This window comes from Maniola hyperantus, chromosome 18 (genome assembly GCF_902806685.2).
Source record: "Maniola hyperantus chromosome 18, iAphHyp1.2, whole genome shotgun sequence".
Taxonomy (NCBI): Eukaryota; Metazoa; Arthropoda; class Insecta; order Lepidoptera; family Nymphalidae; genus Maniola; species Maniola hyperantus.
In genome coordinates this window covers 10,692,948-10,765,036 of record NC_048553.1, presented here as the reverse complement: position 1 = coordinate 10,765,036, position 72,089 = coordinate 10,692,948, and the positions used below count along the sequence as shown (strand labels likewise).

The following is a 72,089-nucleotide window of genomic DNA, read 5'->3' as shown; positions in this document are numbered from 1 at the left end:
CTTCATAGAGTTGGTGACATTGAGCCAAATATTTATAAAACTAGTAAAAAAATGTCACCAACACTGAGTAAAACTCTGTAAGAATTTGGGTCTGGTAGATAGGTTATATATACATACATACGTATCTAAATCCATAATTCTTCCTTTTAGCTATGCCGAAGTCGAACAAAAAGAATGTCGACTACGACCAAAATCTTTTAACAAATGGCCACCTCAAGTAAGTTAGTGCGTTCATATGCAAATAGCACACCATTTCTTCGTAAGCGGGCACATTATCTCGCGAATAATGCTCGCTTATCTGGTCGCCTGTGCCCGTATGCCCTAGCTGTACACTGTAGGCAGCTGCGTGCAGCAGTGATATGGGCAGGTGTGGACTGTGTTCACGGTATGGGTGCACGGGGCATGGGGTTCGGTGGATAAATGTTTGAGGGAAAAAAGCAGTTTGATCCGGTTTTTTTATACGACTCCCCAAAAAAGGAGTGTAATGTTTTTAGTTTTTAGGGTTCGTGTATGTATGTGAGTTTATTTATCCCACCATAATTTCTAAATGCCTAAACAGATTGGGATGTAGGGGGGTATCGTTAGAATCCTTACGTATCTAACTCATAGCTAGTAAATAAAATCAAAAACAATGTTAGTACCTACTCTAGGCCGCGAAAGGTCGAGATGGCAATCGGGGTATGAGGCTGGGGGACGCCCCGCACACCCGCACGTCACCCGCGCTATCCCGCAACGGGTTAGAGCAACGGCTGTGCGGGTATGCGGGGCCTCCCCACCCTGATTGCTATCTCGACCTGTCGGGAACTATACCTACATGGTATCTACTAGGTATAATGGCTGTCACTGCAATTCAATATTAAGAGTACCACAGTATAGGTAAAACCCAAAACCGTATCTAATAGTGCAAAGGGGATGCTTGCAGCACGGTGCACCACAGCAGTATTGGGTTACCGCAACGGGTATAAGCTTTGACAACTTCAAAGCTTGTACATGACGGCCCATTGACGGCATGATTCATAGGAACGATTATAGAGTTTATTTTTAGACAATAATATAAAATAGTATATAAAACCTAATTAAACGTGTATGATAAAATTGATAAAATATAATATTGATGTCATCACGCCCATTGCTAACTCCGATCTATCTCCTATAGACTAGATAAGTAACTGTTTATCATGAAACTAGCTGATCCCCGCGACTTCGTCCGCGTGATCGCATCGCATCGCAACGCAACGTATCACAACGCATCGCATCGCAACGCAACGCATTGCAATGCATCGCATCGCGCCGAGCGATGCGAAAAAATAAATTTGAATCAAAATGTAGAGACTTCTCGTCTCTGTTATAGCACTATTTTCAAACACTAAGTGCCACCTACAAAAATAATATTGTGAAGGTGATACGAATATCAATAACTGTAGTAAAAAGCACATTCGAATAAAGGCTAACCGACTATAGTTGCATAAAATCCAGTCCCTAGTTTACGTACTGAGGTACTGTAACTATTCCCCTAGCAATTTTTTTTCAAAATAGCATCAAAATGAGTTTCATTACCGATCACAAGTACTCTTATAACTCTATCGCGACTCGGCAATCACGTCTGAATAATAAAGCACAATGCAAAGTACCCGTATACCACTCGTTTATAAAGCACATACTTATCGAATACCTATAGTGGTTGCTCAGTGTTTTGTTTCCTCATTACAATACCTATACAGGTCGGTCAGACTCAGAAGGGCGAAAAAAATCTATTTTAAATCTTAAACTGAGTTAAATAGGGTTCAATTTAATGAATTAAGAATCCTATTATCATTAGTCTAAGTGCTAATGTGGTGCTAATAGTTTTCATACAAGTAGCTTAAAGATCTTTGAGAAACTAAATAGGTACGTTGCATAATAACAATAACACAAAGAAAAAGGATTCCTCTACAAAAATTTTCAAGTGCTAAATAAAAATAGTATAGGTGTTTGGCTAATAAATCGTCTACTTTCAGAATTTCCAAACCCCTATTGGCTTGGAAATTGTGTGGTCCAAGCAGACGAAGTCGCGAACATAAGCCTGTTTATAAATTAATAATAGATGAAGCAATAAAAAGATGTCAAATATTTGCATTTAAATGACGCCTAATCGCTAGAATAAAATCACACTTCCCCTAATAATGTCTTACACTCCGGGTTCAGGGAACTTAAGGAGGGTTGGACAGGTGGCGTCTTAACCTAGCTGTTTCTTATTGATAAGAATTGATAACAGAACAAGTGTATTTGCCATTAGGGTTTTATTGAGAATAGATTAATCTTGGTCAAAAAGTTACAATTTCACTGATCGTTAAAATGAATGATTTGATCTAGGTAACTATCACCACGTATTTAAAACTCGTGTGGATTTAGGTTTTTAAAAATACTGTAAGAACTCTTTGATTTGTCGGGATAAAAAGTAGCCTATGTTACTCTCCAGGTCACTAACTATACCCATGCAAAACATCACGTCGATCCATTGCTCCGTTGAGACGTGATCGAAGGACAAACCAACAAACTAATAAACCAACAAACAAACACACTTTCGTATTTTATAATACTTAGTGATTAAATTCGAAAAATATGATTAGAAGGACTGATTATAATTTCATAATACAGCTACCAACAATTCTAACTGCAAATCTCTATGAAAAATCTTAAATTTTCAGTTTTATTTGCACCGAGTAGAAATTTTACTTGACTGATTGAGTATTAAAATTACCTATCTATACTCCAGGGCACCTCGATAACTTACTTTTAGGAATACGAGGCCAACTTATAAAGAAACGTGTTTTCTTTATTTCTTTATTACTTACTAGCTGATACCTGCGACTTTGTCCGCGTGGATTTTAGTTTTTCAACCCGTGGAAACTCTTTGATTTTCCGGGAAAAAAAGTAGCCTTTAAGTTAACCCAGGGTATAATTGAATTACATAAGATTACTTGATAAGAAAGTAATAATGAAGTTCTGCAAAGGAAAACAGGCGAAGTGATACAGATATAAATAACCGCGCTCCCCTAATTTCTTACCCCACGTAAACTTAAGGAGGGAGCAACAGGTTGGGCCTTGACCTGTTTCTTCACATGTGTACACTTGTAGTGCTGGGTGAATGAATGAAACGATGTCGAATGAAAATAATGATTAATGGCGAATGAATGAAACGTCGAAATAAAATAATGATTAATGGTGAATGACTAGCTGATTTTGTATCCGCTCGTGGCCAGCGTGGTAGACTATAACCAAAGCCCTTCTCAGTCTGAGAGGAGACCCGTGCTCTGTAGTGAGCCGGCGATGACGGTTGATCATGATGATGATGATACCTAACTTTATTTTCAGGACGCGTCTGCCGAATAGTTGCGTATTATATAAGAAGTATTTGCTTTGTAAGAAAGCCGTCTTATACCCGCCTTCCACTGCGAAAGGGTAATGAGCGGGTAATGGCTCAGCGGAGCGGAGCCCCGAGCGGAACGGAGCCTTTGCCTTCCACTAAGAAATAGTTTCACCCAAAACTGATTTTTGCCTTCCAAATCTTCTAAAGATTAGGCTAGATAGATATAGATACCAAGCTGCCACTGCCAGTGCGTCGTCGTCAGGACTCCAAGGACCACACGTTGACGGATGCCCATTTTATGGGACTAAGTTTCTCTATAGATAAAAAAAAACGCAAATCGGTTCAGAAATTTCGGATATTTCGGACTATATAGGTAGAAAAACATAACTCCTCTTCTTTTGAAAGAAAGTCCGTTAAAAAGTAGCCTATGTTACTCCTTGGTTAATCTTATACTTATCTGTGAAAGTCCCGTCAAAATGTGTTCAGCCGTTCCGAAGATTAGTACCTACGTTCAAACAGAAAGACAAATTTTTTAAAAAAGTGTGATTCAGTTATGGTACCTACAGTTCAATTAACAATATGAGCTTGATATGAGGTAGTTATTTCGAAATTACAGACAGACACTTCAATTTTATTTATTAGCATGGATAAATAATAAATAATAATAGTGTTATAAATTTGAAAAAAAATATTGTGAATTTATTTAATGTAACAAGAACTTACGACCACATGTTAAGCGAGTCTCTAATTAAATTGTAACATTGTAAGTAAAACTATTTGAGTCATCATTAGATGTTATCAGATCACTAACTGTCACTAACATACTGTTATCCATGTTAACTCACTGAAGTTATAATGATGTTAATTAATTCATCATAATTTTTTGGGGTGTAAAATAGGGCCACTTTACCTAAAGAGGACCTTTTTTCGTCAGACACACAATAATTAGATATAGGTAATATAACCATTTTATTTATATGAAAAAATCATTATTAAAATCGAATGTCCTTATTCGGAAATAATGAAATAAGTACCTAATCTTCACTTATCATCTTATTTAAAATACCTTTGTAAATTATAAATCTCCAAATATTAATAAAATCTAAATCTAATACCTAATGTAGTGTTACATTTAATTTTGATTTAATTAGATTGTTTTTGCCAGTTAAAAGAGTCACTTGATATTTAAGAAGCTTTATACTACAAGACGTTTTCAATAAGTATTATATAGTAGGCTAATTAAGTTAACCTTATTCTAAGACGAGAAAATTGAAGCTGTTATAAAATTGTACCTAAGTAGGTACAAGATTTTTAATAAATTGCTAATAAAGCGTTCAAGTTAAGGACCAGCTGCATATCAGACGGTTAAAGTTACATTACCGTTACTGTTAAACTTTGAAACCTAATAAAAGCAAATAGGTTCCACAAGTCAGGGCTAACTTTGGACAGTAAAAGCACAGTTTGAAATTATTTTTAACGGGAAATAATTTATATTAATTCTTTATTGCTCACACTTAAATAGAGATAAATAGACTATACAAAATAGTGGAAAGGTTATTACTATAGCAATGTCTTACAGAAAGTCCTTTATCATAGAAGGATATATTCTACGATATCGATACTGACTTGTGCAATCCACATTGTTTTTTTACTCATGGTTAAAGTTTAACTTTATCAGCATCATCATCAACAGCCCATTTCCGGTTCACTACTGAGCACGTGTCTCTTCTCATGATGAGAAGAGTTTGGCCATAATCTATCACACGCAAATTGGCAGGCTTCGCGCACCTTTGAGAACATTATGGAGAACTCTCTAAAGTCAGTTAATTGCTTAATTGCTTAAAACGCTGGACCTCCCGACTAGAAGACCACCACCTTAACCACTAGGCTATCAACGTTAACCGTTACCTAACTTTAAGCGTCTGATATGCAACTGGCCCTACAAGTGTAATAGATCAGAAAGTTTGAAGGACTTCCCAGAAATCGCCCTCCATTATGGGGAACTTTGAGCGGTAATTATAATTAAAACCTTCACGAAGACGAGTTAATGAACTCAGGATTGTTTTAATTTATTATACCCGTTATAATAAACTGTAAGACAAGAATTCTCTGGGAAGATTTTCTTGAAAAGTCTACTTCAAACAAGTTTTTTGTACAATAAAAAATATTCACATTATTAAAGGATACTTATTATAACTTATATTTCTGAAAAATTTAAGTTATAATAAGTTTTTCTTAGATGTTTACTTTTTTATTTTCTCTAAAAAAGGAAATTTAATGTCACGTAAATAGCATAAGTAAATAATAGTAAATGCATTTTAAAAGTAAATTTATATTTTATTTGAAATTTTATCGCCCATAAAATTTTCAAATTTCTTGATTTATGAGGATGTTTATTTGACGATATAAATTCAAAATTAAGATAAAAATATGTCTTAAATACAATGCATTATATTTTTTAATATAAAGGGACTGTACACAAAACTGCGATGCGTCGCAATGCCAATTCGCAACGCAGAAAGTTGCGACACGAATTGCTGCGATGCGATTTCGTGCGGCAAGACGTCTCCCTTCCACGATAAGGAGATCACAGGAATGCGAGATGCGAATCAATTCGCAATTTCTTGCAACGCGACGTGCAAGCTCGCAGGTTTTTGCGATGCGACGTCGCATCGCAATTTTGTATATAAACCCCTACCTACCTAATGTGTGTTTCGTCTAACATAAATCACGCCACTTCTTCAGCAAGCCACAATCTTGCATCGCCTAAATCCAGCAGCTCCTTGCGATTCGTTTCCACCTAGTCCAGACTAGTCTATCAACGCTGCACTTTCCGGTGAGAGGTCGCTATTCTAGCAGCTTGGGGCAACGGCTGCTAACTGTTCTTTGAACCATAGTTCGAACTTAACTCAATAACAATCATCTCATAGTTTGATTTTAGAGTTATTGATAGAAAACTGTGCAGTGCTCAGATAAGTCGGCTCAAAGGCTTATTTATATTGTGCTGTAACTTCTGTAAATAAACAAAATGTAATAACAAAAGAAATATAAAAAGATAAAAACGTAATACAACAAATGTAGGACCATTTGTTACGCCGCTGTTCCGTTATTAAATAAATCAAATTTTGAAAAAAATACACTTTCTCTGCAAAAAACCTTTACCTACTTCCGACCCCAAAAACTCGGCCCATTGAACATCTGACGAGGTGAATGAATCCTAACGTTAGGGTGCGTACCGACTGATATAAAATGTAAAGTTACGAGCAAACAATTACATTCCGGCACACATCTGTCAGGGCTTAGACAATCACGATACGTCACGCGATTTAGTGTACGAGGAACAGAATAGTTTTGATATTTGCGAGTTTGTTTGAAGTAACGCATTAGTAAAAATATTATAATCTAAATATACTTAGTGAATACACAGTAAGGAAAAAGTAACTGACTGATCTGATCAGCGCACAGGTCAAACATTTAAGTTTTTTTTTATTCTTATCGTATTCTTCCCGTTGTACCTATCGTTTTTGTTGTTGTAGTACCGTCATTTTTTATTCGTACCGTACTTAAATGCTATTTTTTTAATCTACATAGCAAGCTATTGTTCCTTATTTTACATTTGTTAAAAATACTTAGTCAAAAGTCAATTGTTAAACTTTAACTAACAACAGAATAACACGTAAGTAATATGATGATTAAATACATATTAGGCCTTAGGTGCTTAACATAAAATTATTAGCCAATAAATATTAAAAATATTAGTAGCCCTTTACCTTCCAACTAAGCGTAAAGCTTGTGCTTAAAGTTGGTACGATAATAGTGTAAACGGATAGGGTTTGAACCGGTAATCTTTCGGATTTCAGTCCGCTCCTTTAACCATTGAGCTATCGAGGCTTATTAGTAGACGAAAGTTAAGAAATCACATGAACAGTATACTTTTTAATCTAAATATATAAAAGGAAAAGCTGACTGACAGATCTATCAACGCACAGCTCAAACTACTGGCCGCATCGGGCTTATACAGATAGCTATTTATGACGTAGATATCCGCTAAGAAAGGATTTTAAAAAATTCAACCCATAAAATGGTGAAATCGGGGTTTGAAATTTGTGTAGTCTACGCGGACAAAGTCGCGAGCATAAGCTAGTTATCAGTATAAAGGTTCAAGCATCTTCGCCCGCAGTACACGCGAGGCGACAGCTGCGCGGCCGCACGCACCCGCCGCACTAATGTGCCGCCTTTTAATTACACGCCAATGTTGCGCGCTGATAAATCTGCGCGCGTGCCACTCGCGTGGACATGGCCTTATCACAGGCCTTCATGTTCTGACTAGCTTATGCTCGCGACATCGTCCGCGTCCACATTAATTTCAAACCATCATTTGACCCACTTACATATAGAATCCCGAATAATCCTTTCTTACTGGATACCTACTCTATACAAAGAAAGCACCCTCCTTTATGTCTCTAGGACCAGCAGTTTAGGCTGTGCGTTGATATATAAGTCAGTCAGTCACTCAGGACTTTGAATTTTATACATACAAATAATTTAAGGTGCAGTTTCGTTCCCTCTCGAGTCTCGTACATTCTAACATTTTCAATGATTGTGAAAGTATCAGTACAGTTATAACAATAGTGTGGCTCGGCCATAATTACGTTCATTAACAGACTTCAAAAAAGGAGGAGGTTCTCAATTTGTCGGAATCTTTTATGATTTAGACATTTTTATCGTTATATCCATAGATAAAAGAAAATATCTGTGGTTATATCAGTAGTATTTCATAGAGAAAATCGCGGAAAACATTCAGTTCTGTATCACCATCCCCATCAGAAACATCCCCAGTTTTCTGTATCAAAACTAGGTAGAACTTTATAGGACTTGGCCGAGCCTGTGTACTGTGTGTGTAGTTAATTTTTTCACAATCATTGAAAATGTTAGAATGTGCAAGAAGGAAGGAAACTTAGCTATCCACAGCGCCTTAAGTAGAATAAATCATAGAAGTAAGGTTATTTTCCTGACACTTAAATTACAATTGAATCATTTTTGCGCAACGGATCAGCCTGGTTGTCCAGCGCGGAAATGCAATGACTTATATGTATTCTACATATAAGTCATTGCGGAAATGCAGAATTCTTGGCACCATTCCACGTGGGCATGATTTGTATAGTAATTAGATAAGACTAGCTTTATTTTTTTTTTGTAATTGAATCAATAGGTACTTGTTATCTTTTGATTTTCTAAAGTTTAATTCCAAGTGGAAATAAGTTGATTTAATCAAATCAGTGATATATTGTGTACCTATATGAATATGTGTATATTATGATCAAAATCAGTTCTTTATGTAGGGGGTTAAAAATATTTTTAGGTACCTCAGTTCCTAATTACACAGTAGGGGTGAAAATAATTGCACGTAATAAGTGAAAGCATATGAAACCCGACGATTGGGGAGTCGGGGACCCAGCTTTGTGCTAGGGATGGTATATAGATCTAGGTAGGTACGTGCGTAAATAAATAGTAAAAAAAATTGTTTCATGCTTTTGAACGACAGAAAACTTATAGTGGACCTAGACTTACGATCATAATGTACTTATTAGATGGCGCGGGCGTTTATAATTCGTGTTCGGGTAATGACTAATGAGTAGGTAAGACAGAAGATAAAAACATTAATTTATTCTGTGATAAAAACGCAGGAATCATGATAGTAGACATCTACAAACGTGAACCACGTGTCCTTGTTTTAAGTCTTCCCTCGTATGTTCTAGGTATATTATATCTAGGTACTTACTTCTTTTTAGGATACCGTACGTCAAAAAGGAGGCTTGGAATCTCTCTACGTGATCAAATCAGAAATGAGGAGATGCGCGGGAGATAGCGGATTTGTAGAGCATTGTCTCTGTTTTTGAGAGCGACAAAACGTCATATACTTAGGTATGAGTGACAGAGACAATGTGTCATTCTAAACGCTATTTCACCACAACCCTGTACTGGATGTGGTCCTAACTCCTAATCATAGAGTAAAGTAATACACTGGAAATAACACGTGTGTAATAGCAGTGACATACCGCACTCATTACGCTGCAGGTGCATTATTAATTAGGGTGGGTACATTAACTAGGTACAGTTCTGATAAATAAAATACCTGCCTAATATTAGCTAGCACACAATAAACTAGCCCAATAGAAATATTCGTACCTACCTATCTATTTACTTTGTCATAAAGTTTTTAGTAAAACAAATATCTCTCAAAGTTTCAAAGATAAAAGAAAATGTCAAGAGCATGAAATGGATTTAGAGCTTCTTAAATCATGGATGTACAGATTTTATTACTTTGCAATAAAGTTCACATCGAGAGAATGTCCCAAGTATTTGCGAGGTGGACCGCCGACCGGAGAAACTATTAGCCGGAAGACCCCTGGGTCTTGTCACTAGGGTCCACATACTTTTGCTTTTTAGAGGATAGTCCAGTGACATTATATCATAGACATATTACGCTCATAATATGATTGTGTTTTTTACCTATTATGTATATTAAGTCTAAAATACTTTTTAATGTATAGTAAGTTTAAAATAACCCACATTTAGCTTAATGTTGTTAGTTTATATTAAGTAATTGTTAGTTAGCTGTTAAGTATTGAGTATAACAATAAATTAATGTTACGTGTAGGTACCTATCGACTGTCGACGGCACTGGTGTACGGAAAAACTTATTTAAAGTTTATGAATGCACCAAACTTGTTGTAACCTGCAAATATTCTTCTTTAATAAATAAATAAATACAAAATACAATACAATATTATTACACTAGCAGATGCCCGCGACTTCTTTCGCGTGGATTTAGGTTTTAAAAATCCCTTTCATTTTCCGGGATAGAAAGTAGCCTATGTCACTCTCCAGGTCTTTCACTATACCCATGCCAAAAAACCACGTTAATCCGTTGCTCCGTTGCGACGTGATTGAAGTACAAACCAATAAACCAACAAACAAACACACTTTCGCATTTATAATAAGGGTACTGATGGCACATAAAATTCGTGCTCGGTGATGAGTAAGACAGAAGATACAAAACGCGAATAACAGAGATAGCGATTTACAAAATAAATGTGACCCAAATAGTTTTAGCGTGATGCAAGAAAAACTAAATAAAAAATTTAAGCCATAGCAGACATACAGTAATAATCTTCATAGACAATCGCTTACATGCAACACTTACTAGTACGTAGGTAAATTTATTTCAATGCATAATAATGCATGCAAAATGGTCGAAACTTCTCATTTTTTTTCAATAATATTTGAGAAATTCGAGTTTTAAAATCAAAACAAGTTCATATTTCTCTACATTGTGTCTGAAGATTTACAAAGGTATGCGTAGTAAGTATTAGTCCGTGGTAAGTATACTTTAGTTGTGAATTGCTTTCGTTCAGGTGGAATTTCTAAAAACCCTGTCTTACGGCGATTACTATCGGCGAGTTCTATCCGTCATCCGTGAGAATACCAGCGATTATCTACGACATATGTCATAAGCTCCCAAACAAAACAAAAAGGAAAGTATTGCAAAAGCTACTTGCAAAAAAGACTCAGACTCAGAATTTTTTGAATTTTACGTTCAAGTGTCAGTCAGTCTGTTTCTCTTTTTATAAATATAGATTGTCACCCTACAGTCCATCAAGAAAATAAAGTTGAGGACGCGCCCACTACTCGGGCCACTTCCATCAGACCGGACATGTGCAGAGCCTTCGCTTTGTGATACTACGAGGGTTAATATTAGTATTGGGAAGATGTAGACCGGATTTAGGTACAGGAAATATTGAATGCTAATATTCAAATATCAAAGGCAAGTTGCAAAGCAAAATACTATAACCGAGCATCTATTTCCAGTTACATTGTTTATTGTTAATGGTGAGCTTGAAGAGCCGGCTTATACCGTTGCACGAGCGCAATGTCTGGGTATTTTTGAAAAGTCTGCAATCCTGATACTTCACAGTTACCAGCGTTAACTGTAAATTATTAACTATAACTTTGGGAAGGCACTGGCCCCTAAGACACGGGATTTCCTAGTTAAGGGGTCAGGATTCCAGAGAAATGAACTGTACTGAGTTATTAAATAAACAAATTATTATTATTAATGCGAATCAGGTACCCACGACACAGGACTACCTAATGTTGGTACCATTAGAAAAAGTTTAAATTTGACAAAACTGTTTTGTTAAATAAATATTTTTTCATTTTTTTTCACTTAGGTTTGTTAGGTTAGGTAGGTTAAGAATTTATTTATTATTTATTTATTTATTATTTATGCTACGTCAAGTACATGCCACGAAAAAGAAAAGAAATTGCTTTGTAAGGTAGGAGTTATAAAATTCGTGTTCATAAAACTCTCGGATAAGATGCAGAGGACTGGTCTTGGAGGCCTATTTTCATCCTATAACAACCGTCTTTTACATCAAAATTAATTTCGTAGCTTCGTAGCATCTTCGTAGAGACAGCCCATTGTGACGTTTACTTAAATAAGTTTGGAAGGGACCATACCATAGCCCACTCTTGAAAATATATCTTTCTTAACGCCCTTTACTAAATTTAAATCAAAATATATAAAATATTGGGATCGACACAGTTCAAAAAACAGAAGTAAGTATAATATATACAAAAGAAACAAAAGATATTAATTATGGTCAAATCAAAGATACCATTGCACTAACATACTCGTATAGGTATAAGGCGTATAGCGTACTTTTTCACAAATATCATTGGCTTTTAGCCGTTAAAATATAACACTACACTCAACACCATTGATGTTGGAAGCCCCCTTTACAGACCGTTGATATCCATGGAAACAAACAGACAGGCAAGGTGACATAGTTCACATCTACCGGATGCAAAGCTGCAAAGTGCCCTACGCGGTACACCCCAAACAAACCATAATGCAAAGAGTTACACGGAAGCTTTAATACAACTTTATAAGCACTACTATAGACCAAAACAGTCACATTTAACACCTTATTGTGGAAGCTTTAAGCGCGGTATTTATTTTTGGAAGTGAAAATCAATGTGTGTTGTTCAGGCCATCAATATGACGTAGCACTTTGTATTTTCCGTTAACATTTGCTTACAATGAATATTTTATAGGTAAGACAAAAGCATGTAGGACAGAAATTTGTGTGGCGAACGATCAAATCGAAGGCTTCGTAACGTAAGCTCTATGGTTAAAGGAGTGAACTGAAATAGACTAACTATTAATTACTACATAGTACAAGTTTTACGCATAGTTGGAGAGGAAACGGGACTATTAGATTAAATCTTCTTTTAAAAAAGGACATACTTACAAACAAAAGTGCGGTTTCACTGGAGGATCAAAAATGTGAATAACATTCAAGGGACGAACCAACAAATTCCTCAAAGGCCGGCAACGCATCGGCGGTTCCTCTGGTGCGCCAATGTTCATGGGCGGCGGTAATCACTTAACATCAGGTGACCCGCCTGCTCGTATGCTCGCTATCTTATTTAAAAAATCTAATTCTAGCTATATATATCGAGTAAGGCTGATAGTGATATTTGAAACATACTTATCTCTTTCTAGGTATAAATCAGTATTGCGTACAAAGAAAGAAAGAAAGAAAGAAAAGACGTTGTAACCGCTTGCGCTTTATTCGGTTCTTCAGATTTCTTTGGTATGAATTTGTTAAATTTAGAAACTTGTATATAGACTTAAATTCGTTTATTTCGATTTATTTCCAGAACAATAAGTAAAAAATTATGCTAATTTAATGAGTCACGATTTTCAATTGACACTTGATAGTTGACTTTGACATCGGCGAAGGTGACGTCTGGTGTTGCCACTTCAACCTTTTACATGCCCCCGGCCTTGGAATTGCCAGGTTCCAAGGTAGTCTTCTTTATCTCTTCTTCGCAAAACAATGGACATATCTTCGCAAATGAGCGTCTCACCACGCCCGATGACGTGCGAATGTCTGCTACACGTGAAATGCCATCCTTGCCTGGGATAGCGTTGATGATGCGTCCAAGAAGCCATTTTAGTGGAGGAAGATTGTCGTCTTTGATCACGACCATCATGCCTGGTTGCAGTGTGTCGACGCCGCTCATCCATTTACATCTCGTCTGCAGTTCGGAGATGTATTCCTTAGACCACCTCTCCCAGAAATGGTGTCGCATCTGCTCCACCCGTTGATAGCGACTGAGGTAGGAGCCGTTTTGGTTTCGCATGTCTTCGTATACTGGCGCAGTCAGAGATCGACCAACCAAGAAGTGGGCAGGACTAAGGGGTAGGAAATCTTGAGGGTCGGACGACATAGGTGATAGAGGACGGGAATTGAGAATTGATTCAACTTGCGTGAGAACTGTAGTAAGTTCTTCGAATGTTAGGTGTGCGTTGCCTATGACGCGAGTTAAGTGATATTTGGAAGATTTCACTCCAGCCTCCCACAGGCCACCGAAATGAGGACTGTACGCCGGGATAAATTTGAATGTAATGCTTTGACTTACCGCGTATTCGGAGATGTCATCGGAACATCTCGTTAAAAACCTTCCAAATTCGTTCATCGTGCCAACGAAATTTTTCCCATTATCAGAAGTAATTTCTAACGGCTTTGCGCGCCTTGAAATGAAACGCTTAAGCGCCAGAATGTATGATTCAGAAGTCAGGTCACTGACAAGCTCCAAGTGAACTGCGCGAGTCGTGAAGCACACAAATAAACAAATGTATGATTTTACAGTTTTAGCACCTCTACCCTTTCGGTTCAACGTGAGCACTGGCCCTGCATAGTCTACTCCACAATAAAGAAAAGGGTAAGTTGGAGTCACCCGCTCTTTTGGCAGGTTACCCATAAGAGGGTGTAAAGTGTTACCTTTCAATCGCTTACATAAAATACATTCATGAACGACCTGACGTGCAAGATTTCTCCCACCTACAGGCCACCACTGTTGTCGCACCTCATATAATAGCGCTTGAGGGGCTGCGTGGAGCAAACGCTTGTGTTCATGACGTAACAACAAAATTGTAAATCGATGTTTTGAGTTAAGCAGTATAGGATGAATTTTATTGTAATCGAATTCATTTGAATTCATAATGCGACCGCCTACACGTATTAGATCTAAATCTTTATCAACAAATAAATTCAGTTTTAATAGCGACGGTTTTAAATTTCGCTTATTCGTTTTAGTTATTAATTCATATTCCTCGCTGTATGATTCCGATTGCGATAACTTTGCCAAGCCCAGCTCAGCTCTTCTCAATTCATCCGAACTAAGAGCACCAGTCCGCCGATTGATTTTATAGTTGTGCGTGTTGTGAAGAAAGCGAAGCACGTACGCAAAGGCGCGTCTCATTCGATTGAACTGAGAAAACCGAGAAAAGGGAAATAACTCACGTTCTTCAGTGCAAACTAATACTGAAGTAGATTTTACTTCAGGCAGCTCTTCGTGTTTAGTAGCTTGATCTTGGTCTAGTACAATGTCAGAGCTGTCGAAAGTAAGATCGCGTAGGAAAGACGGTCCCTCCCACCACAGTGTGGAAGTGGCAAGATCGTTTAGCAGAACTCCGCGTGATGCCATGTCGGCTGGATTTTCCTTACCACTCACATGCCGCCATGGAAGTTCGCCAGTTAGTTCGTGAATTTCGACAACCCTGTTTTGAACGAAAGTTTTCAATAAATTAGGGGCCATTCGTAACCATCCCAATACTATAGTTGAATCTGTCCAAAATGTTACTTTGTTGAATTGGCAGTGAAGAGCTTCAATAATTTTCTTATATCTATCTTCCGCGCACCTAGAACCGCTCCACTCAACTCTAGCCTGGGTATCGTAAGAGGCTTCACGGGCGCGACCTTTGCTTTTGCGCATAGCAATCTATTGCAAATTGTGTTATTTTCCGTAGTAGTGCGAATGTATGCGCACGCACCATAGGCTACCTGCGATGCATCCGTAAAGATGTGCAACTCGATAGACGCAGGGTCCAGCCCAATAGCATGTCTCGGAACGACAATATCGTTAAGCGCCGATAAACTATTCGCAAACCGGTTCCACGCCTCGATGACGTCATTCGGTAGCGCGTCGTCCCAATCAGTTTTCGTTAACCACAACTTTTGCAATAGAATTTTTGCTGTTATGATTGCAGGGCTTAATAAACCCAGCGGATCGAATATTTGCGAAACATGTGACAATATTGTACGCTTAGATATCTGCGTATCATGTTTAAATGTTGTGTTATAATTAAATTCATCGGTAGAATTATTCCACCCTATCCCCAATGTTTTGCACTCGCCTTTTCCATCTAAATTCAATTGCTTTATGCCGTTGAAAACAGACTGATCGCATTCATAATTAAATATCCATTTCCGTAGAGGAAAGCATCCCGATTGCAAAGTTTCATATACCCTTCTGCATAATTCCGTTAGTTCATCTTTGTCGTCTAGGCCTGTAATCATATCGTCGACAAAGAAGTCTTCTGTGATAACTCTTTTGACGTCAGGATCTGAACTGGTAAACCCTAATTCCTTCAGGCATCTTACGGCGAGAAAGGGTGCGGAAGCGGTTCCGTATACGACAGTGTTGAGTCTGTAAATGCCTAAAGATTCCTTTGGATCATCACGCCATACGATCAGTTGCAGGTCTCGCTGATCTTCAGATACTAGTATTTGACGATACATTTTTTCTACGTCTGCACAGGCTACATACCTGTGCTGCCGCAAACGCAGTAAGATGGCTAATAAGTCGCCTTGTATGGGAGGGCCTACACGTTGGAGACTGTTAAAAGAAACTGACGTGGAAGAAGGAAAACTCGCGTCAAAAACAACACGTAGTTTCGTTGTGGTACTATGCTCTCGGAATACCCCATGGTGCGGCATGAAACAGTGTGGCGTTCCATGACTGTTAATTCGAGTCATGTGTCCTAAATTTTCGTATTCGTGTATGAAATCACTGTACATTTTTTTGTACTCTGGTACGCGTTGTAGCCGCTTTTCTAACGACATAAATCTGTTAACGGCTTGAGGATGCGTCTCACCTAATTCATGTGGTGATAATTTGAGGGGAATGCTTACGCAAAACCTTCCGTCATTATTGCGCGTAGTAGTTTTGACGAAATGATCTTCGCACGCCTTTTCCTCCTCTGTGCGCGTGTCACATGGCTTAAGTAGTTCCTCAGTCTCCCAGAACAGACGTAGTTGATCGTTAACCGCTTGAGAGAAATTGCACTGGATGTGGCCCTTATTGTGCGTATTAATATGTAAGGGACCTGAAATAATCCAGCCTAGTCGCGTATTTTGCAAGAATGGACCAGCAGGTAAACGCATTTTACCCTGGCTCAGTAAGTCCCAGAACTTGTCCGCACCTATAAGTAAGTCTATGCTCTGACCTTCATAGAAGTCGGGATCTGCTAACTGTAAGTTACTGGGAATTTTAAATTGCGCATCTTGTTTAGGTATAGCAGAAAAGGTAGATGTAATGTTCGGTAGCACTATACATTGTAAGCGTGTAGTATAGGAGCTGGTGCGTGATTTGATTTCAATATCGCAGATTAGCGTAGCCTGTGTAACTGAATTTCCAACACCACGTATTTCTTGAGCGGACTGTATCACTGGTATGTTTAGAATATCGCATAAAGATTTTTTTATAAGGCAACGTTCACTACCAGAATCTAAAAGAGTGCGGGCTAAATGATAATTATTAAATTTATCACGTACTTCAACTAATGCAGTCGATAACAGGACTCGTTGCACGCAGGGATATTGGGCACATAATGTCTCTGTGTGCATGCTTGTTTGACTCTCAAATGGTTGAGATGCAGCAACGGTGTTGAGGGACGCTAAAGTGACTATAGATGGTCTTTTTTCATCGCTTCGCATCGCTTGAGATGGTACTTGGCCTTTAGGGTCAGTACTTTTATCACAAATTAAAGAATTATGCTTAATATTCTCACACTTTCTGCACGGTCCAAATCTACAGTCAGCTGCTGTATGCCCTCCGGGCCGCAAACAATTTTCACATAATTTATGGTCCCGTACAAATTTTAATCTTGAGTTTAAATCTAAACCTAGGAATTGACTGCAGGCGTATAGTGCATGATTAGATTTACAAAGTAAACATGAACGCTGTGTAACATGTGGTTTGCTCTTAGCGCTAGAAACATTGCAGTGTACCTTAGAATTTGTGTTTGCATGGTGTTTCTTACTATCATTTGGTTTGGTACTATTTGCCTGCAAAGTGTCTAGCATGTCTGCCCTATCCTTTAGAAATGTTAATAATACTTCAACTTTCAAGCGGGACTTGGAATCCTCAGATTTATTTGAAATTGTATTTCTGTGTTGTTCCCATGCTCGCTCTGTTGTTTTATCAAGTTTGGAAACAATAATATATATTAAAATTGAATCCCAGCTTTCAACGGGTTCGCCTAATATTTTTAATGCACGTAGATTTTTTAAATAACTGTCTATTAAATTTCTTAATAAATCTGGTGACTCCCTTGTCATGGCCTGAAGTGTAAACAATGCCTTAATATGACTATGAATTAGTAACCTATTGTTATTAAATCTATTTAAGAGTAACTCCCACGCTACCGAGTAATTATCAGCTGAGAACTCCACTGAATCTATAACTAGTGCTGCGCTGCCCTTTAGGGATGATTTCAGGTAATGAAACTTTTGAATACTACTTATCTGAGTGGATTCATGAACCAACGATTGAAAGGTGTCTCTAAACTCTAACCAGCGGTCACATGAACCATCAAAGGTAGGTACTGAGATAGTAGGTAACTTTACTGTGTCATTGTGACTATGACAGCTCCTAGAGCATGCACTTGTGACCTCCTTCTTTATCATACCTTCAGCACGAGCCAATGTACTGTAATAACTATTTTCAAACGCATCACGTTGATTTAATTGTTCTTCTAAGTCTAAGTCTAAAACTGACTCTTCTATTTTAGTCTGAAGCTCGTTGAACTCAGCATAAAGGCTCGATGCTCCTTGCAAACGCAACTTTAGATCAACTTGAGTTTCAATGGGCAAAATTTCGTCAGACAACCCATTGACATATGATGAAAATCTAGTTAATCTACTTTTAACTATAGCGCGTTTTTTAATTAAATCACGTATTAACTGATTAGTGCCCTCGTCATCAGTTAATGTTATTTTATACGGCGATCTAGACCTAGGTTTTGTCTCATTTGTAAGACTCATTTCGATAGCCTAAAAAGGTTAGAGTGAAAGACGAAATTCTATGCGTTTTGACGGGGAAAGGCTATGAAACAATAAACAAATAAGAAAGTGGAGTTGTACTCACGTTTAACGCGTAGAAATACCTTAGGAAAAGGGGTAAGTAGATGGGAGTGGTTGGTGATCCACGCTGGCCATCCGGTTCGAATAGGAACAGCTATGTAATCGCTTGCGCTTTATTCGGTTCTTCAGATTTCTTTGGTATGAATTTGTTAAATTTAGAAACTTGTATATAGACTTAAATTCGTTTATTTCGATTTATTTCCAGAACAATAAGTAAAAAATTATGCTAATTTAATGAGTCACGATTTTCAATTGACACTTGATAGTTGACTTTGACATCGGCGAAGGTGACGTCTGGTGTTGCCACTTCAACCTTTTACAGACGTTTATTTATGCAATTGTGCCACACATTACATCTTAAAGCTAAGAGCTGGTTATTCCGGCGCTTCTTCCACCTGAGATCAAGCAAACGTAAGAAAACGTAGCGCTGTTTTGTCTCCCTACTATGTGGTACCAATTTACGTTGAACATGGAAAAAGCTGAGATCGTCCTCAAGCTTTAAAATCATACCATAAAATTATACTATAATAATTTATTACGATTACATTAACTGCATCCAGTATCCGAATACGCAAGCCGCAGGCATATTCGTTAAAACAGTAACACAACACTATAATGCACGCCCCGAGCATCTCTACTCTATATCCCCATAATGCATAAGGTAGACTGTTCCTAGCATGTAAATTAATTTAAGATCTACAATATGTAACAGTTAAACGATTTAAATAAATGAATGAATGAATGAATGCTATAATGCCTGTAAATAGAAACAAATTGTTAAGTAAGTATTTTACGTAAGTAAGAATATTTTTAAACTCATTTTATTTTTTTGCATAACGGAAAAAAATGTTAGGTGGCAAAAATATCTAAAAACTTGAGATTTTGGATTTTACTTTTAGTCTAAATACATAAATGGAAAAAGTGACTGACTAATAGACTGACTGACTGACTGATCTATCAACTCACAGCTCAAACTACTGGATGGATCGTGCTGAAATTTGGCATACCGATACAGCTATTATGACGTAGACATCTGCTAAGAAAGAATTTTTGAAAATTCAACCCTTAAGAAGGTAAAATAGAGGTTTGTTTGTGTAGTCCACGTGGATGAAGTTGGGGATATAAGCTAGTTTGTTATATTATTATTGTGTAAATCATAATGAATACTAAGCGAAACATTTCATAAATTATTGAAAATGTAATAAAAACAAAAAGCAATTTATTAAATTAAAATCGCAGGTACATAATTGATGATTTCGACGCTTCGAGGGTTTATTATTAAGAATCGAGCTTAATTTAATTAATTATACGCGTTACTTTGACGCCTCCTTGAGTAATGTTTTTCAATAAAGAAGAAAGACTTTTCCATTTAGAGAAAGCTCAACGGCTAGAACATAGAAGGCGGGTAGAAATCTGAAAAGTCGTATGTTTAAATCCGGGATATACTAAGTATATGGTTTTATAATAGTGTCGTAGAGCTGGGCCGGGGGGTCACGGGTTCGATCACGGGCACGCACCTCTAACTTTTCGGAGTTGTGCGTTTTAAGCAGCGATATGAGTAGGTACGAGTATCTACAGGATTTGTAATACCTAAGTACTTCAAAAGCGTCCCAAAAATAAAAGCAAAAATAATAGTTTGTACTTATTTCAAACTAGCTGATGCCCGCGACTTCGCCCGCGTGGATTTAGGTTTTTAAAAATCCCGTAAGAACTTTTTGATTTTCCGGGATAAAAAGTAGCCTATGTCACTTTCCGGTTCTTTATCTATACCCATGCAAAAATCACGTCAATCCGTTGCACCGTTGCGACGTGATTGAAGGACAAACCAACAAACCAATAAACCAACAAACCAACAAACAAACACACTTTCACATCAATACTTATAATAAAACTGTAACAGGTCAAATTCTGTACATTGAAGATATTTTGAAAATTTTTTTTCGAGGGCACTCTATAATCGATACTGAACCCAAAACTGTAATTTTTTTCATTTTTGTCAGTCTGTCTGTCTGTCTGTCTGTCTGTCTGTCTGTCTGTCTGTCTGTCTGTCTGTCTGTCTGTCTGTCTGTCTGTCTGTATCACGGCCGCGCATCACGCTGAAACTACTGAATGGATTCCAATGAAACTTGGTACGATTTGAGGTCATACTATGAGGAAGAATATAGGATACTTTTTATCCCGAAATTCAGCATGGTTCCCGTAGGAGAGGGGACGAAAGTTAAAATGTATACTGAGTTGTAATTCATTAACGCGTAGTCCGATTTCATTCATTCTTTTTTTGTTAGAAAGGGGATATTTTAAAGATTGTTCCGTAAATATTTCAAGGTCATCGGTTTTTAACCGACTGTCAAAAAGGAGGTGGTTCTTTTTTCTACATCGATTTTTTCGAGGTTTCTGGACCGATTTGCAAAATTTTTTTTTAAATCAACAAAAAAAGTTTACGTCGTGGTCACATAAAAAATTCTGGATTCAACTCCTTAATCCTGATGCTGCAGGGTTACTGCCCGCCTGGGTTATCAAGATTCAGGAAGTGTTCATAGTGAATTCATATTGGAGGTACCAAGCAACGACAACAATCCCGAAAAATCAAAGAGTTCCTGCGGGATTTAAAAAAACGTAAATCCACGCGGACGAAGTCGCAGGAATCAGCTAGTTTATTATAAGGGTACTGGTAAGTTTTATTTTTTTGTTATCATTAAAAAAACCTGGCCACTTGAGCGATGCCATTTTGTTCATGATCTGTTACCTTTACCTACATTAATTAAATATCACTTGTTTTAACAGTGAAGGAAAACATCGTGAAGAAACCTCCATGTTGTGTTACCTTTGTACTGAAATTTTAAATATCCGAGCACAGTTAATTACATCTTCGTCCCTTGCACAAAATACCGGAGTCAGAGCAAGTTAATTGTGCCTTGTATATTGGTTCCGCATAATTGGCTCGGCAGCGACGCCGGCCGCGCCGCGCGCTTTTGTAATTATTACATTTTAAACTTACAAATCACCTTGCTTGTGAAAAAAATTACACCAAATTTTTACGACCTACTACACACACACACCTTTGAGAACATTATGGAGAAATCTCGGTCATGCAGGTTTCCTCACAATGTTTTCCTTTATCGTAAAAGCAAGTGCTATTTAATTGCTCAAAAACGCACATAACTCGAAAAGTTACATGTGCGTGCCCGGGATCGAACCCCCGACTTCCCGAATAGGAGACGGACGTTTTAACCACTAGGCTATCATAGCTCGAAGAAGCTTATTACTCCACAAATTCACATTTTATAGAACTGCGAAACTGGGTAGAATCAACTTTTAAAATAATGATTTTTCAAACAATATAAGGAGGTAGTATTACAATATAGTTTACATAAAAATTTCCATGTGACGGCACTCACGCCAACTGACGCAAATTGCCGTGAAAATTGCACTCTTGACTTGCGATACAAATATTAAATGAAACAAGCAACCATCCCTTTGTTCTAGTAAACTTCCTTAGAACATGCACGACATTCAAATTCAACCAAGGTAGTTCACTCTGACCAAGGCCTTTTTGATTCGCCAATTTAAAAAACATATTATGACAATGTGGCTAATTCCATTGTACACAATCTCTAACCATGCTCTAACCTAAACTAAAATGACACGCCTAAATCTATTGCTATCCCTTTCATAATGCTGCTCGCGGAAAAGGATGAAAAGGATTTAGATATTTAGATTTAGATTTTGTACATTATTACAGAATGATGCACTTCCATTTTTATTTACCAAATTTCTCTAGCCTTATTTAATTGTAACCCCTAGGTCTAGGCCCTACTAAACAAAAGTTTCGTTGGCACTTAATAAAAAAATCGCACCTCTATATGGTTCTTTTTTCACCGTTATGTAAAAACCGAAATTTATTTTAAACTCCAAAAGCTTTTGTTTATGCTCCTCTTGAAAAACAATCAGATTTGCACCCTCGACTAGCACAAAGATCACGCCTTCAAAATTGGAAGCTAAATGGTGAATAAAGTTATTTGCCATGAATGCCTCCGGGCACAAATTTCAATTATTGTCACATCCGAATACTAACGTGGGGTTAGACGTACAATCATCGACAGAAATTTTTTTCCAGACAAAATTCTGAGTAGGCTGCAACTTAAAGCTGCAAACTTAAGAAAAAAAACTTGTAAGTACTGCAGATGTTTTTTTTTCACACATTAAAAAAAACTAAGTGAACTTCGGGAGCTCAAGGCCGCAGTGCTGGATGTAGTATACAGACCATCGTGCGCGCATCAAGCGTGAGAGACAGAGAGAGAGACTGACGAGCACTCACGTTACGAAACAACCTCTAAACAACCACTAAATGTTAAATATGCTGTACAGCAAGTCTATTCACGATCAAGCATGCACGACGCAGGACGACTCTGGATGCAAAATTCATCGTGCACATCCAGCAAACAATTAATAATTATTAACAATTAATTATCGCTGTACATCAAGCCTATTCACGGTCTTTTTGCATCGAGCATCGTGCATGGCCTTGGCGGGACGTACAGCAAGATGGATGGTGAATACAGCGCTTAAAGCTGGCGCGGCTAACCTGCTGGCAGAGTGTCAGCCATTTTTTTTGTTGCAATTTTTTAGGTTAAATATTTTTAAGAAAATTGTGCACGGTTGTACAGGATAGTAGGCGTAGTCGTCTAGTAAAAGGGTCAAAGTATTTTATTAGCCTTGCGATTTTAACCGAGTAGCGGGGGTGGCAACTAGATTACGACAGGCCCAGAACATGCAATTGCAAATCGAGTCATCCTCATCATCGTGTGCCCTCTTTGATGTGGATTTTGACAGTCATAATAAAGGTAGGTAAAACGCGTAAAATTTAACTCCTCAAGCGCCATTTTATGCATTCACATTTTTGCATCAAATTGCATGTCAAAAGTACGATTTTAGTCGTTATTTTAAAGCTGAACCCACGGTGAACCGTACTTTTTACATGACAGTTGACCGGTTGACCCATAGAAGAGGACCCATTTTGTACAGACTATATTTGTTTACTATACTGTTTGCACCTACAGCTCGATTAACATGATTCCTTTTTGGTAATACTTTGGAAAACCTAATCGCGTAGACTCGTAGATAACTGCTACGCAAAATTTAAGCTCTACGTGGAAGAAGTTGTAGCCTGTAGGTTAAAAATAAGTGATTTTCTTTTAAAAATTCTTTACGCCCGCTTTGTGAGTTACGTTGATTATTATTTAGTACTAGCTGACCCGGCGAACTTCGTACAGTCGATTCTTTAATTTTTTGTTTTTTACAATTTAAAAAAAAATTCTCTTCGTAAGAACCATCCTCGTACCTACTTCAAGGAATATTACAAAAAAAGAATTAGCGAAATCGATTCAGCTGTTCTTGAGATTTGCGATCAGCAACACATTTAGCGATTCATTTTTATATATAGAGAAGATTATTATGAATCGCACGGAACGTCAGGCACAGCGCAATAATTAGAGGGCTTGAGAATGAGACGTCGACAATGAGTGCAGCGTCAAACGCACGCTCGACTAAATAATGATCTCCGTCTATTCTTTAAGCATTTTCGCACCAAATCGCTGTACAACATTTTAATGAGATCGGGTGTCAAACAGCATGCCTGTTTTGTAATAAATATCCATTTTCCCTGGATCTCGAGCTCGTTTACCTATTTTAATGGAACTTTGACCGCAGTTTATTACCAGCGTCAAAGCTTTACCAAGGGAATTAGCACTCCAAGGCCTAGAAGTAACACTTCATGTTGGCGTTTACTTTTCGTAAATCTATCATTTAGTATGGACGGATAAGAAACGACAAAACGTCGTTTTTGATATATTTACATATTTAGTATTTACGCACAGTTAACGTTAACTTTAAAAGTTACCTAGTAATGTAGCCTAGTTAAGATGTGTTAACTGTTAATTCAGCATAATATTATAAGCTATCTCCGTTCCAAATTTCAAACATACCGGTTCAGGTATTCTGGCGTGGAGGAGTAGTCCACCAAAACCAAACTAAAAAGTTCAAATATCCATCCATACTTTAAATTTAATAAAATGTAGAGCATAATATTTGTATTTTTACGCATTTTCGCAATCTTTAGTCAATCAAAGTTACGTAGGAGCTTAAATCTTCGTAAGAGTTCGCCCCGACATCCTCGGGGAATCCTTTCCTTTCAATTTTCCGTGAAAAATTCAATGTATCCGGAAATGTAGAGATGACGAGATCTGATGGAAAGCCTTGGAAATGTGGAACTCGGCTCCTTTCAGTGAGTGGATTGTGTTGATGGATGCCTATAGGCCTCACCTGTCACAAACAATAAAGTTTTTGTTACTTAAAACAGATTTACAAATAACTTACTGACTGACACACCAACGCTCAATCGGCGATTGTCGAACGGAATGGATTAGAAACTTGTGATTTTTCATGTAGATTATCTCTATAAGCACAGAGTATAGTCCACGCCAATTAAATAGTCGTTCTTGAAGTTAACTGCAAGATGCGTCGCAATAGAATTTTTTAGGCGTCACTGCGGCGCGCGACGTGAAGTTCTTATCAACAAAAAACTTTGTGAGTAGCTATGGTAGTACTAAAAGCTCCATAATTCAATTCTTCAGACCCCATTAAAAAACTATCGATATCAACTCATCTCAGCAAAACAAATAGGCCGTTCAAAAAACGAAACGGCAAAGTGAAAAAACACCGCCCCGACGCTCCCTTGATAGTTATTTGATATGATTTATTCATACGAGCTCACGTCAGATGGAAGTTTATTTAATAGAAAATACTTACCCGAACGTATTTATAAAGCCATTAAGTTTATTGTAAGGCTGCTCCTGACGCCGCGTGTTATGGTAATGAGGCGGGGGTTACGAGATGTTTACTCGACTAACTATAATGTTTGCTCATGCTTTTTTGCATTACTTTGTTTTTTTTTTGTGAAGAAAGTAGGAAATTGTTTATGCGGACTATGTAAAATTAACTATTAGGTAATATTACATTACTGTCCAGGCCGTAAATATTGGGAGGAAGAGGCGAAGCCGAGTATCTACCTGCTTCCGAAGTGATTTTAAAACTTTTAAACTCAACGTTTAAAACGATTTGTTTTTTTTACATAATGAATCATTTTCCAAGTGGCAGAAAAACCCTATAATATTCATATAAAAGTATCTATCTTTTATCTTGTGATGGCTATCTTTTACCGTTTGTAGAGAGATAGCTTGCATTCCAGAGACGGACATAGGTTACTTTTTAATGAGTTACCATGGGAATTTTTAAAACCTTAATACTCGTAGACAAGGTCACGGGCATTCTCTAGTATTATGCAAAAGGAGGAACTGACTGACATAATACTAAAGCATAAAATCTCAAACCGCCGCGTCTCTCTATAACACTGACGGATTTTCAAAAATTCAAGCTGTGATCTGATAGATACGTAGTAATTTTTACCCACCCACTCCACGGACCCGTGTGGTAGTGTAAAGTGTTTAGTACGGAGCCTAAGTACCTACTCTACGGATCTTTCGAAAAAACGTCGTTAATTTTTTTTCTAAATGTGTGTTTCTGAAACCTACTTATACTCAAATTTCATGTTGCATAGAGGCATAAAACCCAGATAATATGGAGAAAAATCATTTGAAAAACATTATTTATGGGTGATTTAAAAAGTTGAAAAAACCGATTTATCTACTGCCCTCGCAACTAGGCACAGCAGTACCTACGTAGGTACACACTACGTCTTTGCATGCCCTATCTCACGTATAGTCGCCGCTTCATTGTGCTTTCAAGCTTACAGCTTATATTCTGTACATTGAAAGCAGCAGTATAAAGTATTCAGTTTTCAGTCCGCCCACACCACCCACGACTGGAGGACCGCGCCCCGCCCATTCCAAGCCGCTTATGTAAGTACCTACTCATAAGTTTACAATTCAACATTTTCTTATACTATCTACTCAGTAATTCTCTCAGTATATTCTAGGGTCTGCTTTTGCTTCCGTTATCATCGATCATTCACATTCGCCGTCACATGCCGCTGAATTCAGGCGGCACAAGACCGTAGCGTGTGGAAGTCCATACAAGAGACCTATGAGACAGTAATATAAAAGGTTAAATCCGTAGACGGAGTAAAAAATCTATTATAGACAAAGGAACGTTTGTTTTCTCATTCACACTAAAAAGAGAGCACAGGTAAAGTTACTAATGTGATAAACAGAGACGCAGCTAACCTATTTTTTGTCCCTTATCGTGTAACCGATTTTTTTCAAGGAATACAACTTTAGTTGCAAAACAAACTTTGAGAATTCGTGGCATCATTGTATTTCTTATTAGTTATTTACTTGTTTTCACATAAAAAACGTTTAATACAAATGTTGTTGATCGGTTAATACAAATATTGACTACTAAATAATGGTGATTGTCGTGTTATTCATCGTTACGTCGGGCTATCGCTATCTCAGTCGCGGTTACACAGTACTTTAGTCTAGCTTTGTTTATTCAGTCTACGGTTAAAACCAGGAATAGAACTTTGAAGGTAGTACTAAGCGGGCTTTGTACCGAAAATACGCAAAGTAAACTGAGAGGAGGGATCGGTCCGACATGCGGAGTGGCACATGCATATTTGATGGCTATTAGGTACGAGGTAATGTAGTAAGCTCCTAAGCCGATTGTGGATTGTGGGACCGCTAAATGCTGTCATTGCCATTATGCTGTTAATGTATGCAGTACCTATGTACATAAATGTAGGTATTAGAGAGGTATAATCCATAATAATTATCCTTACTAATATTATTACCCACTAGCTGATGCCCGCGGCTTCGTATACGCGTGGATCTAGATTATTTAAAATCCCATGGGAAATCTTTGATTTTTCAGAATAAAAAGTAGCCTATGTCACTCTCCAGGTCTTCAACTATATCCATGCAAAAAATCAGGTCGATCCGTTGCTCCGTTGCGGCGTGATTGAAGGAAAAACCAACAAACCAATTAACGAACCAACAAACAAAGACACTTCCGCATTTATAATATTATGTGTAGTGATTATTAATACGAAAGTGTATCTGTCCTATAGATCTCAGCCTTAAAGTGGGGCGCCACCTGCCTGTTGCGGTAAGTAAGTCAATTACAAAATTACTTTGGAGTTTTACTATTGCACACTTTCATGTCTATAATTAAGATATAACATAGCTACTGAGATTCGAAATAGGCTAAGTACCTAGCTGTACAAAATCTAAAAATAAAAAAAGATAAATATTCAGAGTTCAAACACGATCGGAAGAGCAAAGCAAAATTAGCCGAGACGCCGCCCGCGCCGCCGCGAGCTACAAAGTAGCAAAGCAAAGTATACAATATGCTTTCTTGAGAAGATTGCAAGGCTAAAATTGACTGTGTTTACCTAGTATAGGAAAGGCATTCCGAACCAGTGGTAGATGCATCCGACTATTCGTAAGTACTTGAAAAAGTTTATTCGAGTAAAAAGGATTTTTATTTTTTCATTATAAAAAATACACTCATTCCGACAAACGATTTTTCGACTTTTGTAAGCCAGAGTCGCGAGCTTATTGCGATTTCTAGTTTGCCTATCGTGTAAATCACTGATATGATATGTACCTAATTATATAAAAATAGACTATATTACATCAATGAAAATAGACTTGCTCTAAAACTCTAAAGATAGGAAATAAATAATTATTCAGAGTTCAAACACGATTGGAAGAGCAAAGTAAAATTAGCCGAGACGCCGCGAGCTGCAAAGAATGCTCCACTTTATTAGATTCCATAAGCCCTATTCATCGTTTTTCCGCCCCACGGAGGGCACCTTTGAAGGCATCAGCTCGTATTAGTGAATAATGCGATCGAACATTCGATTTCGCGTATTAGACGCGGTCGGAGTCTATGACATAATGTGCGCAATGATAATAGGCTATGGGTATTAGCGATTATAGACATCCCGTTGTGCCCAAAGTTATCGTAGATAAATATTAATATTTTATTGTACTTAGTACATCGTAAACTACACAAATTTCAAACCCCTGTTTTACCTACCCTTTTAAGGATTGAATTTTCAAAAATCCTTTCTTAACCGATATCTATACGTCAGCCAGCTTTCTGCATGCCAAATTTCAGCCTGATTTCTGTTGCTCGATTGCAGTAGAATGACAGCTAAAATTTCACGATCGCAATCACCTCTGATTGGTTAACGCTCGCTCACTATTGGCTACAAATTACAATGCATTCTTGCAACAAGAATCGCACAAATTCAGCCAATTACAACAGTTGAGATTGTAATAATGATTGATGCAGATTTTACGAAATCGACCAACAGTAGTTTGAGCTGTGCGTTGATAGATTAGTCAGTCACCTTTTTCCTTTTATATCTGTCTGTTTGTCTATCTAACCGTTAGCTCTGCAATTAAATTATTAAGTTTAGACCTGACATACTAGAAAATATTAATAGGTATATATTGTGAGAAAAACTTTGAGAATATCTAGTAGGTACTCGCAAAAATGTTAAGGCGATCACCTGTTTGATTCCATTACGAATTACTGGGGATTACAGATGTTTTGTGTTGCGAATAAAGAACCACGCGGCATGAAGGGAAAACTGAAAACTGTACGTAGACAGTACACGCAGAACTACGGACTATACATCCATATTATCTATACCACAGTCCATGCTATTAAAAATGCTGAATTGTGTCTGATCTGACACTTTTTCATGGCCTATCAGTTTAACTGATTTCGACGAAATCTGGTAAAGAGTATTTATTCCCTTGCAATCATGTGTCTCAAAAACGGAGATGGCTACTTTTTATCCCGAAAAATCAAAGAGTTCCTATTATATTAAAAAACAAAAGTTAGTAGTAGTACCTAAGTTATAGAAAAATACTAAGCGGTAGCCCTCTCGTTCGTCATCATCTACATCATCAAAAAATACATAGGCGTTAACTTAAGAACCTCTTCCTTTATTCTTACATACAGACATAATTATAAGAAGTCAAACCTCAATATAGTGTCCGTGCCTTTGTGCAGTAATCCCGATGTCCGAGACTCATTCTGTCCGAGGATTGTGGGCTCTGGCCGGCTTTGTAAGGGCATGTCTAATGCCCGCATTGTCGTGGCTCGAGACACCTTTGTCCGACATGTCTAAGAATTCCTTTCGCTTTGTTATTTCGCTAAAGGAGAAAAGTAATCTTGTTAACACGTGCCAGGTTGAGTTGACATCGGAAAATCAAGTGAAAAGCTGTTTAATACTAAGTAGGTTATGGGTACGTGCTACGTGCGTTAGTACAAGACGTGCTTTACTTTTTGTCCCATAAAATCAAAGTGTTCTCCCGAGTTATGTAGAAACAAATCAACGTGGACGAAGTCACGAGCACAATCTACCTAACAATTACATACACTACTTTAACTAAACTTTTAAAACTTTTTTTCTTTATTTATTTAGGGGCTTTTATATTTATATACTTGTCAGCCCCATTTAAAGTACCACGTTTTTTAAACATGCATTTACCCCACGTTTTTCGTTTTAAATCTTGCAAGTAAGTATTCTCTATTGCTAATAAAGGGAGCCAGCGAGTGCCAGACCATCGTTATTTTATAAAAGCTGAAAGTTTATCTGCGTATTGTCCCCAACACAGGGAGGAACGATCAGTAACTATGAAGTTTGGGTCATGGTGGCTTTTGGAGAACGCAAACGGGTAAAAAAAGTTTTAAAATTCTTACGTCAAAATATAAAGTCCAATTTTTTTTCGGAATAGTATTAGAAATTAATCCATGCATTTCCAGACAGTGTCGTGGCAACCCCTGCCAGATAAGCCTGCCCGTAAAGTTTAAAAGATTAATTTACCTTATACCTACTTACAAAACCTTACTTTGTTTTCCTATCCTACGTGTTATAAAGTCTAAAAGAATAAATAATAATATATTGGTGCACACGAGTAATAAAATGATGAATTTGTTCGACGTCAGCGTATATTATGGGACGCGGAGGCGCAATTTGCCCGCCTAATGGAAAAATTCCGTGGAAATCTGTCAACGCCCCGCTCCAAGTCTTGGTTGCAATACAATACCTAGCACATATAAATCGTTGCTAAGTATAATGCTTTCAGCTTTTTTTAGATTCAGCACATGCAGCACATGCACATGTACCTAGCACATGCAATATGCGTAAAGTACACTGTAAAGTTTTATTGGGTAATGCGGAATAAATTTTATTAGAATTTTATAAATCCTAAATCCACGCGGCCGAAGTCGCGGGCGTCATCTAGTCTAAATATATAAAAGGAAAAGGCTAAAAAGGCTAAAAATTGACTGATCTATCAACGCACTGGACGGAGTGGGCTGAAATTAGGCATGCAAATAGCTATTATGACGTAGACATCCGCTGAGAAAGAATTCAACCTCTAAAGGGGTAAAATAATGATTTGAAAGTGCCTAGTGCACACGAACGTAGTCGCGGGCATAAGCTAGTTCAGAGATACGAGTAATATCGATTCCACATGAACAACTTCAAGAGTTGGTCAACTTCCGCCGTTCTCAGACAAAGGCATCACAAAGGAAACCGTAACCATGTGGTTTTGCCCAAAGTTTTGTGCCAGTACGCTTGAATGTTATTATTTTAATGGCCATATTTACCATCATATTCCTTTCCTAGTCTTAAAGCGCGTTTGACCGTCTCAAATTGTTCACTTTGAATTTACTTTGAGGTTGATACCTAATGGTTTCACTCAGTAACAAGTTGTAGTCTATCATCTATACTTAGCTACCTCATGTTCACATCTTATGAATTTGTAGGTATAATATACCCATATCTCTTCCAGAGGATTTCACTTTTTAATTTTTTAATTACTTACCTTTAATTTTATTCTAGTTACTACCTAATAGTCAAGACAATAGAAATTCTTTTCCAAAGCACTGTAACTAACTGTGGTGACCCGTCGATATGAGCCTTCGAAGCTGGGAAAATGAATATCCATACAAAACTAGACTTTACAGTTCATAGATAAGATACATTACAGAAACCCCCTGTTTGAACTGTATGAACATTCGATTACTCACATCAATGGTCAAGTATTTATCAATTAACGGAAAATTTAATACAGCGAGCATTCGCCAGAGTCAGGGACACATAGCGCGTTAATAACGACTAATCAAACTGATATTTGCCTGAATACCTACTGTCGTGTAGTATATTAATTTGTGTAAGAATTTCTTATTACGAGAAGCTGAATATGTATTTCAAGAAATATCTACATATATTAGAACTATAAGCTGTGATAGCCTAGTGGTTAGGACGTCCGCCTTCTAATCGGAGGTCGGGGGTTCGATCCCGGGCACGCACCTCTAACTTTTTAATTAAATATCACTTGCTTTACCGGTGAAGGAAAATATCGTGAGGAAACCTGCATGCCTAAGAGTTCTCCATAATGTTCTCAAAGGTGTGTGAAGTCTACCAATCCGCACATGGCCCGCATGGTAGACTATGGCCAAAACCCTTCTCAGTCTGAGAGGAGACCCGTGCACTGTAGTGAGCCGGCGATGGGTTGATCATGATGAAGATGATGATGATAGAGCTTTCCTACCTAAATAAGCTCAAGAACGGTTATAGCCTAGTAGTTAAGGCATCGGTCTCCTACTTATAGTCGGGAGGGCCCGTCGGTTGAGTCTTTGTGGCATGAAGGAGTACAAACATCCACATTTCCACATTCTTATTATTACTAGGCGATGCCCGCGACTTCGTCCGCGTAAGTTTCGGTTTTTGAAAATCCCGTGGGAACTATGCGATTCTATTTCCGGGATAAAAATAGCCTATGTCCTTCACCGAGATGCGAGCTATCTCTGTACCAAATTTCATCAAAATCGGTTAAACAGATGGGCCGCGAAAAGTTAGCAGACAGACAGACACACTTTCGCATTTATAATATTAGTAAGGATTATTTAGATATTATTGGGATTATTTATTCAAAACCAACGGTGACAGAGATTGCTTAGGTACATCTCACTGACGTGCATAGGCTAGGCGACTTTTATCCTAGAAAAACAGAGTTCTCAGTTCTCACAGGATTTTCAAAAACCTAAATCAGAGACGAAAATACGGGATCAATGCCCTCATAATTTAGATTTGTGCAATTTTTCATCTAGATAATTTTTTATGAAGAGGTCATAATTTAAATCAGTGCAAATTTTTATCTAATTGATACGAGTAGAGTTAGTAGATAAAGTGTGAAGAGGTCATAGGTTGGAGAGATTAAAAATATGAAGCAAGTAGGAATCTCGCGTATGAATAGCCTGTGATTCGGCACACCCTCTAAGTTCGTCTGGCTAATCTACCGGAGGGTTGGGCGTTATACAGCGTGTATGTAAAATATTTAGATAAACATCTCATGGCTTTTCTTGAAAATAAAAAAATATTCATAAGTAGGTATAGTTCCTACGTAACAGGTCGAGATGACAATCGGGGTATGAAGCGGGAGGACACCCCGTAAACACGCACGTCTAACGCGCTATCCCGCACCGGGTTAGCGCGGGGGCTGTGTGGGTGTGCGGGGCGTCACCACCCCGATTGCCTAGTACTATATACAGATACACTCATAAAATATAGAATCATCTGGGGAATCGAGACAACTATAATAATTCACATTTCTGCTATAAGTATTTCTTGCTAAGAAAGTATATTTCTTCATAAAATTGGTTAAAATCTGTAAATCTGAAAACCCTATATTACAGTAAATATCGCTCAAAGTTTGTACCTTGAAATATTAATTTTTTTAAAGCATAATAGGTATCTGTTTTGTGTTTTTTTTTCATGCTACCTAAATAAAACTTAATTTTTGCTCAGATTTTGTAAGTAGGTATTTCATTTACTTTATGTAAAAACATCAGAAAAAAATATTTTCACCTTTATTTTATCTGAAAATAATGCATAGTCTGAAATATTTAGGGGCAACCTCTACTCAAATTCTTTTTCATGGTCAATTTAAAATATAATACAGTTGTCGGAAGCGAATGGCCCCTCGCGAATCTAATTTGAGCCTCTATCACCCTCGCCCAGTGTGATGCAAGATCTAACGCGTTTTGGAGGCCTCTTATGTATAACTAGGTTCCATTTCAGGTAGGTACCTATAAACACAGAGTAAGGATAATAAACCAGTGATTCCGGGACCTATATGGCAGAGTCATGGCACAGTAGGTATGGTCGTCATTTACTACGATAAGTATCAAGGTATCCTTATCATCATCATCGTCATGATCAACCCATCGCCAGCTCACTACAGAACACAGGTCTCCTCTCAGAGTGAGAAAGATTTTGGCCATAGTCTACCACGCTGACCATTGTAGGTATATAAAGCAAGTGATGCACATAACTTCGAAAAGTTAGAGTTGCGTGCTCGGGATCGAAGTTCGAACCCCCGACTTGCGACTAGAAGGCGGACGTCCTAACCACTAGGCTATCACAGTAGTCTCTCCTTATACTGGACTAGCTTATGCTCGCGACTTCGTCCGCGTGGACTACAAAAATTTCAAACTCCTTCTATCTATCAAGCTATCTGCATGCTAAATATCAGCCCGATCCGTCCAGTTTGAGCTGGGCGTTGATAGATCAGTCAGTCGGTCAGTCAGTCAGTCAGTCAGTCACCTTTTCCTTTTATATATTTAGACTATAAATAAAAAGTTCCTGAGTTCAATTCGTCGTCTTGAAACAACATATAGGGCTGTGCTAGAGTTACCACCAATAGTCTAGAGATAATTGTCTGTTAGATAACATTTATCAACTTTCAATGTATTCAATATAACACTTAGATAATTTCTCCACATCTCAGTGACCACTGAGCATTTGTATAGAATAGTACCTACTTAATATTTTTTTTAAATACTCTATAAAACCTATAAAAGTCAGTTATTGTGTTTTTATTTACTTTTAGTGTAAGTTAGTCTCATGTTATAATAATGGTAAGGAATATTTTTATTATTTTTTGTGGACTGTTCATCATGGTAAGTAGGTAAACTAACCTAACCTAACAGTTATATTTAGTTTTGTTAATCTCTGTGGATAGCCTAGATATTAAAATTTCTTAAAACGCACGTAACTCGGCTCGTAGACGTCGGCCTTCTATTCGGGAGGTCGGGGTTCACCTCAAACCTCAAACTGTTCGAAGTCATGTGTGTTTTAAGCAATTAAATATCACTTGTTTTAACGGTGAAGAAAAACATCGTGAGAACGTTATTCTCCATATGATGTTCTCAAAGGTGTTCTCACATCTTTGAGAACATGAAAGACTGCCAATCCGCAGTGGGCCAGAGCGTGGCAGACTATTGCCTTAACCCTACTCATTCTGAATGGATACCATGGTTGCACTTGATCATGATGACGATGATCTAGGTTTGGTATGTCGGTACGTCCTGTTTTCCAATTTTTTCCGAAGCACAATGTTTCATTGCTCGGGACTATCATTCATTAATCCACAGACACAAAAACCAAGTCCTCGAGTATGCGTCATCGGCGCCGGAGTAGCAGGGCTGACGTCGGCGCGGTACCTGCAGGACGAAGGCATCAACTTCACGGTGCTGGAGTCAACGCGGTACGTGGGCGGCACGTGGCGGTACGACCCCAGGGTCGGCACCGACGAGAACGGCCTACCTCTTCACACCAGCATGTATAAGAGTTTAAGGTGAATATAAATATATCTACATGATACACCAAAACTTTTAGCCTATTTTTACACCGAGCCTACCGAGAAAGCCACCAAGTGATTGAGCGATACGATGTGTAGAAAGTAGAAACCAATTTGGGGTATTCTTCTTCTTCTTCTTCTTCTTCTTCTTTATCCTGGGATTCTTTTCCGCACGTACACGTAGCCGTCCCTTGTAGGTACGAAAAACCACGCCGCCGCTGCACTCACGAGGCTCTCCGCCGGATCAATCTAGCCAGCCGAGCTCACTCCAGAATCCAAGCAGGCCACCCAAGTCGGTGAGGAGTTCGGCGAGTGCTTGCCCACAGTTCGGCATGTCACACTCATGGTGTTTTTCAAAACCAATCAGAGGTATGTGTTAAAACCGCTATACCCCTTTCAGGTTAGACCGCTTCCATCTTTAGACTGCATCCTTATGTAAAATCAGTCAAGCTCAAGGCCTTTTATTTTGTCATCGAAAAAAAATTACATCCACTTCTTGTACTGACTTAATTACTCTAAAATCGACACGTCTTCCATCTTTAGATGCATTTATTTAGGTAGGTACGGATAGATAGCTAATGATATGTAAGTAGAAGTTGTAGAACTTTGATATCAATTTCTGCCGTATCTAATCGAGTAAGATGTTTATTAAGATAAAGACTAGGTATATAATATATATTTGGTGTCATAATATTAATGATTATACTAAGTATAATATCTATTATGTTCTGCATTAGGTCATAATTTATGTTCCTATGTTACAGAATTGATATTTTCTGTTGAAGTTTTCCTTTTTTTGTTTTTTTTTTGTTTTCCTAGACAATGTTAAGTAGGTACCTACTAAGTTTGTTCAAATCATACTTAGGTAATTAAAATATGCTCTTATAAGTCTTAAGTAACTGCGTGCATAGTCGATCCAAACAAGAATGACAATAACTTATTTTGTTTGCAGTATTTGAATGGACTGCACAGTAAAAAATCATTATCTGCCCTCTATGGTGAAGGAAAACATAGTGAGGAAAGCTACATGCACATATTAGTGAAACTAAATTCACTCATCTGTGGCTGCATGCCGGAGAGTTTACCGTTATGTTCTCAAAGATCATTAGATACGCACTTGGCTAACGTGATGAACTATGGCAAAACCCTTCACATTCTGAGAGGATAGCAGTAGCTACTAAGTATTACTCAATTATTACTCAATTATTCAATACCCTAAATAAATATTCAATAACCCAACACTATTATTCAATACACTAATTTTACAAATTAAAGAAAAAAGTAGAAAAGGATGACAATTATTAATCTTCTATTTTATATTCAGGACAAATCTCCCGAAACCTACCATGGAACTTAAAGGTTTCCCGCTGCCAGAGGATGCGCCTACGTTTATGAAATGGGAAACCGTCTACAAGTATATTCAAGGTTATGTAAAGCACTTTGACTTAGAAAAACATATCAAGGTAAATAAAATGTAAATACTCGTATATAGAACCTAGCAGAGAGAAAATAAAAATGTTTTTCATAAACTAAGATCACTTGTACTACTCGAACAAATAGGATATATTATGTGAAACTATAAAAATATATTTTTGGAGTGTTTTTGTTGAAAATCAGTTTGTTTTTGTGTCAAAAACGGCATTACTTATGCCGTTTAGATTAAATAAAGCAGTCAGTTGATTCCAAACTTGATACTAAGCCAACTATGAAAATACCTACTCTTACTTTCAATTTTTCAAAGTAAAAAACACCTAACCTTTTTCCTCCAGTTCCTACACAATGTGATATTGGTGTCCCGAGGGGAAAACGTGTGGAAAGTGAAATACCAAAATGTAATTACGAGCGAAAAATTCGAAGAAGAGTTTGATTTCGTTTTCATCGGTACGGGGCATTTCAACAAACCAAATTATCCCGACATTCCTGGCGAAGAACTCTTTACTGGTAATCATCCATACTAGGTATATTACAAATGTGAAAGGTGTCTGTCTGTCTGTCTGCTAGCTTTTCACTACCCATGCGTTTAACCGATTTTGCAGGGTACAAAGATATAATGCCTATCAAATGATTTAGCGGTGAACCGTTTCAGCAAGTGATAAGTATATTTTAATTGTTTCATAATCATAATTAACCTACGCGCCGGCTCACTGCAGAGCACGGGTCTCCTCTCAGAGTGAGAAGGGTTTTGGCCATAGTCTACCACGCTGGCCATGTGCGGATTGGTAGACTTTACACACCTTTGAGAACATTATGGATAACTCTCAGGCATGCAGGTTTCTTCACAATATTTTCTTTCACCGTTAAAGCAAGTGATATTTAATTACTTAAAACGCACATCACTCCGAAAAGTTAGAGGTGCGTGCCCGGTATCGAACCCCCGACCTCCGAGTTAGAAGGCAGACGTCCTATCCACTATACTATCACAGCTTACATAACTCCGAAAATTTGAACCTGCGTGTCCGGGATCTAACCTCCGACCTCTTGAATAAGAGGCGGACGTTTTAACCACTAGGCTATCACATTATTATAGATATTCCATTTCCAGGCACAATCATCCACAGTCATGACTTTAAAGAAAGAGATCCCTACAAAGATCGACGGGTCCTCATAGTAGGGGCCGGTCCATCAGGCTTGGACATAGCTATCGATGTAGCATACGTTGCCAAGGCCTTAGTACATAGCCACCATTCCAAACTTCCCTTGAAAACGGTTTTCCCTAAAAATTATATAAAAAAATCGGATATCAAGGAGTTTAATGCCACTGGTGTTGTGTTTGAGGATGGGAGTTATGAGGGCATTGATGATGTTATCTATTGTACTGGTGAGTTACATAATTTTTGTCAGGATAGCAACGGTATCCTATTGCCAATACGTTCTCCATGTCGGACCTGTAGAATCGCCCTGTGGAGATATAGTCCACGACAGGTTGAGATGGCAATCGGATTATGAGGCAGGGGGACACCCCGCACACGCGCACGTCACCCGCGCTCGCCCGCACCGGGTTGACGCAGGGGCTGTGCGGGCGTGCGGGGCGTCCCCTCCCCGATTGGCATTTTAACCCGTAGAACTATAAGGTCTATAATATTGTTGTGTCGAATTTGGCGACACGGCGAGACTGTCGCCGCGATTCTGTAATGGCGCGTATATGCCTCTGTTGCCCAAACGTCTGTCCGTCCGTCTGTCTGTCAGTGGACTGTATCGCGAATGTAATTAGCGACTGCCAACTGACATCTTTCAACGCATTTCCAATTTCATTTCGATCGCCGCTCGGTTTTTGCTCTGCATTAGAGCAGATTAGACAATCAGAAAGACGCTGACCGCAACGCGTGCGCGAACTGAGTCCCTGTGAAAAACGAACCCGGATGGGTTCGAAACTAGTCGGGCTCGACTAAACACCTGAGTAAAGTCGCTGTGTGATATATGTATAATGGAAATCACTCGATAGTTTAAACGCTAAAATCAGAAAGACTTTAAGATAAGTTTTTTGAAAGAGATTTCTTCATCGTAGGCTTCCAATACTATTACCCGTTTCTGGACAAGAGTTGTGATGTGGAATGGAATCGAGAATGCGTTAAGCCGTTACACAAATGTATGGTGAACATCAACCAGCCCACTATGCTGTTCCTAGGGTCTATCGTACGCGCCTGTCTGTTCATAGCCTTGGATGCTCAGGTACCTATGTCAACTCAAATTGGTTATCTGATGCTGCGTACAGATTGGAGACGTTTACAGTACTGAGTAGATACTTGAGGAAAATCAAAGAGTTCCTAAACCGAGTGGATTTAGTAAAAACCTAAACCCACGTGGTCGACGTCGTGGGCTTCATCTAGTACATTCATTTTTTTTTTAAATTCAGATACAAGTTAGCCCTTGACTGCAATCTCACCTGATGGTAAGTGATGATGCAGTCTAAGATGATAGCGGGCTAACCTGGAAGGGGTATGGTAGTTTTTATTAAACCCTTTGGTTTCTACACAGCATCGTACCGGAACGCTATATCGCTTGGCGGCACGGCTTTGCCGGTAGGGTGGTAACTAGCCACGGCCGAAGCCTCTCACCAGACCAGACCAGAAATTTAGAAATTATAAAATTCCAAACCCCTGCCAGGAATCGAACCCGGGACCTCCCACTAATAAGACCACAGCGCTCACCACTGCGCCAGGGAGGTCGTCAAATGATCATGATCAACCCATAGCTAACTACAGAGCACGGATCTCCTCTCAGAGTGAGAAGGGGTTTGGCTTTAGTCTACCACGCTGGCCATGTGCGGATTGGTAGACTTCACACACCGTTGAGAATATTATGGAGAACTCTCAGGCATGCAGGTTTCCTCGTGATGTTTTCCTTCACCGTTAAAGCAAGTGATATTTAATTACTTAAAACGCACATAACTCCGAAAAGTTAGAGGATGCCCGGGATCGAACCTCCGACCTCCGATTAGAAGGCGGACGTCCTAACCACTAGGCTATCACAGCAATACTAGGCTATCACTGCGATTAATATTTTTAACAATGATTATTTTCACGTTACCTAATCCGTATACAGTATAAAGTACAGCCGGGATAGATATTATTTATAATGGAAATCACTCATGGTAGTTTAAACGCTAAAAAAGTTATCTAATCCGTCGCTCGCAGGCAAGATATGCCACGGCGTTGGTAAAAGGTGACTTCAAACTGCCTCCTCAGGAGAAAATGTTGGAGGATTGGAGCAGAGAAGTCGAGACAATCCAGTCGAAAGGACGACCGCTGTCTGACTTACACGTCTTAGGTGATAATGAGGTAATTTAGGTACATTTTAATTTCAATCTGTAAGGAAAAGCTGGCTGATTGACTGAGTGATTGATTGACTGACTGATCTATCAACGCACAGCACAAACTACTGGACGGATTGGGCTGAAATTTGGCATGCAGATAGCTATGACGTAGGCATCCGCTAAGGATTTTTGAAAATTCAACCCCTAAGGGGGTGAAATAGGGGTTTGAAATTTGTGTATTCCACGCGGACGAAGTAGCGAGCATAAGCTAGTAAATATATACCTAAACTTATAATAATGGACATGCATTTCTAAAATTCCATACCTATTGTGTTGAAAATTCAAAATGTGTATTAATTTATTTTTTTAGAAAGAATATTAGCCATGGTAAATGACTAATATTCCCCTTTCCTCTCCAATTAAGCGCCAGGCTTGTGCTAGGAGTAGGTACGACAATAGTGCAACGGGCGGGGTTTGAACCGTCGACCTTTCGGTTTTCAGTCCACTCCTATAGCGGTTGAGCTATTGAGGCTCAAATTACCGATTGCACAAAGAAAAAGTTAAGTTTTGTTATTAAACTGTTATTTCCACAGGGAAACTACTACGCGGCATTGACAGAAGAATCCGGCATAGAGCCAGTTCCACGCTACGTAATGAAAATGCACAACATGCTCTTACGAACCGCGATCGATGACTTATATACATTCAGGAACTATACTTACACTGTTATAGATGACGATGACGTTGTTTTGACGCGAAAAGATGAAGCAGACCGTGCTCGTGATATTTAAAAAAACCGGCCAAGTGCGAGTCAGGCTCGCGCAACGAGGGTTCCGTATTGCAATCGTATTTTATCGACATTTTGTACGATAAATCAAAAATGTATAAAAATAAATAAAAATCTGTCTTAGAATGTACAGGTAAAGCCCTTTCATATGATACTATGAAAGGGCTATAAATAATGATGAAAATAGCAATATTTGTTCGAAACACATTTAAATTTTTTTCTTGTGATGTGACCACAAATGCACGGTTTTCAGATTTTTCCCCAAATGTCAGCTATAAGATCTACCTACCTGCCAAATTTCTAAGACAACGGGATGTACCCTGTAGGTTTCTTGACAGACAGACGGACAGACAGACAGACAACAAAGTGATCCTATAAGGGTTCCGTTTTTCCTTTTGAGGTACGGAACCCTAAAAATAAATGAAAATTGTTATTACCCGCGTAAGAACAATTTTCCTATTGTTCAAGATGGAATTTTATTTCTTCCCAACTACAAAAAGCTCAAAAGTCTTCATTAATATTGGATTCATTTTTAACCGACTTCAAAAAAAGGAGGAGGTTCTCAATTCGTCGGAATCTTTTTTTTTTTTTTATGTATGTTCCCCGATTACTCGAAGACGCCTGGACCGATTTTGAAAATTCTTTTTTTGTTTGAAAGGGTATACTTCAAAGTTGGTCCCATTTAAATTTGGTGAAGATCTGATGAACATCTTCGAAGATAGATACTGGAACTCCTCAACGGATAAGTGTAAATTGCTCGCGATCATAGCTTAGTAAACAGTAGATTTTTAACCAGTCATAGCATAATTCCATGGGACCACTAAAAATTGTGAAATAAAAATTTTTTACAAAAAAAATAAAAACCGACTTCGATACACAAACACTAAAAATTGAAAAATAATTTAATTTATTACCGAATATATTATGTATACAAGAGTTAATATAATTCCATAATAATATTTTTTGGGGTCGGAGCCAATGAGGTGCCATTGTGGAGTCTCATAACAATATGAAGTCTAGACGATTCGCGCAGCTAAAGCTAATTGGCACCGACCCCAAAAAATATTATTATGGAACTATATTAACTCTTGTATACATAATATATTCGGTAATAAATTAAATTATTTTTCAATTTTTAGTGTTTGTGTATCGAAGTCGGTTTTTATTTTTTTTGTCTTCACTTATAATCAGTACCCTTATTATAAATGCGAAAGTGTGTTTGTTTGTTGGTTTGTCCTTCAATCACGTCGCAACGGTGCGTATAGATAAAATGTATATAATGATTTTGTATAGATAAAAACCTGGAGAGTGACATAGGCTACTTTTTATTCCGGAAAATCAAAGAGTTCCCACGGGATTTTTGAAAACCTAATTCCACGCGGATGAAGTCGCGGGCATCAGTTAGTTAGTTTATACTGATGATGATGATGAGGACACAAATCCCTTTAGCTTAATGTGGTCAAACCAGTCAACAGTACTAATTGTTTTGTGTATATAATAGGTACATAGTAAATCGCATAATATACAAAATATGTGAGCTGCTGTAAGCGGCTGCGCCACAATCGGCTTACCGGAGCGCATTAAGCAGCCATCAAATATGCATGCCACTCTGCGTGCAGTTCCCTGCTTCCCAAGTCCTACCTACAAGCACAACATAAATAGAGGCGACACCCTTGATGTTTGTCCGACGAGCCAGCTTTACGGTGGTAGCACCAAACCAGAACGACAGATTCACTACCTACTAAGCAAAATAGCCTCATAGCCTCAATAGCTCAACCGGTACAGGAGTGGACTGAAAACCGAAAGGTCGACGGTTCAAACCCCGCCCGTTGCACTATTGTCGTACCTTGTCCTAGCACAAGCCTGACGCTTAATAGGAGAGGAAAGGGGAATATTAGTCATTTAACATGGTTAATATTCTTCAAAAAAAAAAAATTAAAGGAGATGACCCAAAACGTATCCAAGCCCGACACTAATCATATCCCTGCCCGGCACAAAAGAAAAGTATTTCATAACTAGATGATGCCCGCGACTTCGTCTGCGTGGATTTAGGTTTTAAAAATCCCATGGGAATTGGGAACTCTTTACTTTTCCGGGATAAAAAGTTGCCTATGTCACTTTCCGGGGACGTGAGCTACCTCTGTACCAAATTTCAAATAAAGCGGATGGGCCTTTAAGAATCCCGTGGGAACTTTTTGATTTTCCAGGATAAAAAGTAGCCTATGTCTGTCCGCGGGATGTAAGCTAACTGTGTACCTCATCCAAATCGGTTAAGCTGTTGGGCCATGAAAAGCTAGCAGACAGACAGACAGACAGACACACTTTTTCATTTATAATTAGCATGGATATGGATTTAGAGTAAAAATAATACTAAGTAATTATCGTATTATAATATTAGTTTCTTTGATTTTTGGTGGCCGTTTTAGCGTGGGGACTTTGGCCAAACCCTTATCATTCTGACAGCAGACCCTAGCCCAGTGGTGAGTCGACGATGTGGTTAATGATGATGATGATACATTTTAACTTCTATCCAACATTTTAACCACCAGGCTATCATCGTTTGTGTAAATGTCATCATCATCATCAACATGATCAACCCATCGCCGGCTCACTAAAGAACACGGGTCTCCTCTCAGAGAGAATGGTTTTGGCCATAGTCTACCACGCTGGCCATGTGCGGATTGGTAGACTTCACACACCTTTGAGAACATTATGGAGAACTCTCAGGCATGCAGGTTTCCTCACGATGTTTTCCTTCACAGTTAAAGCAAATCATTTTCAATTGCTTAAAACGCACATAACTCCGAAAAGTTAGAGATGCGTGCCCGGGATAGAACCCCCGACCTCCGATTAGGAGGCGGACGTCCTAACCACTAGGCTATCACAGCTATATTAGGTATGTGTAAAGGTAGGTACATAGATTAAATGGAGTGGTCGTAATACCGGGATACATAAGCGGCTTGCAATGGGCGGGGCGCGGGCCTCCAGTCGCGGGTGGTGTGGGCGGACTGAATACTGAATATTACTGAATACTTCATCATTGCTGCTTTACTGTAAATAAAATACCACAAATAATACCACGCACTGTAACGTGCAAACCACAGACTTTTAACACACTCCTTGGCGGTGATGCGAAACATAGAGATAAAATAAAGGCATTACAAAACATTTTATTAATTATCTTGTTAGTAAGAAAAAGAAAAAAACAGTGGAGAAAAATCAGCACTTAAAAACAAAAACCTTCAGTAAGTAAGCACCTACCTAAGTACCGAATCTCGAGCTTTATAAAGAGGGCGACACCCGTCCACCGTAGGCCGTAGGGAAAGGCTCATGAATATTTTAAGTGATTCATTTTATGACAGATTGACTTCATCGACTGGCTGCAGGCTGCGACGTAAGCGGAGGAAAATTGTTTACATTACCATTATCGGATGAAAGGTTTAAATTTTTTTCAAACAGGGTGCATGAGTAAACTTTTTACATAAGAAAATTGCGCCTGTACTTGATAAGCTAGTGGTTGTGACGTCAAACTCCTATTCAGGGGGTCCGGGATTCGATCTCGGGTACGAACATGTAACTTTTCGGAGTTATGTGCGTTTTAAGCAATTAAATATGTACCATGATATCACTTGTTTTACCGGTGACAGAAAATATCGTCGAAACCTGCATGCCAGAGTTCACCCCGATGTTCTTAAAGGTGTATAAGTCTGAGAATCCGCAATGAGCCAGCGTATCTAGTGTACAATTTTTTTAACCGAAAGGAAAAAGGCCCCCTCTGAACCAAAACTTTTTCGGATTTTTTTTTACCCGATTGCGCCAGAAAGAAGGGTATGTTTTTTTCTATTTCATGGAGAGTTTAAACACCAAAGGCACAATAAGTTTCGGTGAGTATGTTCAGGAACTTTTCGATCTTGTCCCCCCTTCACCATTTTACCACCGAACCGCAAGACGTCGGGCGAGTTTCCATCCTTATGTCGTCGACATCCCATCTACACGCACGAAACGTTTTGCGTCATCATTCCTCATACGCATGGCTAAGGTTTAGAATACTATTCAACGATATGTGTTTCCTACCAATTACAACCCGGGTATCTTTAAAACAAGAGTGAATAAGCACCTTCTTGGTAAATGCGTCCCATCTTAGGCCACATCATCACGTCGTAAAGGCGTCATGGCCCAGAAAAGTCTTCAGCAGTAGCACTCGATTTGCACTCTTGTGTCCCGGGGCCGGCTGGCGGCTGTAATCTAGTTGGCACCCCGCTACTCGGTTAAAATCGCAAGGCTAATAAAATATTTTGACCCTTTTACTAGACGAATACGCCCTACTATTCTGTACAATCGTGCACGATTATCTTTAATTAACGGATGAAAGTCATGAAAGTTTTTATGAAAACCTATCATTTTTTAACTCATACCTCTAAGTATCCATGAAAAACTATTATCTTATTATAAAAGTAATATCTTCCGAAATTCGCTCTGGAAGACATAACAAAACCTGGCTTATACAAACATTTTTAATCTGAAATCTAGTTAGGGATTTTGTTAATATAATGATAATTCCCATTAATTATGTACTAAGGTTCTATTTATGACATCTATTGAGGCAAAAAGCTTTTGGAAATGTGTGTGAGCTAAAGCTTTGTGTTGATGAGAGTACAGACAAACCCCACGTTAGTATTCGGATGTGACAATAATTGAAATTTGTGCCCGGAGGCATTCATGGCAAATAACTTTATTCACCATTTAGCTTCCAATTTTCAAGGCATCTTTCAAGGAATCTTTAATCAGTTTTTTATGTAGGTACAAAATACTCAAACTTAAATTATTTATTCAGAATAGGTACAATTTTACGCTTACTGATGGTCCAAATTTTAATTTGTAAGATGATATAGTGGTGATAATTAATACGTACTTAAAACTAAAGCTACGAGGGTTCCAAATTTGCCCAGGTCTGAGAAGACCTGACCTATAAAGTTCGTTTGTACCTACCAAAAAAATCAACATTACTATTATTTTTATTGAAATGTTTTCGATAAGTGTACCTACTTGCCTAGTGTATATAAAGCTACATTATTTCTAACTACACTAGCTTATGCCCGCAACTTCGTCCGCGTGGACTACATAAATTTCAAACCCCTGTTTTACCCCTTTAAGGATTTAATTTTTAAAAATACTTCCGGCTTCGCACGGGTAGCTTATTATAATTTTCGTAGAGACCTCTAATTTTTTGAAAATAAAATATATCTGTCAGTCAGGAATAATGAAGCTTTCTATTGGTGAAAGAATTTTCTAAATTGGTTCAGTAGTTCTAGAGATTACCCCCTACAAACAAAATTACAAACTCCTCTTTATAATATTACTAGCTGATCCCCGCGGCGTCGCCCGCGAAGATTTAGGTTTCTAAAGATCCCGTATGTCACTCAGGAATAATGTAGCTTTCTACTGGTGAAAGAATTTTTAAAATCGGTTCAGTAGTTCCAGAGATTACCCCCTACAAACAAACTTAACGACATTACCTCTTTATATAATAGTATAGACTAGCTGCCCTGGCGAACTTCGTTCCGCCTAACAGTCGATTAAATTTTTTTAAATTTTTCTCTCCGTAAGAATCGAAAAGAAAATAAAAAAGAATTAGCGATCGGTTCAGCTGTTCTCGAGATTTGCGATCAGCAACACATTTAGTGATTCATTTTTATATTATAAAGAAGATAGTATAGATATAATCGTAAGTACATTTTGTGTAAAATACGGAGAATCATAGGTTTATACGTTCATAATTATCATAGTTATGTATAACAGGTAGAATTAGTCGGTGTAGCCTAGTTTAGCCAGCCTATATCCATCAATGGAAATACGACGGTATATATACGGTTTTTTTTTCTACAACCGCACCGCGCGCCACCGTAAGGAATTTCACCCTCACCATCTGGGTGTCTGGTGCACTTCGGCCGTCCGCTGCGCCAGATCCTTCTTTCCACGCACGTGCAAACTGTGGAACCAACTCCCATCGGCGGTGTTCCCACTAGATTATAACATGGGGTTATTCAAGGGGCGGACCAACAAATTTCTAAAAGGACGGCAACGCATCGGCGGCTCCTCTGATGCTGCAAATGTTCATGGGCGGCGGTAATCACTTAACATCAGGTGACCCGCCTGCTCGTTATATCTATTAAAAAAAAAAAACGACAAAAGTGAGAAGACTGAAGGAAAAGTTGTAACGTAGCAACCTTACATAGATAGAGCCAGTCCCAGTGCGCCTATAGAAGCGAGGCTGCAACCGGAATTTTCCTGGCATTTTTCCATTACCCGACAAATTGCACTCTTGCCTCCATAATGGGTCTACTCTTCTTGAACATAAGTTATTATTTATATGGTAACTTGAACATAATAATTCATTTTGTTTTGCTATAGGTAACTAGTGACTAATTCTGCTGTAGGTACACTATCTAAATTGACAAGTCTACAAGTTTATTATACTTTTCCGCAGGGAGCATTATGAAAGGAATAAGTAGTAAGTACTAATACTTACATCAAAATATGGGCAAAATACCACTTTGATTACATGTTATCAAAGCGGTATGTCCCAATGGCGGCTCCCTGTATTAAATTTTCCGTTCATTGATAAATACTAGACCACTGATGTGAATAATCGAATATCCATGCACAGCTCTTGCTGCTTCTCTACAATGAGTCTTATCATATTTAATGATAAAGTACTATTTTGAATGTGCTACGTCCATGCAATATAGGTGCATCTGGGTTCATATCGATAGGTGTTCCTGTCCAATGCCTGTCTGTTGGGGTTATGCGTTTTGGTAATGATCACATGCCAAATGCATGCCAACGTAAAATATTTGTATGACCAATTGTACAGGTTCTTCAAAGGGGTTGGCCTTCCAACATCAATGCTTCAAGCTGTTATGCATCGCGTACGAATACACGGCCATAATAAAAGTCACGCAAATTGCTAATGCGCGTGGCCGCCATTTTAGTGACGTCAGCACTAGACCGAAGTTTCGAGCTGATGGTATATTTTTATTCTTACTAAAAAGTTAGAGGTGCGTGCCCATGATCGAGTCCCGGGCCCCCTGACTGGAAGGCCGATGTCCTAACCACTGGGCTGGCACACCTTTATGCCCTTTAATGTACTATTACGCTATGACGCTGACAATGCTTCAGATTTTTCTTCTTCTCCGGGCTGGTTTCCGCACTTAAACGTTTCCGTCTGTTGTGTGTGCCTTGACCCTCCCTACCGAATTCTTCACTCCTGCCATCCAAGCTCGCTCCTGAAGCCAAGTAGACCGCCCAGGTTGCCGCGGGCTTGGAGTGAGGTTAGGTATCTCAAATGACAATGCTAATTTCTCTACAAATGGTATCTACGCCCAACCGACGTCAGCGTAGGTACCTACCTAAGAGGAATTCAGAACTTGTAGTAAACAGGAAAAGAGGCATTTTATTTCAATTTAAAAAAATAAATTATATTTAATTTCCTCCACTGGAAATTGCTGAAATGTGCTGAAATTGCTCTATGTAGGTATAGGTATTAAAGCTTTGTGCATATAGAAACAACAAGTTGGAAATCCCATTCAGCATTCGTATGCTTATAAAATTGCCTATTGACCGTTATAGGCATTTACTTAACATATATTGTACAGTGAAATTTTAAACGAAATATTTTAATTGTAATTATGAGGAAAATGGCAAAAGGTTCCGTATACCTAGTTTCTCTCTTTTTCTTCTTCTATAGGTAGGTTTCATACTTAATCAATAATAATCATTAACAGACTTCCAAAAAGGAGATGGTTCTCAATTCGGACCAATTTTTTTTCGTCTACTAATTTGTGCGTCGTATACCTACCTTACCTACACGCGCCTACACTATTTTTTTTTTAGAAGTAGATTTCTAAAACTATCATAAAATCTTTATAGTGTCAGAAAAAAGCCAATCAGCTAATGTATGAAAAAAATCATTAAACATTTTGAAAACCCCTATTTTATCGCCTTCGGGGTGGAATTTTCAAAAATCCTTTCTTAGTGGATACTTACTGATGGCATAATATCAAGCTGTAGGTAGGTACGTACTATGCCAAACAGCCCGATCCGTCCAGTCGTGGTTTAAACTGTGCATTGATGATTGATTGATGATCATAACAAAAAAATTGGGGGTCTCCACATTAAGGAACCCTAAAAATCTATGTACATATTATCTCACAGCGATCGCGTATGTACCTACCTATATTAATATTATATTAAGGATACCTTCAGGGGTCAATAATAAAATACGATACGCCCGTACGCGATATTATGTTGAACACAACGCTAAGTAGCCCAGTATTATCTGTGATCGACTGTTAGTTACAACTTCATTTAACATAATTAAATTAATATAATAAATAAATAGAAATAGATTTTAGACTCACTTATTAATTTATTTTGATTTAGAAATGAGTTCATTTTATAGTGTTTTTCTTTGCGCTTTGTTAGTGAATTTTGCTGGCACTTCCAAGATTAATAAGGTAAGCTGATATAATATTCTTAAATGTTACCAGGGAAACGGTATCGGAATGATAAAATATGATACGGATGATCGGTACGAGAATGATAAATAAATTATTTGATTTAAAAATTTTGCAAATCGGTCAAACCTCGAAAAAATCGGTGTAGGTACATACCTAGTAGGTACATACATAAAAAAAAAGAAACGGGCCGAATTGAGAACCACCTCCTTTTTGGAAGTCTGTTAAAAATATGTCTTTTTACAAATTGTGCCGGGACCCTGAAGTTTACAAAACCTGTATAGAGAATACAAACTTACCTATTTCCAACTATTTCCACAAAAAAAGTATACAATTAATAATTACAAGCTTCTGGAGTTCAGCTCGCAACTTCGTCCGCGTGGACTACACAGATTTCAAACCTCTATTTTACCCCCTCATGGGTTGAATTTTCAAAAAGCCTTTCTTAGCGGATGTCTACGTCATAATAGCTATGTGCATGCCAAATTTCAGCCCGATCCGTCCAGTAGTTTGAGCTGTGCGTTGATAGATCAGTCAGTCAGTCAGTCACCTTTTCCTTTTATATATTTAGAAGTACCTAGGTATATTAAAAGTAGGTAGGTACTGCCCACCATAAAATATTTAATGGCGAATACAAAAAGGTTTAATGCAACCGGATTTTTTAAAATAAGTATTACAAAGTTATTAAAGTTAGTTTTGTTTTAAAAATATGAATAAATGTGTGAACACAATATGGATCAACTATCTATAGGTACCTAAATAACGAAGTACGTACCTAGGTACGAATAACGAAATGGCATGGCAACGCCGTGCGTCATATATAACTAACTACCTACGCTAACAACAATATTTTGCTCAATTATTATTCCTTTTTTATGGGTAAGTATTTTAGGAAACTATTTTTTAACTCCATAGACTTGCTAAGTATCGAATTCTGATCAGGCAGAATTTTTTATAGTAATAAAAATCAGCCTACCATATGCGTAGTACATAATTAATTATCAACCTATAGGTGACGCTGTATAATTTAACAGAGCACTACCAATTTATACATTCGCTTCCTAATCAGTCGAGATATCTATAACAATTTACATAGTAGGTAGATAATACTATCGGTTGTTTATACCTACCTAAAACGCGAAAGAATCGCCTCATCTCAGTAAGCGACTAGCGCTTTGATAAATCATAATCATCGCAGTAAAATATATGAACACAAAAATTTAGATAACTATAAGTAGTTATAAGAAGGTATATTAAAGTTAATTGCGCGTTAAAATTTCATTGTGACAGTATACTAAAGTCAAGGACAATGGTAAGTTATGTTCATTAGTTAACCTCTACACTGATCTGAGAATAATTTTAATAAATATTTACTTGGCACCCATATGTTTTTTGTTGATGATAAAACAGATGATAACATTATCTCTACCTAGATGTTGTAACAATTCGGTCATTAAGCCATTGCTAAATTACACTTTTAATTATTACACATTTAATGTAGGAAATATTGACAAAAGTTAAATTATTATTCGTAATCGTAGTAATAATAAAAATGTAGAGTAAAGTTGACAACCATAGTTGACAACTCTCTAATTGGTCTGAAATTAGCAGCAAGTAAATCTGTTTTTCTCTATGGTCTGAAAGAAACTAACGAATCAATAGTGGTCTCACTCTTTACTGTTGTGTACGCTTTACTATAGAATGAGGTGAAGCTAAGCTTCGTAAGCTCAAATAGAACAGAACCGTAGATAGAGTAATAAAGGTAGATTGAAGTACTGTGTAACCGCGTATGAGATAGCGATAGCACGACGTAACGATGAATAACACGACAATTATTACCATTGTTTAGTAGTCAATGGTGGTAATTCTGTTGTACCCTAACCTAAACCTAAACTAAATTTTAGATTCTTTAATTTTAGGATTTCTATTTCTAAGCTGCATTCGCAATTTTGCTTCAACTAAATTTAAACATCCTAAATGGCCGTCTAAAATGACGTTTGAATTGAATAGTAAGTGTTGCTATTTAAGATAACAAGAACTGCACTAATGTTGTGTTTGATTTTCCCCTTTAATCTTAAAACTATTTTTTGCGAAAAATATCGAACGATGTTACTTGAAATACAAAAATAATAACTTAACTTGATTTATTTAGGTCGAATCACAATAAAAGTGTCGAAAATTGAAGTTTTGTTCATTTTATCGTGTGAAGTAGGCTTAAGTGTTTGATCAAAAGTGCTAGAACCCAGAGCCGTAAAACCAGTTAAAAAAACAGATCTATTATTTTTGTTGCAAATATAATTTCTAACCTAATTTCTTTATGTTTTGTGGTTAAAGAATCTTAGTTTTTGTTACAAAACTTTGTGAAAATAGTGGTTATGTGCATAAAATAGATAAAAGCAAAGAATTTTGCTTGGAATCTTACCTACCTACCTTACCTTGAAATCACCGAGGTACCTAATTGTCAAACTCTTGCTAGGAAATCAATGCAAACAGATGAAAAGCAATCATCCTAAATAACTGACTGCCACAGAGTACATTGAATATACAGGTAAAGGAATATACAGCGAGGAAGTTCTGAAACTTGGCGGTATACTTACAAATCTGGCGTGCAAGGACGTGGAACGAGGTATCCATGAATTCTGCTATGAATTCAACAAACTAAGGCGGTAATGTGATTTAAGGCATGAAAGTACCTACAAGATCAAGATTGAATGTATATACCTACGTGTATAATAATAATAATAACAGGTAACAGCTGGTATCATCATAATGATCAACTCATTGCCAGCTCACCTCTCAAAATGTAGTTTGGCCATAGTCCACCACTCTGTCCAATTGCAGATTGACAGACTTCACACACCTTTGAGAACACTATGGAGAACTCTCAGGCATGTAGGTTTCCTCACAATGTTTTCCTTCACGGTTAAAGAAAGTGATACTTAATTGCTTATTAAACAGCTAGTACATATTATAATATAGCAAAAAATGGAAGTGTAGCATACCTATATAAAAATAATAATTACAGGCAACAGTTAGTATCATCACACGATCAACTCATTGCCGGCTGACTACTGAGCAGGGGACTCCTCTCAAAACGGGAAGAGTTTGGCCATTGTCCACCACTCTGGCCGAGTGCACATTGACAGATTTCACACACCTTTGAGAACACTATGGAGAACTCTCAGGCATTTAGGTTTCCTCACAATGGTTTGGTTCACCGTTAAAGAAAGTGATGCTTAATTGCATAGTAAACAGCTAGTATGCATAGCAAAAAATTGAAGTGTAGGATACATTACACCTTTCAACACATCATCATAACAAACTTTCAATGTTGATAATTTTTATTTCAGCCCATTTCATGAAACCAAGTATATGGAGCCTGCGAGTTAAAAAGATGTTCCGTCACTCATCTACCAAAAATGAACAGTTGTTTCCTAAACTTAATTTTTATTTAAATGTTATTGAAATAAATATTAATTATGTACAGTACAGAATGAAACATATGTATATATTTTATTATTTTATTTAATAAAAGTAATTGTTAATTAAGTATCTGATTGAAGTTTTCTTGCTTTTGTTAGGAAATTCTTGCCTTCATCATACTGAGCAGCTGTAGTATGACTTAGTTGTACTAGTACTACCTGAAAAATGAAATTTATAATCTATAGGTATAAATAGTTCAAAATTAGTTTTCAGTCCCTATTTATATCAATTTCAATGCAGTCTTCACCATAACAATTATAAAATCATTTTTTGAGGTTTGCATATTCTTTGGCTAAAATCTATAGAGTACTCATACTTTGAATTAGCTCAGACTAGACATAGTTAAAACATAATACTTTAAGCACAGATATGTATAGAGAGCATACTTTGACTTTGCTCTGACGTAAGTTTCAGTTAAAACGAGACAGATTTATGCCAATGATATAACTCTGTCTCTTTTATCAGTATCTTAAGTCTATGCAAAGTCAGAGATCTATAGATTTCAAACTAAATAAAGGTTGAGTCTATAGATTTCTGTATTAATTTGTAGAATTATAGGAATGTGTAGAAAACTTTAGTCCGTTTTCAATAAAATAGATCTAGAAAAGATAAAAGAAATCAAATTATTTTTTGACGTTATTTCTCTTCTAACCATGGGTTCCATACCTCAAAAGGAACCATTATAGGATCACTTTAGGTACTAGAAGTACCCTATATACTTCTTGTGACCTAAAGGCAGGTAGCTAGGTCAGTACATCATCATCATCATCATCATTATCAATCCATCGCTGGGCCACTACTACTGAGCACGGGTCACCTCTCAGAATAAGGTGTTTTGGCCATAATCTACCACACTGACCAAGTGCGGATTGGCAGACTTCACACATTTTTGAGGATGTTATGGAGAAGTCCTAGCTTTTCTCTCTCTCTTCTGTACATATTATGTAAATGTAAAAATATAAACTGACTGACTGACATCAGCATATAAGCTGCTGACTCCTGAGTCTAGTAGTTTATTAAGCTGCTGAGTTTAAAAACTTGAGAATTTGCATGTAAGGAACGTTTACTTTAAGTACCTATATAGACCACTACGACATAATTTTCAGATACTTACATAGGTACTTATTCCACCCGAACAAAGCTGGGGCAGGTACAACTCAGGCAGGTCAGCTAGTTAACCTGAAATGTGATACCCATATGGCTATGGGAATACCTATATAGGTAAACTCAACAAGATCCTATCATGATATGTTTAGGAATTACAAGATGTATCTACTAGGTACTTCTCAACTAAAACTTATCAGATGATTAAAGTGAACCCAGGCTATGTCAGTTAGTTGTAGTTATCTATACTGTACTGTAGCTAGTATAAGTACCTACTTATGCATGTAATAGGTAGTCTTTCAAGCAGGTATCTACTGAGTTGAAAATAAAGAAGTAACTGGGTACTACTCAAGTACTTAGTTCAATACTAGGGGTATGTAAGTATAAGACATAACTAAATGTAAAATCTGTTAATTTAGCCTATAAATAAACCTTTAGGTGAACTCATTAAGATTTTAGAACTTAAACTTTATTATAAGTACCTACTCTACCACCACACTTATTCTGCTTTATTATTGATATGTTTAGCAATAAGTAGTAGGTAGTAGGAATTAATCTCATTGATAATGATAACAAGGCATCAAGTTTTACCTTGGCATACCTAATTGGCAAAGATTTATGTTCACACTAATATTTAGGTAGCTACCTATGCAAGTTTTTGTCTCTGGGTATGTTCCTTTATGCATCTAACCTAGTTGGGCACAGAGATTTTTCACAAGGACACATACTAGTGAAGGATATACTTATAGGCTACTTTTATTAGGTAGGTAGGTAAGCTAAGTACCTACAGAAAAGTATCCTAGTCCCACAGGATTTTCGAACAGCTGCCACTTGCTAGTTAAGAAATAAGGAGACTTAAGGATCTTAGGTTTGCCTTGCTGAAGCCGCCAGGATGTCTGTGGAGGTGTCTGATACTCTTAGACAACAAAGTAGATAACCAACCTAATTATTTTTTGTGAATTAACGACGAGCCAGAGAAACCACGTATATTTCCATTTTATAAAGTTTAAATTAAATTAAAACACTTAAAAGACACTTTTTTTATCTTAAATATAACAATTCTAAACTCAAATAAAAATATTTCTTTCAAAACACGTCCATTTTGCCATTTAAGCAGACTCTTTAAATTTAGTGGGCACCTCGCGAGGTCCACTCTAATTTTAGAAAATTTTAGGTTGACGTTTCTTAATTTAGGCATTTAGTTCGTGCAACAGAATAACTTTTGCTCTTTAAAATCTAAATTGAATAGTTTAGTGCTGTCAAATTCAATTTTAGGTTAGACCTGTCATTTAAGTGGGTTTTCAGAATAACACACCTTTCTAAGTCTAATATTAGACATTTTAAAATTAGAAAACCGCCTAGAGAATCGGCCCCAATATTTGTATTAACCGATCAACAATATTTGTATTACTTAAACGTTTTTTATGTGAAAACAAGTACCTAAATAATTAATGAGAAATACAATTACGCCACGAATTCTCATGGTTTGTTTTTCAACTAAAGTTGCATTCCTTGTATGTATTCTTTAAAAAAACCGGTTACACGATAAGGGACAAAAAATAGGTTAGCTGCGTCTATGTTTATCACATTAGTAACTTTATCTGTGCTCTCTTTTTAGTGTGAATGAGAAAGCAAACGTTCCTACATTTACCTTTATTACTCTATCTACGAGCAGAACCTTAGCAGAACTCAGTAAACTTTCGATGAGCATTCACGGAGGTAGCTAATATCAAAATGTTATATAAAATTCGTTTCAGATTGTATGTTAAATTTAATAAAGGTTAAATAAAACAAACTGCGCGCGGTTAAACAGCAACAGATCTGCGTAGTACATTGATAATATAAACTATGTAGTTATCATGATAATTTATATTGCATAACAAAACATTAGCTTCGCTAATTCTTGGTCACGAGGCTTGCATGATATGAACACAATAATAATAGAATTGATAACTATTTAAATGACCTCGTTGATAGATCGAGACAAACTTCCGCATTAGAGGTTCTTTGAAATAAAGCTTCACATACTTAATTATAATTACTTAATCAGAATCAGAATGATTAAGTAAAGCCTTTCTCTATTGAAAGGCGTCTTTTTACGTCTGTAAAAAGTCAATCGTACATACCTAACAGTAATTTTTGGTTTTTGGTATTGAGGTGATGAATGATGATGATGATGATAATTTATACTTACCCCCACTTAAAATTAAAGCTACAAGGGTTAATAACCAGTGGCGTGCACAGGATTTCAAGCCAGGGTATGCATTTAGGTATGAACTTATTTTCCGGCAGGTTTTAATGAAAAATAAGCATTGATTTTTACAACGCGGGTAAGCAGTGCGTTTATGCCTCTATGAGCTGCACGCCACTGTTAATAACACGCCGTCTGAAAAGAAGCCCATAGCATTAATCGCAGTTGTTTTTAACACGTTTTTATTAACTCGCTTTCTTGTTTTATTTAAATAGACTTTAACTGAGCCCCAATAGCTCAACCGGTATAGGAGTGGACTGAAAACCGAAAGGTCGACGGTCAAACCCCTCCTCCCCCCTCCTAGCACAAGCTTGACGCTTAATTGGAGAGGAAAGGGGAATATTAGTCATATAAAATGGCTAATATTCTTTAAAAAAAAAAAAAAAACTAACCCTTTACGAAGATTTACTCGTAATATTTAGCAAGTGTCTGTACTAAATGATTTCCACGACTTCATTCACGTGAAATTAAGTTTTTTTTTAAATCCCATGGGAACTCTTTGATTTTCCGGGATTAAATGTAGCCTATGTCCTTATCAGGGATGTAAGGGAAGTAAGAACCTGTAGGATTCCTAACCTCTGAGATCTCTTACGAACACATCGTTGGCCCCCTTGTATTGGGCTCTTACTTCTTCTTCACAAATTGGATTTTTTACAGAAACAGATACCTAATCCACGAGTATGCGTCATCGGCGCCGGAGTAGCAGGGCTGACGTCGGCGCGGTACCTGCAGGATGAAGGCATCAACTTCACGGTGCTGGAGTCAACGCGGTACGTGGGCGGCACGTGGCGGTACGACCCCAGAGTCGGCACCGACGAGAACGGCCTGCCTCTTCACACTAGCATGTACAAACATTTGAGGTAAGTCAACGGGGTAAAATGTTAGGGTAAATGGGCCATTTTTTTTGTGAACATATCGAAAAACCGGCGCTCGCTTCGCTCGCGCTTTTGTTTTCTGTTTATTACTACCCACAACTTCGTCTACTACAAAAAAATACTACATTTTGTAAAATTTCACGATATATTGCAAATAAAATATCTGACTGACGCTAGAGGTCAATGAACGTTCTGTAAGTAGGCAACTCGGACCCGAGTTTTGCACGCTATACATTGCGGCTTTGAAAAATATTAAAACTACATAATGAGGCAAATGGTTGTTGGTATATTGGATCGTGTTTAGGTAGTTAACGCTAAGTTTTTGCTAGCGTTCTGCTTACATCCTGTAGCAGCCAGAGTTTGGCTAAAATGCATTTCTGCTCAAGTTATGTATGTATCTCTCACGTAACAGATAGCACGGTATCTTATCAATCATGTTATAAAGGGAAGTTTACAATGGGTTTACAATGTCGGGTCATATCGCTTATCAGCCATCAAGAAACTGAAACAATCTTGATGCTATTGAGATCTATAAAAAAAAATGACGCTAATAATTCTCAGAAATACCTAGGTATCTATATTTTCTGTAAAAAACCGGCCAAGTGCGAGTCAGACTCGCGCACCGAGGGTTCCGTACTACAATCGTATTTTTTCGACATTTCGCGCGATAAATCAAAAACTATTATGCATAAAAATAAATAAAAATTTGTTTTAGAATGTACAGGTACATGTACATACAACCCTTTTATATGATACCCCACTTTGTGTAGTAATCTTACTTTAAAAGTCGAAAATCCTAATTATTTGTTAATGAACACATTTTCATTTTTTTGTCATGTAACCACAAATTCGCGGTTTTCGTAGTGTGCCCTTAATTAACGCCTGCTATCTGCCAAATTTCATGATTCTAGGTCAACGGGAAGTACCTACCCTGTAGGTTTCTTGACAGAATGACAGGCAACAAAGTGATCCTATAAGGTTTCCGTTTTTTCTTTTGAGGTACGGAACCCTAAAAATTGCGTCACAGTCATTGAAAATGCGCAATTGCCGATTATAAAGGGTGGCTAATAAAGTCTCCCAATCCACACTGGGCAGACTATGGCCTAAACCCTTTTCATTCTAAGAAAAGACCCGTTCTTAGTAGTGGGCTGGCTATAAGTTGATCATAACGATGATGATGAATTTCTAGGACAAATCTCCCAAAGCCCACGATGGAGCTGCGAGGATTTCCAGTTCCTGATGATATGCCCTCCTTCCCAACTTGGAAAATATACTACGACTACATTCAGGATTACGTGAAACATTTCGACTTAGAAAGGCACATAAAGGTAATAATATTTTTTTAAGAATATAAGCAAACATTCCCCTTCCAACTAGATATAAGCGTAAATCTAGTGCTGCAAAAGGAATACTCCCAATTGCAAAGTATGTGGTACCTAATGTAGATGATGTCTCGCACTTACTATTGGCATGTGTTCGCAATCATAATTTGAGAGAAACACAAAAGTGTGAACTAAATTTAAATTTTATGAATATTGGTATTACATTTCATTTTTAACTGTATTTTAAACAAAGCTTCAAGCATTTCGGCAATTAAAGTGTATGAATTTGTTGTTAATTGAAATTTGTATACGCGAATGAAGTCGCGGGCGTAATCTAGTTGTATATAAATAACGTTTCAATTTTTTTTTTTATAAAGAACATTAGCCATGTTAAATGACTAATACTCCCCTTTTTCCTCTCCAACTAAGCGTGAAGCTTTGAAGAACGATATGCAAGGTATTTACTTTTATTTTAATATTTCCCCAGTTCCTACACAACGTAATATTAGTATCACGCGAAGAAAACGTGTGGAAAGTGAAATACCAAAACGTGTTGACTGGTGACGAGTTTGAAGACGAATTTGACTTCGTGTTCGTTGGGACTGGACATTTCAGCAAACCAAATTACCCAAAAATCCCCAATGAAGAGCTGTTTACAGGTACAATATGATTTTTTTGATGTTTTTATTACAAAAATTCAACCCCAAAGGTGTTAAATTGGGGTTTGAAATTTGAATGTAGTCCACGCAGACGAAGTCGCGGGCATGAGCCAGTCATTAAGTGATTTGTTAAAATTCAGGTACAATCATCCACAGTCACGACTACCGAGTGCCAGAAATTTACGAAGACCGTCGGGTACTCGTAGTGGGCGCTGGTCCTTCAGGCATGGACATTGGCCTGGACGTCGCACACTACTCCAAGACCCTGATACACAGCCACCACTCCAGGATTAACTTCAGAACGGCCTTCCCCAAGCATTATATAAAAAAGCCGGATATTAAAGAGTACAATGCTACGGGAGTCATATTTCAAGATGGGAGCTATGAGGATATTGATGATGTAATTTATTGTACTGGTGAGTTGGATTTTTTTTTTTTTTAAGAATATTAGCCTTGTTAAATGACTCATATTCCCCTTTCCTCTCCAATTAAGCGTCAGGCTTGTGCTAGGAGTAGGTACGACAATAGTGCAACAGGCGGGGTTTAACCGTCGACCTTTCGGTTTTCAGTCCACTCCTATACCGGTTGAGCTATTGAGGCTCTAAATTTAGCTACTGATATTGATCATCTTCTTATGTTTAGATTTCTTGCACTAGAATCGGGAAAGAGCAAAAGTTCCTCGTTTGTAGAACCAAAAATTGGATTATGTAATTATTATTAGGTATTATTTTATTAGACTTATAGAAAGTATAAAACATTGTTTCTGCATTATGCTACATTCAGTGCTACAAAGACTAGGCACTGAATATCAATCTCAAGTAGGTATTTGTTGCTAAAAAAATCAAAATGAACAAATGAATAATACATGTGTGCTACAAAAAGATCTTCGAGTAACTCGTATTTCAACGCACAAGTCAAACTGCTGAGTTTATCGGGAAAAAAACATACACATTAGGTTCTTCTCAGGGTCACACAGCTGAAAAACAGTGCTCTGCCTTGTTTGCCAATTTCCTCTTTTCGCATATTATACATAGTACTTATTATGATAAAGGTTCAAACCACACTGGTTATTTTGCTACAGCTATTTTAGTTGGCGATACAGACACTACAATTGGGTATTTGACTACATCAAAAATAAATTATTTCTCAGTGATCATTAAATAGAGGGTCTTCCAAAATACGTAAAATCCATGTCCTTTGTTGGTTTTAAGTGTAATAACAATTTTAAATTATCGATTAAACTAAAAAAAGCACGTCAAATGATTGTGACGTCACACACCGGTATTTCATAGAATATCGCATACTAAGCGCGCGTTTTGACGTTTGATAAAAAGTTACTGATTTGACTAGTTGTCAAATACCGTATTGTTTGGTTTGTGAATAAATTATCTTTAATTCTTATATCCTTATTTCGTCTCCTTAGTCTCTACCTATGTAACATCTTAGAAAGGTTACAGGGTGATTAAAGTATATTCAAGAGAGAATTCGCTGTGTTTTCTAGGTTTCGAATATTACTACCCATTCTTGGACAAGAGCTGTGGCTTGGATCTAAACGGTCGCAGCGTGACGCCGCTGTACAAATACATGGTCAACATCCGCCAGCCCACCATGGTGGTCATGGGACTAATCATACGCGCCTGTTTGGTTGTCGCTCTGGATGCACAGGTAAGAAAACTGTATCGCTCTCGATTCACAAGCAAATAAAACTGTGTCACATGCCAGTATTTCAACGAAGCTCGAATACTAAGCGCGTGTTTTGATAAAAAGATACTGATTTGACTAGTTGTCAAATAGTGGATCAAATTTTGCATTCTTTCGCAGTCCCGCTACGCAACAGCATTAGTTAAGGGTAACTTCACGTTGCCTCCTGAAGAAGAAATGATGGAGGAGTGGAACAGACGCGCTGAAGTCATTCGGTCGAAGGGGCGACCGATATCCGACATACACTTCTTAGCGGAGAAAGAGGTACATAAATTATAAAGAATTTATTTAAATTGAAGTAAAACTTGTTGAAAAAAATCACTTAAGTTCGAGTTGGTCTTGCACACGAGGGTTTCCGTACCATCGTACAAGGAAATTTAATTGCTCTAACTATTACTCTTCACGAGATACAGCCTGCTGACAAAAAGAATTGCGACGGACGGACAGCAGGCTTAGTAAAAGCAAAGTTTTACGATCTATCGTAATAGGGTCCTGTTAGCACCCTCGGGTACGGAACCCTAAAAATGACCGCCAACTGAACAGTTGTTTTGAGGCCGCCTTTACAATGCTGTTAAGGTTTATAAAAAACTTTTTGCCTCATTTTCAACCATTTTCAAAAATGTCCCGCCCTAGTTTTACCACAGCTTATGACAGAATTGAACTCTTATTTCAGGACGACTACTACGCGGATTTGACCGCAGAATCCGGTATAGAGAGGGTGCCTCCAGTGATGTTCAAAATCCGCACCGTGGATACCGCCGCTAAACTAGAGAACCTCTACACTTATAGAAATTATGCGTATACTGTTATTGATAATGAAACATTTGTTAGGACGCTAGATAGCCAATCAGACAATAGTGTTATAAGATAAATTCACAGTTCACACTTTGATATGTAAATAATACAAGGAAATGACGTGTCATAATTTATTTCATAGGATAAGTCCTCTTGTACACTTGACTAACTAAATTCAAATAATTTTTAGTTTAGTTTAGTATTTGTACTGAAAGAATGCGTCATTTATGCACCCAAGGTGTATCACACTGTTACAATAAAACTACTTGATAATATGGTGTATTCTTTATTATTTTTAACTTATTACTAATATTAGGTATTTTTACAATATATATCTTTGAAATTGTTCGCTAAGTTCACAGATGAGTGAATCTCTAATCTGTGGCTAAGTTATGTTAAAAATATATTAAATTGTGCGATAAATGTAACAAAAATGGTAACAGTTATCTACAGAATGCATTGTTACAGGTGGTCATCTAAATATATATATAAAATGAAAAGGCGACCGACTGACTGACTGATCTATCAATGCACAGCTCAAAGTACAGGACGGATCGGTCTTAATTTGGCCTGTAGATAGCTATTATGACGTAGACATTCTCTAAGAAAGGATTTTTGAAAATTCAATTCCTAAGAGGGGTTTAAAATTTGTTTAGTCCACGCGGACGAAGTCACAAGCATAAGCTAGTCTAAATATATATAAGTACTACTTAAGGGGGGAGGGGGGGGGGGGGGGGGGGAGTGGTTTACATATCACATATTTCACGTTGTATAATACAGATTTGTCTGTTTTTACGAATTATAGCTAATTGAGTTCCTTTTATACCGATTTCTTTAGCAACTTCCATGACAAGACGGGTTTAATGGAGGGTTCAAATTTTACTAACTAGCCTCTACAGGACACACTTCCCCCTTTCCTCCACCATTGTACCATCGCTTATAAGTATGACTATCAATTATTTCATAATCATAATCTCTATAGTTGAATAAGTCGTCCAGTCGGTTCTTAGCGTTAAAGTCTCTGATGTGAGACAGCACTGGTGGGTTTCTAGTGATACCCGCTTCTTTGGATAGCTTGGCGAAATATTGATCCTGAAAGAAAAATAGGGGGTAATATTAATTTCTTAAGTATTAGAACTTGGCTTTGACACACTGGCCGTGTGTCTTGATAAAGTTAAACACACTGGCCGTGTGTGATAGACGCACCATCGCCACATCGATCGCGTCGCGTCGGTGCCAAAGGATTATGGCAGACCTAATCTATCTATCTATCTATCTATCTATCTATCTATCTATAGTACGCGACAGATCGAGATGGCAATCGAGACGTCACTGCTGGACATAAGTCTCTTGTAGGGACTTCCATCGCGCCGCCTGAATCCAGCGGCTCCCTGCGACTCGCCTGATGTCGTCCGTCCATCTAGTGGGTTTAGAAAATAGCCCCGTTAAAATATGAGAGTCTAGCTCTCATATTTTAATTTTGCTGCACTTACCATTTCCGGCCCAACGGTGTTGATTTCCTTGGCCACCTTGTATTTGTATGCGTGGTCGAACCACGCGTCCAGCATCTCCTGTTCGGATGGAAGCTGGAATCTACCCGCGATCAGCGACGCTATGTAGGCCGCCTGGAAACATTACATACAGGAGTTGAAAATCACTATCCTATTTCACTACCCCTATTATAATTAACAAGTTTTTTCTGTTTTTTTTTTTATTTTTTTATTTTTTATTGAAAATATTTAATTAACAAGTTTACAAATTGCAACAATATTTATTTTACAATTTTTTTTATATATTTATTTATTTATATTTTTTTTAATATTTATGATATTTATTTATGTTTTAATTTTTAAATAAAAATTATGTACTTAGTTATAAATGCGAAAGTGTGTTTGTTTATTGGTTTGTCCTTCAATCACGTCGCAACGGAGCAACGGATCGACGTGATTTTTTGCATGGGTATAGAGTTTACGACCTGAAGAGTTTTAGAACTATGATGGTGATGTTAGTGGAATGAAGCAAGAGTGTGCTAATCACCTGTGAGTCCATAACTTTGGTAATGACGCGGTTGACGACGCCGATGAAGGTCATGGTAGGACGCCGCATGTTTACGATGTGTTGGTAGAGAGGCATCACGTACTTGCCGGCGCGCGTCAGACCACTGGTCTCGTCGAGGAATGGGTGGTAGAACCATGACGGTGATGTTAGCGGAATGAAGCAAGAGTGTGCTAATCACCTGTGAGTCCATAACTTTGGTAATGACGCGGTTGACGGCGCCGATGAAAGTCATGGTCGGACGCCGCATGTTGACGATGTGTTGGTAGAGAGGCATCACGTACTTGCCGGCGCGCGTCAGACCGCTGGTCTCGTCGAGGAACGGGTGGTAGAACTATGACGATGATGTTAGCGGAATGAAGCAAGAGTGTGCTAATCACCTGTGAGTCCATAACTTTGGTAATGACGCGGTTGACGACGCCGATGAAGGTCATGGTGGGACGCCGCATGTTGACGATGTGTTGGTAGAGAGGCATCACGTACTTGCCGGCGCGCGTCAGACCGCTGGTCTCGTCGAGGAACGGGTGGTAGAATTCATAACCTGGAAGTTAGAAGATATTCTGATTTAAAAAGCTGTCCAGTCGATGGTAGGTACAAAGTGCGGTACAAATATTTTTCATCGATTAGAAATAATTAGTTGTTGACTACCTACTTTTTGAGTTGATATAAAACTTAAAGTTAGCCACTTTTAACTAATTATTTCTGTACAAATCATGCCCACCGAAAATCGTGCCAACTTAGAATACTGGCTGCTTTTCCGCGCTCTGTTCCTTTGCACTAAAAATGGGCCAGCTTTTCTCTCAGCAGATAAGTCTCATAAGTCCAAACTGGCGATAAGTTACGATGATAATGATTGCTCTTTTCAAACCATGACAAAATACAGTTGCCCACAAGAAGGTGTAACCATTGAAATAGATTCCTACCTGTTGCAAATATGATATCATCAACTTCTTCAAAGCTGCCGTCTTGGAAGAAGACCCCATTCGTTACAAAGCCCTGAATATCAGGCTTCTTCACATATTGGTCGGCGAACTTGGGCTGGTTGTACTTCAAGTGGTGGCTATGAACCAGCTTCTCTGTTATGTTGTGAAGCTGTGTTGACAGATCCAACCCTGAAGCACCAGCTCCTACGAGAAGAACCCTTCGGCCTGTGTACGGCTCTGGTGCTTTGTAATCATGGCTGTGGATTATTGATCCTGGAATTAAAATTAAAATATTAAAGTCTAACATTTTTTAAGTAAAACTTCTTTAGGAAGTAGGTACCTACCTAATGCGAACATTATTTCCTATATTTAAAATAAATAAATAAAACTAAAAAACGTTTAGATGTTTTGGGACTGCCATCTTTTATCAAGGTGTTTTAACTTTTAAAGTACCTATCAAGTAGAAGCAGATAGTTTAAAAGCTCCATAATATCAAATGGAGCACTATCTAAAAAACTCTTAAAGGGTTCATGCCTCTAACGGCCGCACTCAGAGTTCTTAATTGTTACTTAAGATTGAGTTAAACGAGACAGAGCTAGTATATCTCTCACATAAATCTGTCTCGTTTTAACTCAATCTTAAGTAACGGTTAGCGACTCTTACAGCCGTACTCAGAGTCGCTAATCGTTACTTAAGATTGAGTTAAAACGAGACAGATTTATGTGAGGGATATAGCTCTGTCTCGTTTTAACTAAACTTAAGTAACGATTAAGCGACTCTGAGTACGGCTGTGAGTACGGCTGTATGACACATATATCAGAAGTTTGATGTAGCGACATTACCCTAAGGGACCTTAATAATTGGGCTTCACACATGAGCAACCCATCGCGCGCCGGCTCACTACAGAGTATGGGTCTCCTCTCAGAGTTAGAAGGGTTTTGGCCATAGTCTACCACGCTGGCCATGTGCGGATTGGTAGACTTCACACACCTTTGAAAAAATTATGGAGAACTCTCAGGCATGCAGGTTTCCTCACGATGTTTTCCTTTACCCTTGAAGCAAGTGATATTTAAAGGGATTTTAAGGTCTTCACACATTCAATGAAAAAATTCAAAACTTCATAAACTTACTAAACCACAATGAACGACGAACAGTGTCTAACAAAAATTGAAAACTGATGATTGGTTTGAACAACAGAACAAATCTAAGGGCGGCTCCGATATCAATGGCTTGAACCGAGGGTTGATCCTAAAGGGAATCCATTGAGAATGTATAAAAAATACCTTGAAACGTCTCAAGTCCCGGGAACATTGGTACAACAGGCAGCACATATTGCCCGTTAGCGACTACCACGTAGTCGCAAAGGACGGTGTGGTTTTTGCGGTCATCTGTTTTTACATAAGTCAGCTTCCAGTGGTCACCTGCCCATGTCACTGCCGTTACCAGGCTGCGGACCTGGGTGTGAATAAATAAAAATTGGTCACGAATAGTTCCGTACCATCGTTTATAACACTTTTTATTTATTTTCATGGGGGCCATTTTGAAATTTTTATTATTTGTTGTTATTGCAGCTGTAGAAATACACACTCTTAATCTTTACCTACGAGATATAGTCCGCTGCCACACTATATTATCTCGTATAGTCAGTCAGTCAGCCAGCAGTTTAGATAATGATGATGATGTGTAATATTTTGTAAATAAGTTAAACCAGTAAAGTTCCCATTATAGTGTAATTTCCATCTTTCTTGTACAAACATTCTTGCAAATAAATGATTATTTATTATTTATTTATTTATTTATTTATTGGAAGCTTAATAAAATAAAAGCTACAAAATATATATATAATATGGCAACAAGTTAGGGCAAATTAGACGGAAAGGATAAAGCGGTCGATCACCTCTAACCAGTATAGTGGCAGTCGCAAATTGTAACATTATTGTAATAAAATATAAATAATTTCCATAACATTGTAATAAAATATAAAAAAACCGGCCAAGTGCGAGTCAGGCTCGCGCAACGAGGGTTCCATAGTACAGTCATATTTTTCGACATTTTGCATGATAACTCGAAAACTATGATGCAAATAAAAATCTGTTTTAGAATGCACAGGTGAAGACCTTTCATATAATATGATACCCCACTTGATATAGTTATCTTACTTCGCAAATTGAAAATACTAATAATTAGTTTATAATCACAATTTAATTTTTTTTGTGTGATATAACCCCAAATTTGCGGTTTTCAGATTTTTCCGTTATAGTGCGGTTGCCTTGAAAATTTAAAAAAATATTAAAAACTGCATAATCTTGTACGATGGTACGGAACCCTTCGTTTACGAGTCCGTCTCGCACTTAAGTGATTTTTTTTATTTTTTTTAAAACCAAGCATTTTTTATGATAATGTGACAAATTCATGACTGTTTCTTTTCTTATGTATAGTTTTATGATATTATAGTACATAATATTTTCATTATATTTTGGGATCGTAAATTTTTTTGAATTAAAGTGACCTTTTGCAAGAACTTTAAGTTTAAAAGTAGGTTTTATATGTGACTCATATTATATGTGTGTATGTATGTCCGCGATTATCTCAAAGACCATTGTTGTTTAAAGTACATTTTACTGGAAGTATTATAGTTATATTTCAAACGGAAGAGCTAGGCGAGCAATAGGGACGTGAGTTGAACACGTATGACCGTAAAACGAGGTGATGTAGATTAGGCCATTGTGTTGAAAGCGACAGTAATAAGAATCTGAACATTGCAGATATAAATAGAGATGGAATCAAAAGGGGTTTTTTGTAAATATTACAATGATACCTATATCCTACGCAAATTAGATTTCTAGGAATCGATGTTAGAGATGGTATTTGCTATAGGTACGTACTAGTATACCTAATATAGTATGACGGAAAAAAAACCAGATGAAAAAGCTACGTTACAAAATTCGCGGTATTGTATGACTAAGAAATTAACTAAGTAGGTAAATGTCCTGTGCTAATTAATGTGTTAATGACATCATAAATCTTTTTAGGGTTCCGTACCTCAAAAGGAAAAACGGAACCCTTATAGGATCACTTTGTTGTCTGTCTGTCTGTCTGTCTGTCTGTCAAGAAACCTACAGGGTACTTCCCGTACCTAGAATCATGAAATTTGGCAGGTTGGTAGATCTTATAGCAGACATTCGGGGGAAAATTTGAAAACCGTGAATTTAGGGTTAGATCACACAAAAAAAAATTAATTGTGGTCATGAACTAATAATTAGTATTTTCAATTTTCTAAGTAAAATTACTATATCAAGTGGGGTATCATATGAAAGGTCTTCACCTGTGCATTCTAAAACAGATTTTTATTTATTTTTATGTACCATAGTTTTTGAATTATCCTGCAAATGTCGAAAAAATACGACTGTAGTACGGAACCCTCATTGCGCGAGCCTGACTCGCACTTGGCCGGTAAAAACCGGCCAAGTGCGAGTCAGGCTCGCGCAATTTTTTATTTAATTTAACATACTTTATACTTAACTAGCTGACCCGGCGAACTTCATACCGGCTAACAGTCAATTCTTTAATTTTTTTTTTTTAAATACTTACAATTCTTAAATTTTATTTCCGTAAGAACCATCCTTGTACCTACTTCAAGGAATATTATAAAAAAGAATTAGCGAAATCGGTTCAGTTGTTCTCGAGATTTGCGATCAGCAACACATTCAGCGATTCATTATTATATATAGAAAAAGATATTTAAAAATGTTCCATTACAAAAGATTCATGATCAGCGAGTTTCTTTCGCTTCGTTTTCAAACGTTCCAATGTCCTAGTCTCATTTTATTTTATCTTAGTCAGGGATAATACATAATATTATGGTTAGGGGAACAGGATTTTCCAGCTCTATTAAAATTGAATGGAAAAATATTAGCTTCTAAAACTTAGGTAATTAACTCATTTTTAGAGGGTTTGGCGGAAACTGCATTTATGTATGAATGTATGTACCTCTGTATATTCTTTTTTGCACAACAAAACACAAATGACAAGTTACAAAAAGAGACCTTAGAGTGTAGGTACAAAAAGGCATTTATTTGACTGATAGCGATTTAAGGACGCTTTCGTACCTACCTTCCTACATAAAGGTGAGGTAAATTTCCTACTTTTCTGAAAAATAGCCATAGCGTATAAGTAACCATCTGAAGACGTACCTACTTACTTGTATATTGGTCATCAGGTCGAATTTCTTGACGAATGACTTGAGGTACTTATAGAAGCATGTCCCACTGGGGTAGGCTGGAGTAGTGGCGGGGAAAGGGTAGTCGCCGAACTCCATTGTCTGTCTTGGGGTGTTTACCCTGAAAAATAAAACTTTAGTTAATATAAATAAGGACAAACTGACTGACTGATAGCTACAACTCCGCTGAGTCTTGAAACTTGAAATTTTGTACGTAGGTTTTCTCTATAAGGTAGGTAGTAGTAAGTAAGCCTTACGGCGATTACGCACTGCACTTCCGTCATCCGAGTTCTATCCGTCATCCGTGAGAATACCAGCGATTATTTACGACATTATTATGTGCTACCATACAAAACATAAAGGAACGCACTTTGATGGACTCGGATCGGATGAGTGCGTAACCGCCGTAAAACTCAATTTTTTAATGCTGTTAATTTTTGGCAACCGCATTACGCTCTTACCAAAAAGTGACAGTCTTATTAGAATTTAACTAAATCCGTTTATGTGATTGTGCCAGTGGGCCTAAAGTTTTCAGTAACTTTGCACACCTACCTCAAATATTTGTACTGGCGTAAGAACATTTACCTACTGGTAATGTTATAACTGCAAACGAGTTGGTCACTACATGTAACTTTGCACAGGTACCCCATACATTTGTACTGGCTCAAGAACATTTACCTACTGAGAATATTAAAACTGCAAACGAGTTGGCCACTACATGTAACTTTGCACACCTACCCCATAAATTTGTACTGGCTCAAGAACATTTACCTACTGGGAATGTTATAACTGCAAACGAGTTGGCCACGACATGTAACTTTGCACACCTACCCCACACATTTGTACTTGTACAGTTGTAACAAGTAGGTCACTACGTGTAACGTTGCACCTACCTCAAATATCTGTACTGGCTGGTAAACACAGGAACTCCGTCATCATCTACTCCTACATGTGGGTCGAACCGCCAAGTTCCACCGACTTCTGGTGCCGCCTCGAACACGGTGAAATTGACTCCGTGCTGCTTGAGGTACCGTGACACTGCTAGCCCTGAGTACCCTCCGCCTATCACACATGCGTACGAGGAGGTCTCCGGCTGAAAGAAAATTATATTGCTAAAGTAAAATTCATGCTTCCTAATAATTGTGCGCGCACACAAACCATCTATGGTCATTTACTCTGTGGCGACACTGTGGAGCAAAAAAGTCGCCGCTCTGTGACGGACATTGACGTTTGTTCGGCTCTCTTTGGTTTTCTGCAAAAATATGTGATTATCGTTGTAAATTGTAATTAATGCAAATTAAACAAATCTCCACGTGATTCGATTGTTTTAAATCAAGAAAAAACCCAATCCCGGCTTGATGCGCCTCCAATAATAAATTAAAAAAAAAACTATCTGTCGGTTTCCTTTTCACGACCCATCTTCTAAACTGATTTTGATGAAAGTTTACAAGGCCATTAGGACATAATATACCTTCGGTTAAAAGATTTATGTATCCGGATATTTTCAAGTTTCAAATCGAAGATATTGCAATCAATACGTCCTGCGTTAGTACTTAGGTATAGGCTCTTACGAAACTATTAGGCAAGGTAAAACTAGGTTCAGTGAATGCAAGCATCAAATGCAAATATTCCTATATCTAGAACCTAGTTGTTGTGCTTGGAAAAACCGGAATATTGTGCTGAAGGTTAATGGGTTCTGAGTATTGACATTGGATTGTTGTGAATTCGTTTTTAGGGTTCCGTACACCCAAACGAAAAAGAAACCCATATAGGATCACTTCGTTATCTATCTGGCAAGACCCTTTTTATCAGGAACGCGTGGAAGTTGAAATTAATAATATGAAATACTAAGTCTACTTTCCCTTGGATATGTGAAAAAATCAAACTTCTAAAAAGTCTATGCTTCCAAATCAACGCAATCAAAAAATAGACCAGCTGTTTATGCCGCATATTTTGACACTCGCAAGGAAATCAAAAGGTATATACTTTCCGTTGACCTAGAATTATAAAAGGCAAGAAAAGGGAAAATCCGAAAACTATAGTAGCTATGTCACAATAAAATTTGCGATTACAAACTTATATTTGCAGTTGAAATAATTTAAGCAACAAAATAATTACATGTATCCTGCCAAGGTACGGAACCCTCGGTGTGCGAGTCCGACTCGCATTTGGCTGGTTTTTATAAAGATTTCTTAATCTAAATTATCCTTATACCTTATGATATAAAAAACGGGTAATCACAAACTTAATGAAACAAAATAAACAAACTAATTACGTATCACAACCATAATTGTTTAGTGGGTATAATAATTTTATATTATTAGTTGGCTATTCGTAATTTGTGTTCCCATACAATTATACTGGTATAGAAAAACAATATTAACCTTGCAATCTTGACGATTTTTGCATTAAGTTCATATTCTAACAATCTGATAAATTGAATATAATACCTATTATACACTGAAGTTGCAGTCAAGGTCTTCCGCATAGCATAATATAAATTGAATAAATATTACAATAAATAATAACAATTAACTAGCATAAGGCCGCGATTACACCTGTAAGTTTTACTCACGTTAGGTAAGTAGCTCACGTAATTTTAAAAAAAATAGAGATAGCGAGCAAATGAGCAGGCGGGTCACCTTATGTTAAGTGATTACCATAGTTTTAAAGGCAATTGAATAATTTAACCAAACTAAATAATTATAAGCATCCTTCCATGATGCGGAACCCTCAGTGCACGAGTATGACACGCTCTTGGCCGGTTTTTTAGTCACTGCGCTCAAAAAAGTTAGCTTTACTTTGCATGCGAGTAGGACTTTTGTTGAGATTCTCATTCCAAGATATACCTCATTCAAGGATGAATTATTAGTACTACACCAGAACGATTGTCACAAAATGTTATTAGTACTTAGCTTACTTAGCTTAAGCTACTTGGACACGATTACGTGACCAGAGACGTGAAGTAGCTTAATGTTTAAACTAATATAAAACGAGGACAAACTTGATAGGCTCGATAGCAGCTTAAGTAATTTTTAAACCTTTAACGAACATTTCCTCCTGATTAAAATTTGTTAAATATCTACTCAGGCCAGTGCTACCGATAGACTTAAAAACCACTTAGTAAGCTATCATTAGGTCCTAATGGGTCCTACTGTACATCACTATCAGAAGTTGTGATAGCCTAGTGGTTAGGACGTCCGCCTTCTAATCGGAGGTCGGGGGTTCGATCCCGGGGCACGCACCTCTAACTTTTCGGAGTTATGTGCGTTTTAAGCAATTAAATATCACTTGCTTTAACGGTGAAGGAAAACATCGTGAGGAAACCTGT

At 37.6% G+C, this 72,089-nt stretch overlaps 5 protein-coding genes across 7 annotated transcripts in view; 2 read left to right on the top strand and 3 right to left on the bottom strand.

The window, feature by feature from the left end:
• Positions 1 to 13,189: 13,189 nt before the first annotated feature.
• On the bottom strand, positions 13,190 to 13,900 carry LOC138403594 (uncharacterized). The gene has a single exon (XM_069504771.1). It carries the CDS (start codon positions 13,898 to 13,900, stop codon positions 13,190 to 13,192), a length of 711 nt encoding a protein of 236 aa, XP_069360872.1.
• Positions 13,901 to 15,063: 1,163 nt separating this feature from the next.
• On the bottom strand, positions 15,064 to 16,650 carry LOC138403593 (uncharacterized). The gene has a single exon (XM_069504770.1). The coding sequence runs from the start codon at positions 16,648 to 16,650 to the stop codon at positions 15,064 to 15,066; it is 1,587 nt and encodes a 528-aa protein (XP_069360871.1).
• Positions 16,651 to 34,470: 17,820 nt separating this feature from the next.
• Positions 34,471 to 41,305, top strand: LOC117990865 (senecionine N-oxygenase-like). Of its 2 annotated transcripts, XM_069504693.1 has the most exons (8): positions 34,471 to 34,593; positions 35,110 to 35,312; positions 36,640 to 36,778; positions 37,085 to 37,256; positions 37,858 to 38,133; positions 38,821 to 38,984; positions 39,950 to 40,093; positions 40,662 to 41,305. In XM_069504693.1, the coding sequence occupies exons 1-8, from the start codon at positions 34,591 to 34,593 to the stop codon at positions 40,857 to 40,859; spliced, it is 1,299 nt and encodes a 432-aa protein (XP_069360794.1). In that variant the 5' UTR covers positions 34,471 to 34,590; the 3' UTR covers positions 40,860 to 41,305. The 2 variants fall into 2 exon arrangements, with proteins under 2 accessions (XP_069360794.1, XP_069360795.1); XM_069504694.1 differs by lacking the exons at positions 34,471 to 34,593; positions 35,110 to 35,312 and adding an exon at positions 35,617 to 35,684.
• Positions 41,306 to 49,178: 7,873 nt separating this feature from the next.
• LOC117990728 (senecionine N-oxygenase-like) lies at positions 49,179 to 61,834 on the top strand. Of its 2 annotated transcripts, none has more exons than XM_034978213.2 (8): positions 49,179 to 49,371; positions 56,867 to 57,069; positions 58,274 to 58,412; positions 58,894 to 59,065; positions 59,206 to 59,481; positions 60,567 to 60,730; positions 60,887 to 61,030; positions 61,440 to 61,834. In XM_034978213.2, exons 1-8 carry the CDS (start codon positions 49,300 to 49,302, stop codon positions 61,635 to 61,637), a joined length of 1,368 nt encoding a protein of 455 aa, XP_034834104.1. In that variant the 5' UTR covers positions 49,179 to 49,299; the 3' UTR covers positions 61,638 to 61,834. The 2 variants fall into 2 exon arrangements, with proteins under 2 accessions (XP_034834104.1, XP_069360793.1); XM_069504692.1 differs by lacking the exon at positions 49,179 to 49,371 and adding an exon at positions 50,514 to 50,683.
• The window catches only part of LOC117990727 (senecionine N-oxygenase-like), a 19,120-nt gene continuing 8,862 nt past the window's right edge, over positions 61,832 to 72,089 (bottom strand). Inside the window, exons 2-8 of the mRNA XM_034978212.2 lie at positions 69,652 to 69,851; positions 68,741 to 68,879; positions 65,823 to 65,994; positions 64,540 to 64,812; positions 63,997 to 64,157; positions 63,055 to 63,186; positions 61,832 to 62,653 (exon numbers count right to left, since the gene is read on the bottom strand). Of these exons, the coding sequence (XP_034834103.1) occupies positions 62,444 to 62,653; positions 63,055 to 63,186; positions 63,997 to 64,157; positions 64,540 to 64,812; positions 65,823 to 65,994; positions 68,741 to 68,879; positions 69,652 to 69,851 (1,287 nt within the window). The 3' untranslated portion in view covers positions 61,832 to 62,443. The remainder of the gene's footprint in view (positions 62,654 to 63,054; positions 63,187 to 63,996; positions 64,158 to 64,539; positions 64,813 to 65,822; positions 65,995 to 68,740; positions 68,880 to 69,651; positions 69,852 to 72,089) is intronic.

Bases quoted from the DNA above. Each gene is read 5' to 3' on its own strand.
- LOC138403594 (XM_069504771.1), bottom strand. From the start codon at position 13,900: ATGAACGAATTTGGAAGGTTTTTAACGAGATGTTCCGATGACATCTCC.
- LOC138403593 (XM_069504770.1), bottom strand. From the start codon at position 16,650: ATGCGTTTACCTGCTGGTCCATTCTTGCAAAATACGCGACTAGGCTGG.
- LOC117990865 (XM_069504693.1), top strand. The intron at 37,257-37,857 runs GTAATCATCCAT...TTCCATTTCCAG, and splicing joins TGGCGAAGAACTCTTTACTG to GCACAATCATCCACAGTCAT. The intron at 38,134-38,820 runs GTGAGTTACATA...TCTTCATCGTAG, and splicing joins TGATGTTATCTATTGTACTG to GCTTCCAATACTATTACCCG.
- LOC117990728 (XM_034978213.2), top strand. From the start codon at position 49,300: ATGAGTTCATTTTATAGTGTTTTTCTTTGCGCTTTGTTAGTGAATTTT. The intron at 57,070-58,273 runs GTAAGTCAACGG...ATGAATTTCTAG, and splicing joins AGCATGTACAAACATTTGAG to GACAAATCTCCCAAAGCCCA. The intron at 61,031-61,439 runs GTACATAAATTA...CTCTTATTTCAG, and splicing joins ACTTCTTAGCGGAGAAAGAG to GACGACTACTACGCGGATTT.